This window comes from Hibiscus syriacus, unplaced genomic scaffold, assembly GCF_006381635.1.
Source record: "Hibiscus syriacus cultivar Baekdansim isolate YM2019G1 unplaced genomic scaffold, ASM638163v2 tig00112383_pilon, whole genome shotgun sequence".
Taxonomy (NCBI): Eukaryota; Viridiplantae; Streptophyta; class Magnoliopsida; order Malvales; family Malvaceae; genus Hibiscus; species Hibiscus syriacus.
The window spans coordinates 3,791,165-3,863,253 of record NW_024063319.1 but is presented as its reverse complement, the minus strand read 5'-3'; the positions used below and the strand labels follow the sequence as shown (position 1 = coordinate 3,863,253).

At 35.4% G+C, this 72,089-nt stretch overlaps 2 protein-coding genes and 2 pseudogenes across 2 annotated transcripts; 2 read left to right on the top strand and 2 right to left on the bottom strand.

Moving 5' to 3' along the window:
• The first annotated feature begins 22,357 nt into the window (after positions 1 to 22,357).
• Positions 22,358 to 22,969, top strand: LOC120178867 (annotated as a pseudogene).
• Positions 22,970 to 50,165: 27,196 nt separating this feature from the next.
• LOC120178821 (pectinesterase-like) lies at positions 50,166 to 52,323 on the top strand. The gene is made up of 2 exons (XM_039184605.1): positions 50,166 to 51,171; positions 51,602 to 52,323. The coding sequence occupies exons 1-2, from the start codon at positions 50,271 to 50,273 to the stop codon at positions 52,288 to 52,290; spliced, it is 1,590 nt and encodes a 529-aa protein (XP_039040536.1). The 5' UTR covers positions 50,166 to 50,270; the 3' UTR covers positions 52,291 to 52,323.
• Positions 52,324 to 55,791: 3,468 nt separating this feature from the next.
• On the bottom strand, positions 55,792 to 56,302 carry LOC120178866. The gene is made up of 3 exons (XM_039184646.1): positions 56,215 to 56,302; positions 55,959 to 56,135; positions 55,792 to 55,884 (listed from the first exon to the last, which is right to left on the bottom strand). Exons 1-3 carry the CDS (start codon positions 56,257 to 56,259, stop codon positions 55,792 to 55,794), a joined length of 315 nt encoding a protein of 104 aa, XP_039040577.1. The 5' UTR covers positions 56,260 to 56,302.
• Positions 56,298 to 64,118, bottom strand: LOC120178983 (annotated as a pseudogene).
• Between the last annotated feature and the right edge of the window lie 7,971 nt (positions 64,119 to 72,089).

The following is a 72,089-nucleotide window of genomic DNA, read 5'->3' as shown; positions in this document are numbered from 1 at the left end:
CGGCATCGAAATCCTAAGGAATCTCAAGTAAAGAAGTCAAACATGCATAATTCGTGACATCTGTCATGAACCCCATAACAAGATTAAATTCTAAAATAGACATTGAAAAATAATTTCCGTATAGTCGGAATGTAACGACATCGGGTGAATTAACATTAAGAAGACGATTCGTTGAAAAATTGAAAGTGGCGTAAAATTCAAAAACATGTTCATAAAACGTACCACAATTAATCATCGGATATAAAGTCCAACCAATGGAAGCAAAATATGTATGGATGGACTCACGTAAATACGATGTTTCTAAAGTTTGAGTTGGAATATATTTACTCACGTAAATACGTAGTAAAGAGAAGTAAGGGTCAATTCCACAGGGACTAAGAAAATTTTGAATTTCTATCTGAATTGTTTATACCAGGCAAAAAATAGTAGAATGGAGGAATTTTGGTAAAATGAGATTAAATAGTAAAAAGAGATTAAATGAATAACGACAATTAGAGTAAAAATAAGAGAATAAAGATTGTAAATGAATATAGTAAAAATAGCCTCAAGCTTCGCTTTGACTCAATTTCCTTTAGATCATCGAATTAGATTTTCCCTTCAGGAATCACGTCGGTTACTTTGTCTACAAGGGCAATCCCCATTACTCTATTTTGTATACTGAATACCCAAGGCAATCTTTGATTCCGACTTCAGAAACTAATCTAATCAACATCAATTGTCGTAGATCAATTACCATTTAAGTTCATGGCGACCGACTTGGATTGTTGCTTCTATAGTCGTTAATTTCGATCTCAATTCCCTCTTGGTGAAGCTATCTCACCAAGTGTGTTCCCAAGAAGTCGTATGTGCTTTCAATAAGCCGACCCTTCCTCCCACACATTTAATCGCAGCAACCTCTTGACCAAAGTCAATCTTTGATTTTGAAAATTGCTTTGATTTTGAAAAATAAGCGCAGAGATTGAGAGAGATATTCCGAAGTTATTAAAGGCCTGATTCAATTCTCCCGTTAGAATTGAGTCATCGCTTCAGCTCTTGGCTTATGAGAAAATTAGCTAAGCATGGAAAAAGTCATAGTTAGCATATTTAAAAACAAATCTTTAAAATAGAAAGAAAAACCAAAAACTTGGAAAATAAAATAAAAGAGAGAATTTTTATAAAACTAGAAAGAAGAAGAAGACTGTAATATGAGTTGTGTATTTAGGCTTACCCCAATAAGGTATTTATAGCCTCTAAAAACCTAAAGATAAATAAAGAAATTAAAATAAAATAATCCTAAAGATAATTGTTTTTCCTAAATTCAAACTTTAAACAAGTCTCTTTATGCAACTCTGCTCGTCCATCTTCCAGAAGGCGCGCTGAATAGATCTTCTAGAAATAGCCACTGACTGGACCTTCTAAAAACTTCCACGTCAGACCGTGTCATGCCCAGAGTCATGCCCATGTCTCCAGCCATGACCAAATAATAAAAAAATGCAGAATGCGCCCGTTTTACCACTAATTCTAGAAAGTAACACCCTGCACGAAAACAAGCATAACAAAACCAAATGAGCAGCAATAATTCCATAAGATTAGACAATTAACGAGCAAATACTACTGATTCTGAACACTCATCATAAACCCACTTACCTTCATTTTTCTCTCATTGCCATTGAGCTTATTCTTTCTAAGGATATAACCTTGAGGAACCATAGTTGTTATGTCTAACATTCTGAACACCATAACATATTCTAAATCATATGACGCATCACTTGGTGTGTTACCTCTCGAGTACCTATTGTTTTGCGGCATCTCAAACGATGTGTCACAAATGACAAGATCTAGGTAATCATTCCCAAAGGTTCCATATTGGCTCAAAACATATGGGCATTCAATTATGTTAGACATGTCCCAACTCAAGTCCACTCGGCCCTTCATAAACTCCACACCTAAACTTAGTCCACTTGGCTAACGATTTCTCACTTGTAGCATACCTGAAAAAGGATAAAGGCTCACCCACTTTTATTCTTTTCCAAGCTTTCTTTAATAGTAATGATATACCTGCTCAAACACTAAACACCACACCACCACTAACCAAAATATTTGTTAGCCCAATAATTATAATACGACTCTAAATACACCATCTCAAGAACATTTTCTAACATAAGTATAGCACAAATCCAAATACATCATACAATGATACTAAAGTACCTTAGGTTTATCATTCTCTATTATTCTCCCTTATTGACACCATGCCAAGTGACTTGCCTTGTTCAAACCATTCTTTTCGAATATGCTTCTTGTAGCTCCGTCTTCTCTCCCACTCATTCTCATGATGGCCTTGTCATGAATAGCATTTACTATAGCTACATTTTATATCTCCACATTTTTCTCTGCCTTGTGCTCAAAGCTGAAATCAAACTCTACTAGAAACTCTCGCCATCTTGCTCGCTTTGTTGTCAGCTTTGGTTGTGTCAAAAAGTGGCTAACTGTCGTATCATCTATCTTTACCACGAAAATGGATCCCAACAGATAATGTCTCCAAATCCTCAAATAATGAATTACTTCTAGAAGTTCTTTCTCCGGAGACGTATATCTAACTTTAGTCTCATTTAGCTTCCTACTCTCGAATGCCACAATATGTTCATCTTGTAACAGTACCCCTCCAATTGTGTAATTTTATGTGTCTATCTCTACTTCTAGAGGTTTTTCAAGGTCAGACAAGGAAAGAACCGGCTCACTGATCACAACTTTCTTTAAATCATCAAAGGCTTCCTGACATTCTTTTGACCAAACCCACTCACTACCTTTCTTCAGCAAATCAGTGAATGATTTTACCCTGCAAAAATAGCCCTCCACAAAACGTTTGTAATAATTTACCAAACCAAGGAACGATCTGAGTTCACTAACATGTTGTGGGGTTGACCACTCCTGGATAGCCTTCACCTTCTCTTTATCCATATGAATGCGCCCTTGCTCAATGAAATGGCCTAAAATTGAACTTGGGTCTGGTCGAAAGCACATTTCTCCTTCTTCACAAACAAATGATTCTCTCAAAATTTAGCCAACACCAATCGGAGATGCTCCTGGTGATCTTCCATGGAAGTGATAAATATCATTATATTATCCAAATAAATTACTACAAACTTATTGACAAAGTGCAAAAAGTAATATAAGCATTGGTTAGTCCAAAAGGCATAACACTTTGGTTCATCCTCTTCGGCCACCCTCACTTGAGGGTATCCTGATCTAAGATCCAACTTTGTGAAATACTTGGCATTACTCAGTTGGTCAAACAAATATGTCATCAAAGGAATTGGATATATATTCCTGACAGTCACTTTATTTAATGCCCTATAACCCACACACAATCTCAAACTCCTATCATGTTTCTTCTAGACAACCACAGGTGCCCAAAAGGTGACTTCGAGGGTCGAATGAATCCTGCTTGAAATAACCCATCCAATTTATTCCTTAACTCAACCAGCTCTGGAGGGCTCATCCAATTATAGCACTTGCAAGAGATTTTATTCTCGGGACTAAATCAATCTCATGGTCCACCGACCTTGTACGAGGAAACTTTTTCGATAAATCATCTTGCGTTATCTCCTCAAATTCCTTAAATACTTCCTAAACACCCTCGGGTACCTTGCTAGAATTGGTATTCTCCTTGGAAACTGGAAAGACCAAGAATAAAGTCTCTCCCTTCTTCACTCATTTCTTAAATTGGATAACCGATAGTGTCTTCTTCCCATGATGTGGAAGAATTATAGCTGGTACCATACATGGTTGGTCCTCCATGAACATTAAACAACTTGACGTCAGAACATGAATCACTTGGGTTTTCATCATAAAATCGAGCCATGAGACCACATCAAAATCATCAATGTGGGAAACAGTGAAATCTACATTTCCTTCCTAAGACCCAAGTTTGATATTCATACTTTTCGCACCTCCACATATCGTCAAAGCAGTTGAGTTAACCACTTTCATTTGTCCTACCTCCTTAGTGACAACCAAACCACATCTCTTAGCTTCCTCTGGTGAGATAAATGTATATGTTGTTCCTGTGTCAACTAGAGCTATAGAGGTTTTCTCATATACTGAAATGTCCACATACATTAATCTCTTCTCTAGCTCATTCCTCAAGCTACTTAGTTGGGACTGTAAGGAAATTATGAATCGGATATAACCCATTCTAGTTGGCTCAGGCTCGCTATATTATGTGGGAGTGTTCACTTGAGCTCCGTTCTTCATTGATGCTACCATGGCATTGAAAGCACTTTGTTGTGGACACTCTACAACCAGATGAGTCTTATTACAAATGAAACACTTTAATGAGGGTCTATTCCTTCCATTTCTTGATTCAAAACCAATCGAGACTCTATTTTGGGTTGGGTTCCCTTCTAGAGAAACTCATATTCTCTTCTCAACCATTTTTCTTCTCCCCTTGAGCAAACTTGTTCCCACCCATCTATTCGATATTCGCTCCACTCGTAAAAGGTGCCTTAAGCTTTTCGGGATAATCATTGTAATTATTAAGGCACTCAGCAGCAACTATCGCTACTGTCAGGTCTTGCACCTTCTACCTCTGTAACGCAAGCCTCACCTACGACTTAAGCCCTTAAAGGAAATGAAATAATTTATCCTTTTCAGAAATATCCTTGATATCTAGCATAAAAGTTGATAACTCTCTCATATACTTCTGTATGGTCTTTGTATGGGACAATTCCCTCAACTTCTTACAAGCGTTATAGTCTACATTCTCAATGAGAAAGAAAGTCTTCAACTCATTCTTTAACGCATCCCAAGTCTTAACAGAGCACACTCCATCTTCGAACATGGATCACCACCATAACTTAGTATAGCTTGCAGATACATCAAAACCATCGCCACCTTATTTTTTCCTCAGACTTGGTGCATATTTCCCGAAAGTATTGTTCCATGTCACACAAAAAGTTCTCAAGCTCTTTAGCATCACTTTCACCAGGTTTTGCAATCAAAATAGTTACAGCAGCTTGAAGCACACTAACTTGGGCCCTCAGCTCCTCATACCCAAGTTGTATGACACCTATGGCATCTCTTTTCTTGTTCCTCAATTCAGTCATTATCTCAACCAATTCCTCTTAAGTCTCCTTGACTCTTCTTATTCGATCACCAGAGATCATATGAGCTCTAAGGGGTGCTAATGAGGCTTCAATCTCATCTAACTTTAGTTTATCCATAGAAAATGTTCCTATATGACAGGTGTTGCAACTTCTTGCTCCTCACATTAGTGAGAGCTTATTGATCCACCATTACGCGTACAAATAATTCATGTTTGTTTATCGGTACCTATATGCCTGCAACACAAATAAGCACCACCGTGCCTTAAAAATTTAAAAAAATAGCACCACTGTGCTGAATTTATATCACCTCTATGCTTGAATTAACTATTGAACACCTCTGTGGTTCAATAAAAAAACTGACACCTTTGTGCAGTTAAAAATGATTGAGCACCTCTGTGGTTCAATCAAAAAACTTAAACCTCTGTACAGTTAAAAATGATTGAGCACCTCTGTGTTTCAGTCAGAATCTGGCACCTCTGTGCTTTGTAATGATTAAGCACCAATATGCTACAATCTAAAATCTGGCAACTCTATGCTTTGGGGTGACTGAGCACCTCTGTGCTTTAAAATTGATTGAGCACCTCCGTGCTTTAATCTAGGATTTGGCATCTCTGTGCTATGACAAATTATTTAACACCTCGGTACTGTAATCGACAATTAAGCACATATATACTTAATTCGATAACTATGCACTATTGTGCATCAAACATGCAACAAGAAACAACATGCTTTAATTAACGAAACGAGTACCTTCGTGCTTTTAATCAAAAAGATCACACACCTCTGTGCTCTGATATTAAGTGTCACGGACATAACGTCTTGGCCCTATTAATATGTCGTGCGAAACTTTAATGGGATAACTCCTAGACAAGTCAGTCTTTCCCAACATAGATTCGAGACTCATATTATCTCGTCAAAAATCCAAGACATATTGGCTAAGCATGATCATTCAGTTCATTAGTCGATCACATTGTAACTTCTTAACCAAGAGCACGATATGATGCCCACTAGCCCCAAACCATCCGTAGGTGTCATCTTAGAAAGACATCGTACCATTCACTTAGTCACAACGCCCGCACACCTAGGTTCCAGATGAACCTAGAAGAAGGTCACTTAACCGATGGTAGCTCCACATGCTAGCTCAAGGTGAGGGGGATGTTGGAGACCCAACACCAGATCACTTCCCCTAAAGAGCTAAAGAAACTTATCAGCTATGAAACCAATACACGTTGGAATGTCTGAACTGAGGCTATTACCTTGATAGGACCCTCTATCTTCATTCTTCAAGCTTTTCCTTGGCTCACGAACGTATCTACTCGGCCCACCATGGGGTTACTGTCGGGGTAATCTAATAGAAATAAGATGTCCCTAACATCCTATATATATATATAAGAAAATAAATAAAAACAAGAACAAATGGGTGTGTTTGTTGAAGAAATAAATATTTAAATCATAACCATACTTGACAACGACCACAATAGATGTTACACTTTGTGAATTAATAGGAAACAATTTGAAATCATTTCATTCCACAATAATAGGGGAATGTGACCATCATGTCACGGACATAACGTCTCGGCCCTATTGTTATGCCATGCTGAACTTGAATAGGACAACTCCCAAACAAGTCAGCATTTCCCAACATAGATCTGAGCCTTATATTAACTCGTCATAAATCCAAGCCATATTGGCTAAGAATGATCATTCAGTTCATTAGTCGTTCACACAGTAACCTGTCCAAATAGACAAGCCATATATTAGTCCCCAACATAATCACCAAAGCCATAAGTACTCGGGGAAGAGAGATCCTACGGGCATAGTGGATGCTAGGTTGCAACCCCACTTCTCAACCAAGAGCATGATATGCGGATCACTAGGCCAAACCATCCCTAGGTGTCATCCTAGAGAAACATTGTACCATCTCCTTGGTCTCAATGCCCACACACCTAGGTTCCACATGAACCTAGGAGAAGGTCACTTACACCATGGTAGCTCCACATGCTAGCTCAAGATGAGGGGATGGTAGATACCCAACACCAGATCACTTTCCCCTAAAGAGCTAAATAAACTTACCAGCTATAACACTAGTACACGTTGGAATGTCTTAACTAAGGCCATTACCTTTATAGGCTCTCCATCTTCATTCTTCAAGCCTTTCCTTGGCTCGCGGTCGCATATACTCAACCCACCGTCACTGTCAAGGTAATCTCATGGAAATGAGATGTCCCCGACATCCTTCCCCACTCACTTTGGTCGACATCATCATCGACACAAACCATATCTTAGTTACCTTATTGCATAGAGATAACCCTTCTCGTGAGGCCCATCGCTTGCCCTCAAGAACTAAGATCATGATTCATTCCATGGGACACCAAACTCATAGCTCTGGATAGAGTAAACTCACTTACCTTCTTTTTCTCTCATTTCCATTGAGTTTATTCTATCTAAGGATATAACCTTGAGGAACCACTTTTGTTATGTTTAACATTCTGAACACCATCACATATTCTAAACCATATGACACATAACTTGGTGTGCTACCCCTCACGTACCTATCGCTTTGTGGCATCTCAAATGATGTGTCACATATGACAAGATCTATGTAATCACTCTCAAAGGTACCATATTGGATCAAAATATATGGGCACTCAATTATGTTAAACATGTCCCAACTCAAGTATTTTCATCCCTTCATAAACTCCATGCCTAAACTTAGTCCACCGGGCTCACGATTGCTCACTTGTAGGCTACAACATCCTCGTCAAAGGATAAAGTCCCACCTACTTGTATTCTTTTCTAAGCATACCTTAATATTAATGATATATCTACTCAAGCACTAAACACCACACCACCATAACAAACTTATTTGTTATCCCAATAATTATAATATGACTCTAAATACATCATCTCAAGAACATTTGCTACTATATATGTAACACAAATACAAATACCTCATACCAAGATACCAAAGTACCTTATGTTTATCATCCTCTATGATCCTCCCTTTTTGACACCATGCCAAATGATTTGGCTTGCTCAAATAATTCTTTTCGAATTCACATCATGCGGCTCCGTCTTCTCCCAAAATCGTTCTCATGACGGCCTCGTCATGAGCATACTTGTACCTCATTCTCATGAATTGTACACTTAATCCACACATGTGTGCCTCGATCTTTTCTCTCACCCACCTTTTGGTGACTTCCTCGTCACAAGTCCCATCATGCTTCATGGTATTTTCCCTACAATCAATAAAATGTCAAATAATATTTTATTGACACAATTACCTCTTTGTACCATTTTGCAATTTGACGATTTACTCAACCCACTTTGACTCTCAAATATCCTCAACATTGTTATGGTCCTCTGAACCATTGACTCACGTTCATGATTTCCTCAAAAATCCAATGAACATCAATGTTCTTAAAATAACGAGTGTCCTATAAAAGATAAAGAAATTAAGCATCATATTTCCACAAAGAATAAGAACCCATGTATAAATATTATAAATCAATATCCCTTATTCCTTCAAGAACAAATGCTTCTGCACGAATATCTAACGAGCACCTCTGTGCCCAAACAACATGCGCCTCTGCGCAAAATAATACAACGATGCGTCCTGTAATAGTAACCCTCCAATTACTGCTAGAAGTTCTTTTCTAGGAACATATATCTCACTTTAGTCTTATTTACCTTCATACTCTCACATGCCACGGGATGTCCATCCTGTAATAGTACCCCTCCAATTGCGTAATCTAACACATCCGTCTCTAATTCCAGAGGTTTTTTTTTTCGAGATCTGGCAAGGTAAGAACTGGCTCACTGATCACCACCTTTTTAAATCATCATAGAACTCCTTATATTACTTTGATCAAGCCCACTCACTACCATTCTTCAGTAAATCAGTGAGTGATTTTAGCCTACGAGAATATTCCTCCACAAAATGTCTGTAATAATTGGCTAAACCGAGGAAAGGTCTGAGCTCACTAACATGTTGTGGCGTCGGCTACTCCTGGATAGCCTTAACCTTCTTTTTATCCATACGAAAGCACCTTTGCTCAATGACATGGCCTAAAAATTGGACTTGGGTTTGGACGAAAGCACATTTCTCCTTCTTTATAAACAACTGATTCACTCGCAATCTCACCAACACCACTCGAAGATGCTCCTGATGCTCTTCCATGGAAGTTCTAAATATCATTATATCATCCAAATAAATAACTACAAACTTATCGATGTAGTCATGGAACACCGAGTCACACAAGACATTTTCAGTTCATCCCCTTCGACAACCCTCAATTGATGGTATCCCAACCTGAGATCCAACTTGGTGAAATACTTGGCATTACTCAGCTGGAACTATAACGCATTTATGAATCATATAGAACCCATTCTAGTTGGCTCAGGTTCACTATCTTCTGTGGGAGCATTTACTTGCACTCCAAACTTTGTTGATGCCAAAATGGTATTAAAAGTACTTCATTGTGGACATTTTACAACCCGATGAGGTCTATTACAAAGGAAACACTTCAATGAGGGTTTATTCCCTCTATTGCTCGATCCATGACCAGTATGGACTCTATTTTGGGTTGGGTCCCTTCCAAGAAATCTCCTATTTGCTCCCCAACCCATTGTGTTCACCCCTCAAGCCAACTTGTTCCCTCCCTGCGTGTTGGGTACTACCTCCACTCGTAGAAGGTGTCTTACGCTTTCCAGGATGATCGTTGTAATCACTAAGGCACTTAGTAGTAGCTATCGCTAATGTTATATCTTGCACCTTCTGCCTCTGCAACTCAAGCTTTAGCAGTTGGTGAGTTAGAAATTAGCGGATAATAAGTTAGCAATAAGCCAACAAACAATAACTTGAAACGAAAGGGAAATTTGCAAAATCAATACCCACATTCAAAATAAATAACAAAAATAATAAAAGATAATAATAAAAAAAGAAATAAATTAAAAAAAAGCAGAAAAAAGTGACTAAATCGTAAAACAGAGAAAAAAATCCAAAATCACAATAAATTAAAAACAAGGAGTCAGTGACCAAACTCTGAAAACATGGCTAACTATGGGGGAACTAAACGTGATTTACCCTAAATGTTTGGGTATAAAACCCAATATTGTTTTTTAAAATCATTTTAACATAAAAAAACTCTCATCGCTCAATTTTTCTCTCAACCAGAAGCCCAAACACCATCGCCCCTACCTCAGGCCTCTACCCATGATAATCTGAAGACCTAAACTGAGCCGCAAATGACCCTAAACATTTGGTTTACCTACCCAAACCCAAATCTAGGACTAAAACTCCTAAACAGGCCCTCTAAAGACCCCTAAAACAACCTTGACGCTTCAGCTTCCCGATTTCAATAACTTAATATGGTGATGACTCTTCGGTGAGGAACCCTAAATACTCTATAAGGTAAACCCTAACCCTTTTTTATTTTGGTTTTGATTCAGTTCACAACTCACACACAAATGCAAAAAAAAAACTTAAAATAAAAAAAAGTCAAGGTACCTCAAAATTTGTATTTTCTTTGAATATGGGGTTGCTAAAAACTGCTCTATCTTTCTATTTCTTTTTGAATATGAGATATCCCTACAACTGCTTTTGGTGTGGATTTTATAGAAACCGTTTTTTACAAAATTATTAAATGAAAATTGCATTTCATTTTTTTTTGTCTTTTTTGCATGCATGGTGATTGCTGATGAGGGCTCGATTGGCTCTGTTTTGTTATGCCTTCCATAACCGTTTTGGTAGGGAATAATCAGGGAATGGACCACGGAGTGTTGCTGACAAACATGAGGAGGGCTTTTTGGGACCATCGACGTGTGAGATGATTGGGGCTACTTGGGACCACTGGCCACGCATGTGAGATGTACACCGAAATCGTTCTAGAAGCTTCTGGCGGCGACTGTACATCCCTTAGCTAGGGTTTTCCCACTTTGGCTAATTGGGCTTAGGGTTTAGGTTTACCTAAACCAAATTGGGTTTAATTGTAGGGTACTTGAAATGGGTCTAGAATTTTTTTGTAAATGGACATTATTCTAATGGGTTTATTTATTGTATGTATGGACTTTGGTCATTTGGTGTTACATAGCATAAAAATGGTGATTACACAACTTTTATTATTTCTAATAATAAAGTAAAATAAACATGTTAATATTTTGTGATGAGACGTGCAACATTTCTCCATATTCTTCTTTTTTAGCTTAAAATATTATATTTTACATTGATACACATAAGACAATTAGAGTGACAAATTTATGTGTTTAAATTATATCTTTTAATGATTTTAGGAGTTTAAATTAGATGTTTTATTTTATTTTATAATTACTTTTAGACTGTTTGTTTAAAAATATTTAATATATATGTATTTTTTAAATTAAAGCATTTGATATTTAATTTTTTTTAAATCTCTCAAAAATGAAATCAATTTTTTTGTAAGTTTTCTTTCTTGTTTGTTTTCCTACAAATTGAAATAATAATATGAATAAAGACTACTTTGGCACCATTTGATTTGAGGGTTAAAGTTTATTTTAATTTATTAAAATTAAGATCAAATTGATAGAATATATAAGTAACATGAACCAAACACGTAATAATAGTAAATATAAAAAAGTCACATCAACTTTTTCGTTAAATATTAACGGTAAATAGCTTAATTAAATGTATTTAAATAGTTGAGTAAAATGATTGATAAAATTTAAAAAACGGTCGTCAAAATAAAAATGACAATAGCTAGGTGGTCATTAGTATAGTTTACCTTTTATTTTAAATAATTTACCTTTAAATTTTTAACTAATTTATAATTATACGTGAGCTCATTAGAGTTTTAATTTTTTATAAATTAAATTAATAATGCTCATTATTATTCATCATTAGTGATATTTATCGATACTAGTTGAACGTGATAGAATTTTTATGAAAAGATTAATCAAAGCTAACGTCTGGCTCTCGCTGGTGTGAATACACATCAGTAAATATATAAAAGTGAGAAAAGCAGTTCCCTCCTTCACGGAGTGAAATTCGGCTGCTTCTTTTTCCAGACATGTAGGCCAGTTTTTAACCACAGATCCCACGCCACTTCTTTTTCTAATTACAACAACGAAGGATGAACATTAATTTTTAAGAATATATACACTATTTTCATTAAACCGATTTAATTTTAACTCTATTAATATAATTATTACTGTAATATCTAGAAGACTTAAATTTAAATATACTTAAACCTCGTATAACCATGCTTGTAACTTAAAAAGTAGATTAATGCTGAATTTAAACGATCGATAAAAGTTTTTTTATTAACTTAAGGTGATTATAAAATAATATTTATTTCAAATACTCTTAACTAATTGACAATAAACATTTAATCATCTTATGGAAGTAGTTGATGCTTAAACCTGTGACATGTAAAAACAACAATAATTCTTTTAACCACTAAAGTAAATTGATTCATACAATTGATCAAAATTTAGTCTAAATAAATTCTCTACTTTTTGAAACTAAATTTCAGCCCAAATTAAAACAAATGTTCCATTACAAGCATTTGAATCAATATTATGTTCCCGAATCACTAACCTACCCAAATAAAGAACAAGAGAGTCAATCGCGCTTCGTGAAACTTGGATTTCAATATCCTTCACCTCTACCCTAACATCCAAATGTTTTTCCCCTTTTTGTTTTTATCATTAAAAAATATTAAAATCAACAATAAATTGAATTAGTAAGACTATACATTAAATTATTTAAATAAAATTAAGAGTTCAAATCTTAATATTTAAGAATTAAATGATAATTAATAATTAATTTAATGAGACGAAACATTAAATCTTTTAAATAAGAATTGAGAATTTAAATCTTATATGTGTTAAATAAATAAATTAAATTAGAAAGATCATCCATAATAAATCTTTGTAAGAGTATAATATTAAGTTTAAAATCATCGATAAATAAATTAAATATAAATTATAAAAAAAATGCTAATACATTCAAAAGACGTGTGTACGATTGTATACTGATTCATATATATAGAATAAAATAGTAAATCACCCTCTTCCCAAGGATACTTACATAAGCCATTCCCACACCACTTCCTCTAGAGAAAATCGCCTCAGTGACCAAAAATGCCTTATAATATACGATTTTAACCAACTTTTTTTGGATTTGCCAAAATGACCAACAAAATCGCAACGCGAAATAAAAATCGCAACGCGATCCCCAGAATCGCAAATCAGTTTCCAAAATCGCAACGCGATTCTTGAAAATCGCAATGCGATAGTACAAATTCGCATTGCGATTTTCCAAAATCGCAACGCGAATATGAAAATCGCAACGCGAACACATAAATCGCAACGCGTATCCGTAAATCGCAACGTGTATCCGTAAATCGCAACGCGTATGGGTAAATCGCAATGCGTATCCGTATATCGCAACGCGTATCCGTAAATCGCAACGATAATACATAAAATCGCAACGCGTATCCGTAAATCGCAACGCGTATCCGTAAATCGCAACGCGATATTTAAAGCGCCATTATAATCGCTACGCGTATTTTATTTTCAAATTACAAAAACGAATATTAAGACAAAATCCCGTAATCGCAACTCATAACCTAAAACCTAAAATCACAACTCAGTCCCATCTCCATCTCTCACTCTCTACGGCGAAGAAATCCGTCCCCATCTCCGAAGATTTCCGTCCCCATCTCCGGCGAAATCCCTCACAACCATTCACAGTCAGAAATCCCTCACAATATTCAGAAATGGAAAATCAACCTCCGAGGGTTAGTTTTTTTAATTATTTTTATTTTGAAATGTTTGCATTATTGTAGGTTTTTCATATTGAAACTGATGATAAGTTTACTGGTCATTTCAATAATAGATTAACCATTTCACTTAGATTTCATTTCGCGTTATGATTCTGTCGTTGCGATTTTCATTTCGCGTTGCTATTCTCTCGTTGCGATTTTCAAGTTAGTATTTGTCTTTGTCTTTGTTCTGTCTTTTGGTTGAAGTAATGCAATCCATTCAAGTTTCAATTTGCAGAAGAGTCGCAACGAGATAAATGAAAATCGCAACGAGAGAATGACTGTCGCAACGAGAGAAATGAAAATCGCAACGAGAGAATCGCAACGCGAAATGAAAATCGCAACGAGAGAATCGCAACGCGAAACCAAAATCGCATTGCGATTTTCATTTCGAGTTGCGATTCTCTCGTTGCGATTTTCATTTCGCGTTGCGATTCTCTCGTTGCGATTGTCATTTCGCGTTGCGATTCTCTCGTTGCGATTTTCATTTCAACCAAAAGACAAAACAGTGTTGCAAATTTTAGTTTCAAGAATAAACTACTACTTTTTATGTTTATTGTTTTTGGTATATCTTCAACGTGTAGTTTTTGGTATATCTAACTTGGTATGTTTATTGTTTTTGTAGAATTTTTTTTCGGCTCAATTGACCTTGAGAAATAAAGTCAGCCTGGCCACTACAATTGCTTCGAAGCTTTCACCTGCTCAAAGACAATTGTTTGAGGAAACCTGCTTCGGGCCATGGCTGAGAGTACAGCATCCGGGTGGAGATGCTAATTTGACCCATTTGTGGCTTCAGACCATGACATCAAATCTACCCGACAGTATACAACGTGGTGAGGAAGAGATATGGTTTCATTTTCCACCAGCGTATACTTGTTTTGGGCGGAAGGAGTTCTGCTTAATCACTGGTCTACGATTCGGACACGATGATGTAGGCCGGTACACTCGTCATATCGCCCGCCCATCATGGTTATCCCGGGTTTTTCTGGATGAGTCAATGGAGAAGCCGAACCTACATGTCGATGACCTGAAGAAATTGTTTAATAAGAAAGCTGGTTTCACTCGGATGGATGACGTCGATGTTGTCCGAGTATGCCTTCTACTACTTGTGTATGCCGGCTTTTTAGGCAGAGAGGCCAGACAACCTATTCATCGGGAGCTAATAATATTGGTAGAGGACCTGAATGCATGGAATCTGTTTCCGTGGGGTTCGTATATATGGAAAGCTACCTGGACTAAGTTGTCGTCTGCCTTTGATGACCGCAAAAGTTTGCGAGGCGATGGGTCCAAATACACTTTGTCAGGCTTTGTTTGGGCCTTTAAGGTAAGAATTTCTATATAATGTTTCTAAAATTATAATTAATTATTTAACAATTACTAATTTTGTTATTATATTGTTTGTAGATTTGGATATTCGAGGCTTTCCCCAGCATGCGTACATATGCAATAAAAACGTCAAATAATATTCCCAGGGCTATTTCCTGGAAGAGGAAAACTCTGTTGGATTGGGAAGACTTAATACCATATGCGACAATAAATAATGTAAGTTAACACAAATACTTTCATATAATATATAAACAAGTTATTAATAGTAGACGTTTAACTTTGTTTGAGTTTTTATATTTTAGGAGGCCAACATTCCATTACAAAGACTGACACCCACGGAGGAAGAGCTTGCCACTGATTGGTGGCAAGCTAGTCAGAGTTTTTTTGATGGCACGGATGATGAGCAGCATCCACTTCCTCCAATTCGAGAGCCATCACCTCACCTAGAGCCATCACCCGATCGACCCGACTATACACCTCTAGAACGAGAGCCATCACCTATCCCGTCACATCATCGAGCCTCTTCTCCACCATCACCTCATGATAGGCGACCGGCAAAGATGCCACGACTCCTATCTCCCTGTTCTCCACCTCCACCTCCACGGGATGAGTCAAGGGAGTTACGTGATGAGGTCAATGCCTTGCGTGAGGAGATCGGTACTCTACGCGATAACGATAGTGCATGGCGTGTGGAGGTGTCAACTTTACGTGGTGAGGTTGCCGCTCTACGTGAGATGATAGTATCGTTGCAGAATGAGGTTCATACTCTACGCAACGAGGTAAGTTTAAGATTTTCCATATTTAACTTAATGATAAATTTACTCATAATTTCACTTAGATTAGCCATTTCACTTAGATTGCTTAGTAAATTTATTCGGTTGCTGCCAATTCTGCTAAACTGTGTATTCTTTAACACTGTGAAATAGTATTTGTCTTTGTTTTGTCTTTTGGTTGAAAGTAAATTTGTTCGGTTGCTGCCAATTCTGCTAAACTGTGTATTCTTTAACACTGTGAAATAGTATTTGTCTTTGTTTTGTCTTTTGGTTGAAAGTAAATTTGTTCGGTTGCTGCCAATTCTGCTAAACTGTGTATTCTTTAACACTGTGAAATAGTATTTGTCTTTGTTTTGTCTTTTGGTTGAAAGTAAATTTGTTAGGTTGCTGCCAATTCTGCTAAACTGTGTATTCTTTAACACTGTGAAATAGTATTTGTCTTTGTTTTGTCTTTTGGTTGAAAGTAAATTTGTTCGGTTGCTGCCAATTCTGCTAAACTGTGTATTCTTTAACACTGTGAAATAGTATTTGTCTTTGTTTTGTCTTTTGGTTGAAGTAATGCAATCCATTCAAGTTTCAATTTGCAGAAGAAGAAATAGTTTACTTTCGCAACACGAAACTTAAAATCGCAACGCGAAACCAAAATCGCAACGCGAAATGAAAATCGCAACGACAGAATCGCAACGCGAAACCAAAATCGCAACGACAAGATCGCAACGCGAAACCAAAATCGCATTGCGATTTTCATTTCGCGTTGCGATTCTTTCGTTGCGATTTTCATTTCGCATTGCGATTCTGTCGTTGCGATTTTCATTTCGCGTTGCGATTTTGGTTTCGCGTTGCGATTTTAAGTTTCGTGTTGCGAAAGTAAACTATTTCTTCTTCTGCAAATTGAAACTTGAATGGATTGCATTACTTCAACCAATAGACAAAACAAAGACAAATACTAACTTCAGGGTATTAGTTTGAAACATATTTTTCTTTGTTATCTGATGCATTTTGTGAACTATGATAGAATAATGACTTGGGTGAATACAATGCAAGTTTGAAACATATTTGTCTTTGTTTTCACTGTTTAAATATCATGTCTGTTTATTTACTGATTTTTGTATTTAATTATTTAGCGGCCCGATAGAGTGGATGCTTTACGTCGGGTTATGCTTGCACGACGGAGTTCACGCATCAGACAGCGTGCACGTGCTATTAAGTCTCCGTACACCCCAATAGTGCGAAGACACCGCAAGAAGAAGCCCGACTCGCCTGTCATCCCTCAAGAGTCCACTCCTATCGTTGAAGAGGCCCCCCTATCATTCCTCGAGAGTCCCCTCCCACCGTTCAAGAGGCCACTGTCATCATTGAAGAGGTCCCTCCCACCATTCAAGAGCCTGATTCACATGGCGTCATATGTAGGCTTCTTGAGAAACCCTCTGACGTGCCAGACATGATGGATTCAAGTTGGCTCTCGTATGAGTTACCGGCCAGTACCATACCGGTATCTGAAGAGGAGAGGGAACAACTACCGGACACAATTCTGGATAACACCCTTTGGGCTAAGACCGCTGTTGATTTTTATCTACATGAGCGGAGCCAGGGGTGTTTCACTGACATATGCAAGCTCAATATTACAGTTATTAGAGACGAGACCGCGCTACAACAAACGAGCGGAGCCAGAGGAGATTGTGGTCCTCTCGTATGCTTGGCGTTGGAGCGTTTGACGACGGGAAGCATCAAGTATCTACCTCCCACCGATAGAGATAGAGCTGCAGTAGGCTTGTGGTTTCGGCATTATATGGCTAAATCGATATATACGAGACGCTGCCTACCTGCATCCGCGTTATAAAAATGTCCATAAACAATTGGTAAGTTTATATACTTTTGGTTTGAAAATGTTTGGTTAAGTACCTAGAATTCAATAATTTGCTGTTTGTAGGTTTTAGATGTGTAGAAAGTGTTGTTTGAGCAAATGTTTGGTTTCTCCAGGTTAATCTCAGAAGTGAACTGCGTGAAAATGATGTATGGCTGCAAAAGTTGATTCAATAGTTTAATTGATTGTTTTTTGATTGTTTAATTGATTTGTAAAAGTTGATTCAATAGTAGATGATCGGAAATAAGAATTATTGCTTATTTTTTAATTGTTTAATTGATTTGTAAAAGATGATTTGTAAAAGTTGATTTGTGTAATTGATGCGAACATAATTCTTATTTGTGCTTGTTTAATTGATTGAAATGTAATGGTTGATTTTGTTGAAGGCAAAAATGACTATCGCAATGCGAAATGAAAATCGCAATGCGAAATGAAAATCGCAACGAGAGAATCGCAATGCGAAATGAAAATCGCAATGCGGAAATGAAAATCGCAACGAGAGAATCGCAATGCGTTTATAATTTCGCATTGCGATTCTCTCGTTGCGATTTTCATTTCGCATTGCGATTTTCATTTCGCATTGCGATTTTCATTTCGCATTGCGATTTTCATTTCGCATTGCGATTCTCTCGTTGCGATTTTCATTTCGCATTGCGATTCTCTCGTTGCGATTTTCATTTCACATTGCGATTTTCATTTCGCATTGCGATTCTCTCGTTGCGATTTTCATTTCCGCATTGCGATTTTCATGTTGGGATTTTCATTTCGCATTGCGATTCTCTCGTTGCGATTGTAATTTCTGTGTTGCGATAGTCAAATGCATGCCTAATAGTGATAACAACTGAATAACAAGAGTTGGTTAAGTCAAAATGGTTGGCCTGAGTCATTAATTCAACTGAAAATGTTAAAAGTTCACACATAAAATCCACATAATACAACGTTTGCATTTAAAAATCACCTAAGTTAACAGTCCCAAAAGGTGAAGCCAATTGTGATTGGGATTTTAAAGATGATTGCCTTTTGCTTGACACCATATGAGCTTTGGATTTTGATGAGGATCCATATTTTGGTAGAGGAAAAGATGATTTTGATGGCACTGGTGATCCACATGTCAACCTTGTATGACCACTTTCCTTGCACCGACTACATGTCGATCTCTTCTTCTCTTCACCCTTAGACGGTATACGATCGTGACTTTTTGGTCGGCCAGGTAGCCTTCTATCCATGGCTGGTGGCAAAACTGTTTGTAAGTCATCTGGTATGTCCCACTCAGAAGGATGTGGAATAGGGTAGACAATCTCGGCATAAGTCTGTCGATAAACTTCTGTAGTGTAGCAATCCATAGCGTATGCGCTTGAATCATCTTGGTTTAAATGAAGAGCAACTTTTATAACATGGCCACACGGATAACCAGATGTTTGCCATTTCATACAACTACACGTCTTTGCATTTAGATCGACTAGCCCATTTAAGTTATTATCCAGTACTTGAAACAAAGTGTTTGAACATGGTTCAACTCTCCATGACGTTGACTTCACAACACGTTTCGTTATATTTTTTTCAGTCCATGGTGTAACACGATGTTCCAATGTTCCTGTAAATTTAAATAAACAATACTTAGTAAATATATAAATATGATAAGTTACGAATTCAAAGAAATAATACCTGCATGGTTTCTTTTCTTGTAGTACCACTGTTGAATAGAGGCTCGAAAAAACTCCATTAACATAGTAATGGGTAATTTCCGGGAATGACGACTTAGAGCGTTGATTGATTCTGCACTATTAGACGTCATGAAACCATATCTTGCTCCAAGTTGATGTACTCTTGACCATCTTTCAAACCCGACATCTTCCAGTGTTTGAGCACACTGAGGCAAAACACGTCTTAAACAATTTATATGCTTATTGAAATCCACTTCCCGATAAGCTTTTACAGCCTTCCAGTATGTCCATTTGTGCTTTTTTATACCAGCAGACCTTGATTTTAGATTTCTATACAAATGAACACCACAAAGTCCATGAAAAGCATCTGGGAAACACCTTCTAACAGCGTTGTCAATTGAGTTTGCCCTATCGGATATGATTGTCAGATTGCTAATAGGACATATGCAATCCCTAAGATGCCCCATAAACCATGTCCATGAATCAGAGGTTTCAGATTTGCCAACCCTGTAAGCTATTGGCAATATCCCATTGTTAGCATCCATGGCTACTGCTAATAAGTTTACTCCAAGGTATCGACCTTTCAAATGTGCTCCGTCAACTATAATAACTGGGCGCATGCAAGTAATAAACGAACGAATCTACAAAATAATATACACAAGAAATATAATCATTTAAATGTGAAATGCATGTAACTAACAAAAATGAGTCAACAAAATTATATTGATTTACTAACCGTAGCACCAATGGCGATAAACAGCAACTCAAAGCGTCCATCTCTATCTGTTTTGATATGAGTTACCGACCCAGGATTTTTCAGCTTTAAATTGTGACAATAAGCCGGCAGTTGGGCAAACGATGCTTCTGGCGACCCCCTCAACAATTCCAAGGCATAACATTTGGCTCTCCAAGCTTGAGAATATGATATACTAATCTTGAACCGAGCATTCATGTCAGTCATAATTTCATGTCCCCGATATACCCTGCCATTCAAAAACATTAACTCAGCCAGAAAACCACCCAACACCTTTTTGTTTGCCTGTCTATGGTGAGGAAAAACTTGGGTTCTTGAACATGTATGTTTATCAATAAAAGTCCTAACTTGAAACATTTTGCAATCTTTTATTCTCTTTGCAATCATACGCCACGTACAGTTTTTGTCAATCATACACCTTGTTTCGAAACAATCTTTGCTTGATTTGTTAACTTTTAGTTGATAGCCATCTTCCACACATTTCGTATATAAAGCTATCTTCAAGTCTTCCTTTGTATCAAAACAATCATCTTTCTTGATACGAATAACTTTTGTGTAACAATCAACTGCTTTCTTTATCAACTCTTCTTCCGGTATCTGAAGTAATTCTGGCATATTCCAGTTATACGCCCGTGGCATTTTCTTTTCTTCGGGGACTTTTTCTTCTTCTTTTTCTTCTTCAGGATTATATGAATTACAGAATGGATGTTCAACATGTTCATTCACAGTCGTAACTTCCTCCTCATTATCATCAACAATACATTCTTCGGCAACGGCTGTTTCATCATCAAAATTCGGGTATTGACCAATATCAATATCATTACACGCATGGTCTGTTTCTTCTTCTGAAACATCATCAAAATCCGTGTATTGACCAATATCAAAGTCCGGATATTGACCAAGACCAAATTTCGAATACTGACTAGTACTCACAATTTTTTCTGTTGGCTCATCATCGTCTAACTGGTCAATACGAAAACCGGAATTTGGTGCTGAAAGTTGATTGGGATTTGGATTAGAGAAAGGTTGTGGGTTTTGAGAAAAACTTAGTTGATTACTACCCGCTACTGACCCAACAATACTACTTCTAGGTTCAACAACATACAATGTAACATCATCTTGTGAAACACTAATGTAAGCAATGAATCGTTCAACATCTTCATTGTCGGTTAACAAATAAACTTTACCATTTCTCTGATAAGATAGCCTAAATCCACTTAGGGGCTCTAAATTCAATTTATTTGAAACACGTAGCATTAGAGTTTCATAAGTTAACTTTTGTAAAGACAATTTTAGTTGAAGATTCATGGGTAAAGGCATATATTGTAAAACACCATGAACATTATCCCATGACCCTCCAAAACACAAATCTATCCAAACATGATCAACATTAGATGATTTCATGGTTGTAAATTAATTTACTAAACAGACGAGCTGCGAAACTAAAACCTGTTGCCGGATTGGGAAGGATGTCGTTGGATATAGGAACGGATGTCGCCGGAGAGAGTGATAGATGGAGATGGAATGAGTTGCGATTTAGGGATTTAGTTTATGATTTCAGTGTTATATACCCAAAATTTCAGTGTTGTGATTTACAGATTCTCGTTGCGATTTACGGATTATCGTTGCGATTTACAGATTCTCGTTACGATTTACGGATTATCGTTGCGATTTACGGATACGCGTTGCGATATACGGATACGCATTGCGATTTACCCATACGCGTTTCGATTTACGGATACACGTTGCGATTTACGGATACGCGTTGCGATTTATGTGTTCGCGTTGCGATTTTCATATTCGCGTTGCGATTTTGGAAAATCGCAATGCGAATTTGTACTATTGCATTGCGATTTTCAAGAATCGCGTTGCGATTTTGGAAACTGATTTGCGATTCTGGGGATCGCGTTGCGATTTTTATTTCGCGTTGCGATTTTGTTGGTCATTTTGGCAAATCCAAAAAAAGTTTGTTAAAATCGTATATTATAACTTTTTTTTGGTCACTGAGGCGATTTTCTCCTTCCTCTATCACCCATACCACCTTCTCTACAACAATTCTAAAAATTCTCTCTTCTTCATTCAAAGGGCTAAAACCTCCGCCATGAAACCTCTCCTCTTTTTCTCTTCCTCTTCTCTTACTTCTACCTAGCCCCGATCCTCAGTTACGCTGTATACGACGCTAGCGCCACCACCACCATCAGCACCACGGATTTCATCCGTACAAGCTGCTACGCCACCTTGTATCCCGACGTTTTCTATTCTTCTCTTTCTCGCTACGCCAACGCCGTCCAACATGACCCGGCTCATCTTGATCTTGCCGCCGTCGGTGTCGCCCTCTCTAAAGCTCGTAACCAAGCCGTTTACGTCTCTAACATCTCCCGTGAAGCCGATTACGGCGCCGACACATGAGCGGGCGCTTCGTTGCACGACTGTTTCTCCAACATGGATTAAATCCGGGGGTCGCTGAAGCAAATGCGGCGGACGGTGGCTCCGGGTTTGGAGTCCTTCAGGTTCCAGATGGAGAACGTGCAGACGTTGATGAGCGCGGCTTTGACGGACGAGGAGACATGAACGGATGGGTTGGAGGATGTGGCGGAGGGACCGATGAAGACGGAGGTGTTGAAGAGGGCGGCCAATGTGAAGAAGTCTACGAGCAATGCCTTGGTGTTGGTTAATAGTTACGCTGATAAGGGCACTATGTAACCAATCAGCTAATAAACTGAAAAAAACTGTAAACTTTTCTCATTGTTCATTGCATAATTAACCCAACATCTATGTTAATTTAGACTAAAACTAGAACTAATATAAATCAACTAAAAAATGCACACAACTTTTACTAGATAGAATTCGAACCCGAATGTTGCAGTAATGATTTGTTTCATAACGAGCTAGTAATGCTATTTTTAACATTTATGTGTGTGTGTGCTTGTGAATGATAGTAGGATTCTCCTAGTTAAATCAAAGTTAAGGCCTATAAAGACAACTTTTGTAAGCTTGTGGAAGACTTCAATGAGCTAAAACTTTAAGTTCCAAACTAAAATTACAACAAAGAGGGGTATAGAGTTTTTCCAAAGCCATAACTATTATTAAGTCACTAATAAAGTTTGGAGGGGTGCATAACATATCAAAGAGGTCTCAGTCTTCTAAGATACTAGGCAAGGGCAATGATAAGGAAGACAAGAGGACTTGGGATAAATTACTTATTTAGTACCTAAACTACCAATTTTGGTCTGTTTAGTATTTAAACTTTCAGTTTTTTCAAAACCATATCTAAAGTTTAGTTTTTATATCGTTTTAGTACCCCATTCAAAATTTAACGTGAATTTTTTTTTAAAGTTTAGGTATTAAAACGGACCAAAATTGATAGTTTATTTACTAAATATGTTAATTTTTAACGACGAGGTATTAAAAATGAAATAAAAACTAAATGTTGGGTATGATTTAAAAAAATATAAGTATTAAAATAGACCAAAAACCAATAATTTAGATACTAAATACATAGTTTACCCCAACAATTAATAGTCTGGATGCTAAGAAAAGCCATTGAATGGAAATGGCGAGGCCAAGTCCAACTGCCATCCCATAAATACCAACCCAAATTATAAGTAAATTGGTCTGCATTTTGGTCTACATTGAACATAAAAATTCAACCTTTTGTGTTTTATTTTTTGGTCAGAAAATTCAACCTTTTGTCTATTTAGCCCAAAAGAATTTGGGCTACTTTGTCTTCAACTTCTGGATTTGTTCGTTTACCCAATAATTATCTTATAGCTCATGAAAAACATGTTTGTTGGTCGAAAAGTATATCATAATTGAATATATATATAACTACACCCAGATCTCCTTCTATCTCAAGTGGGAATCAATAGATTACATGACAATCTTTGCAATTTTTAGAATGAAAAATACAAATATAATTTCTGAATTTGTTTTTGAAGTGGCAGGCCCACATGGAATTACATATATATATATATAAAAGAAAAATTAAGATATTAAATTATTTTGTGCGGTTGGTGTTTGTTAAATCCACTGAAATTAAAGATTTCTATCTATTCACAAATTTATTTATTTTTAATTTTTGAATTTAAAATTTTAAAATTATCAACAAAGATTTTCTTATTCAAAATTTGAGTAAATGATTTAATATACATATATTGAAGTGGAAGCTTTGTAACTCAATTTCAAGAGAAACATTTTTATGGATCTATATTAGATGTTATATATGTATTTCTTGTTAAGAGCTTTAAGTTTTTATATTTGTTTATCAAGGTGTTGTGTAAAGTTATATAGGGTAAAATACGTAAATAATCCCCAACTATATGACACATTTTTGTTAAATCTCTCAATTATAAAAAAAATTATAAAATAATAACCAGACTTTAAAAAAAATAATAGGATGGTCATTTTCCATTAAAAAAAACCAACGGGATGATATGATGATTAATAAAATTTGTATAACAATAAATTTAAACCCTAACTATTACACATTAGTGTAATTTTGACTTAATTCTAAAAAATACCCCTTAACATTTAGATATTATTGCAATTTAATCCCTTAATCAATTCTTTATGTATATCTTTTCCCTAATTACATATGAGAATGAGTAGTGGGTGAGTCAAGTCATGAAACATCGAGGCCGATGACGAGCTATTGAGGGCTTTGTGGCTGTTATAATTTAGTCACTTCATGCTTGGATGTAGATTTTGGTACGTCACCAAATTACATTTACTGAACATTAAACAAATGTGAAAAGAGAAATAAAAGGGAAAAAGTTCATTTTTCTTAAAGGAACGAGATGCAATGGGTATATTTAGTTTAAAATTCCAAGAGTCATTGTCTTAAAGAAATAATTTGGGGGATCATTACAAGTGCACTTTTTCAATAGGTGCCATAAATTGCCAAATCTTACACTCCTACTCCTACATATGTTGTTGGAGAATGACTCATGACTTTGGTCTATTTGGTGTTCATTTGAAGCAACGGCAACCAGGAAAAAAGTACATAAAAGATAAAAAGTGTACTCCACATAGGACCTATGTGTAAGTAAGCAAACTAATTATTTGAGCTTATATGGCATTCAATTCCACCCTCTCATTTTTCCAATTTCTTTCTATATTTTCCAAGCCATTTTTAAAAGGAAAAAATAGTACCCATAACTTAAAGGAGAGAGAAAATGACTAACAAATTTTTAACCACATGCTTTAGAGATTGTTGACCATTATATATACATATTTCTTAATCTGGTTCATATATTGTAGAAAAATAAAATAAAACCGTTAGTTATACCTTTTATAGTTAACAATAAGTTTCTTTGGCAGTTAGTTTGTTAGGCAGTTACATTATTTCTTTTAGTTTGTAGCAACTTGTATATAAACATTGTATTGTGTGACTGAATAAACAGATGAAGAATTATTCATATGCTCTCTTTAACATGGTATCAATTTGCTAGGTACTTCTTGGGGTTTGTTTTTTGTGTTTTTGGGTTTCTTTCTCAGCCTAATTTGTTTTTCAGGGTTTTCGCTTCACTCATTCTAGCTAGGGCATTTCCCCCTTTTGATACATGCATCACAAGGCTCACATCAAATGAAGAAGTAATAACTCTTCCAAATGATCCACTCGTTCAAGCCTTGGAAAAGAAGACCATAGCAGCAGAACCCTTCCGATGACTTTTTGAATGAAATCTTGATCTTATTTTGTCAATATGTCTTCTGGAGATACAACTATCTATCTCTTATCATTCCAACGGTTCTTGAATCACATCAATCCGATATCAGAAACTCAAGATACGTTCATTTTAGTGAAGACAGCGCATGCATAAATTTTTATACTAGACTAATACGTGATTTTGTAAATATTACAAATTTTCAATATTTATATTGATTATTTGTAATATAATTTAATATAGGATGATACAATTGTTTCAGGTTCTTTTTTATTTAATTTTAATTTATATTCAACCCCTTCTTGTTAGTTTGTTATTTTTTTTTAAAATGTCGAAAATAAAAAAAAGCCAAAAGATCACAAAAATTCAAAAAAAAATGCAAACGAAGGAATTTAGGACTGATTTTATCCAAATCTCATATTCATCCTAAAGTTAATCTTCAGTCCAAAATTCACCCCAATCAGAGTTCATTAGAACCTTCAAATACATCATTCAAGTTTCATCGGTAGATTCGGTCTAGAATCTTGTTGAATTTCTTGAAAATTATACAGGAGGAATTTCGTGGTGAAAATTTCCAGATTGAAACTAAATATATTTCAAATCATTCAAAAAAATCAAAATTTTGGAGATCAATAACACCTTCGAACAAAGCGATCACGAAAAATAAACTGTTTGAGGACTCACCGTTCAACAGAGTCTACTGGATACTACTGAAGGTATTTGGTTCTGAAATTTTACAGGTGGTTTCTACACATATCGAATGATATTCAAGAAGTTTTCCAAAATTTTTGGACATCGGTAACCCCCTAAAAAACGTTGCTCAAGTTGACCCATCGTTTTCTAAGTTTCTAGTTTGGTTCTTTTTTTCTTTGACTCTTAGTGCTTTAGGTTCTTTTGTTTTCCTTTTTATTGTTATTTTACATTATCTAACACATTATCTTCCTTGTGTTAGTAGGACTAAAGATTTTGCATACTTCTTCCTTCGTTGCATTCACGTTCTCTTGGAGTCTAACCCTTGTTTGGCCTTTTAGAGCTTTTAGGTTTTCTTATCGCCTTTGCTAGTAATCAAACTCCGATACGAACTATGGAAGACTACTTGGTAAAGTGAGTTTTAAAGAGTACAAGATCAGCTTACTTGCCTCTCGCTATGTTACTTTCTTGGAGTGACTTGTGAGGTTTCTTGCTTTGTTGAATTTTCTTTCTTTTAGTTTTATTTTACTTTAAAATTTTCTTTTGAGTGTTATGATTTTAGGATGGGCAACAATAACAACGAGACACTTACGGCTACCTTAGCCACACTTTCACGACTCACGACTCAATTTGAAACAAGATTTTATGAATTTAACAATACCGTGAGAGAATGACAAGAACCACAACTGGATCTACCAAACCAGAATCCAAGATCAAACAATGCTGAACTTTTGGTACCCAAGCGAGCATAACCACGTTTCCAAGAAACCAAACTCTTTGCAAAACCAAAGTTCATGATCCTGTTTTTCAAAGGAGACAACGATCCGGATAGGTACATCGATTGGGAAGGAAAATTTGATCTCATGTCCGCATACCATGACTGCCCCCAAGCTAAACAAGTTCCCCTCATCACCATGCAATTCGAAGGATATGCTCACACTTGGTGGAAGCAAACAAGGAAAAAGATTGAGAACTTTCAAATTCAAGCAATCACTTCTTGGACCGACCTCAAACAAATCATGAGGAATTGATTCCTACCGACACATTAAACACGAGAAGTTAAACTACGACTGTACCGACTTCGACAAGGTAGAAGTTCAGTTAAAGACTACTACAAGGATATGTATTCCTAACTCAATAGGACTAACATAACCGAAGAAGAAGAGGACACCATGTCAAGATTCATCGTCGGCTTGAACTCAAATAACACTGATCTTCTTGAACTCCATGGGTACGAAAACCTTGAAGATACACTAAAGAAGGTAATAAAAATCGAAGAAAAAATCCAAAGAAGATTGCGATACAGATAACATTACCAAGGTACTTCGTCTTTTTACCAAGGTAATCCTTCAAATCCTTCTTCATCTTCTACTATATCTTCTCAAAAAAAAAGCCGAGAGATGACAAATTGGACAAGGAGAAATAAAGACCAGCAAAGAATGACACACTTCCATCCCCTAAAAGATCAAATGAGAATTTGTGAGGATGTAGGGAAAGTAAAAAAAAGAAAAAGTTGAGAAAGAGGCAAAAGCAAAAGAGGTCACTAGTTACAAAAGCCAAAAGAATAATGACCCATGAGAGGTGAGTGAACCTAAATGTGAGAAGAAAAGAGTAACTCAAAATCTATGTGTGAGCACAAAAGAATTGAGAGAGAACCTTCTTTACAAACAACCTTGCATCCTTGTCACTTTAAGAAATCAATTGTTTCGATTTCTAACATTAACAAGAATTTTCCTAGTGTGTTTTCATCTATTTTACAGGATTTTCGAGAAGTGTTAGGTGATCCACCTAACGAATTACCACCGAAAAGAGAAAAACAACACTAAACCAATCTAATTCAAGGTTCCATCATACCTCGGCAAACATACAATCTAGAAGAAACCAAAGAGTTATATTTGTTACAAAAAGGCTACATCCAGGAAAACCTTTGTTGTAACACCATCTTAATGACAAAATATGATTTGAACAACTCCACAGGCTTTATAGTTCGTGCAAAGGGAATCCATGTAAATGATGAAAAAGTGAAAGCAACACGGGACTAGCCCATACCATCTTCCATCACCAAGAGTTTTCGAATGGTGCTTGGCGACCCTCGTAACGGGTTACCACCTGAAAGCCCTAATCACTATGCCATATCAATAAAGAGTCACGATTTATGAGAGTCCAAAGGAAAGTATTTTATTACTCATTTTAATGATATTGTAACGTATTTCTTCTCCTTTTTACAAGGTAAGACTCTTGAAGTTGTCATCCATACTAAACACAACTCCTTTAAGTGCATAAAAGACCGAGGTAAGCAAAACACAGTAGACGATGCACTACCACGAAGGTTCTGCAGTCCAAAAATCTCATCCCAAGAATTCTTAATTCATAAATCACACTTAAGATACTTAAGGGATTACTTTCACAAACCAGTTGACATGATTTTTCAACACTCATTCTCTCCACACACGAGTCAAACCATGGAGAGAATATCTGAAGCAATCATAATGAAAGCCAACAGTAGCCGACGTAATGTTCAATTTTAACCTAAACATCAGATTACAAGACTTGTATGCAAAATAAGATTTCAGGGCTACAAGAAATCAGTTCCTACAAAAAAAAAACCTCGACTAAAATGCATAAAGACACATCACATTGATCCTAGTAAATGTTTCACAAGATTTCCTTTCAAATCATCTAATTCTCTTTCTCTTGTATTTTCATATTTGAGGATGAATCCTTTTGAGGAGTAGGGGAATGATACATGCACCAGAGTCCATAATATATGATTCTTTGGAATAATGTTTCTACTCGAACCTATTAGAAGAACAAAGTCTCAAAGATTCAAAACATATCTATTCGGTGAGAATAATGTGAACGAATCATTAAACGATTATAATGTTGCTCCCTTTAATGTTTCAGATTTGAGGTCAAATCTTTTTGAAGAAAGGGAGGATGATACATGCATCACAAGTCTCATATAAAAGGAAGAATTAATAACTCTTCCAAATGATCCACTAGTCCAAGCCTTCGAAAAAAAGACCATAACAACAACAAACTTGTGACGACTTTTTGAATGGGTCCTGATCTTATTTGGTCAACATGTCTCCTAGAGATACAACCAACTATCTCTTATCGTTCCAAAGGTTCTTTAATCGCATCAATCCAATAACGGGAACTCAAGATACGTTCATTTTAGTGAAAATAGCGCATGAAGAAATTCCTATACGAAACTAATACGTGATTTTGTAAATATTACGATTTTTCAATATTTATATTGATTATTTGTAATATAATTTAATATAAGATGATGCATTATATTTTAGGATTAGATTTATTATTCTATTAGGAATTAAGGTTTAGTTAAATTATTATTTTTATTTTATTATTATTTTATTAGGAATTACAGTTAAGAACTATTTAGTTTGTTATTATTTTATTCATTATTTATTTAGGACCTTTAGAACTCATCCCCTATATAAATGAGGCTTCATTCAACTTTTTAAAACATATTTCTTTGATTAATAATACAACGAGAGTTCATTTTTGCAAGTGTTGATTGCCTTATTCATTCGAAGCTTCTTCTCCTAGAGTTCTTTTAAGTTCTTGTGAGGAAGATTAATCTTCACACTCAAATTCAACTTTTCATCATGACTAGGAGGGTTGGTTAGAGCCATATTATCGTGTTTGCCTTTTGATTGCGTCTAGGAGGGCTCGATGGGACATTATCCAACTATTTTCCACAAATCCATCCTCATCATCATCACCTTTGTCATCTATATTCAAAAGGGAGATCTTTTGATTTCTTTATTATCTTATTTCATTTTCAATTTATTTATCTTTTGTTTATATTGTTCATTAACTTGTTTTCAGCATATAAAAGAAACCCTAAAGAACCCTAGTTACTATCTCCACCTTCCCCTATTCATTCCCTATTGTTCTTTATCGAGTCTAGAGCTTTTTAGGTTTGATTATTCAACAAGAGCAATGTTCATTAATCCACCACCGCTTCCCTATCACCTTTCTTCTATGTTTGGCCTTTTTCTCTTCATTTTTGAGTTCTTTTCTCTTTGATAATCTTTCATGGCTCCGATGGAGGCTTCAGCTATTGATTTTATGCATTTCCTTTTTATTTACCTGTCGGATACGTCGGGAACTGTTCTCGTATCACACTTGCTCATTGGTATTGAAAATTACAACGTTTGGAGTCGATCATTAATCATTGCGCTTCACATTAAAAATAAACTTGACTTTATTGATGGTTCCTACCAGAAGGATGATTTTGATCCAAGTTTACATCCTCAATGGGATCGTTGTAATGCGATTGTCTTCCCTCAATAGGATCGCTGTAATGCAATCGCATTCTCTTGGATCCTCAATTTGGTCAATAAGGAGTTGTCGGACGGAATTATTTTAGCCTCCAATGCTGCCCTTGTCTGGCATGACATAAAAGAAAGGTATGATAAGGTTAATGGATTGAGGATTTTTTCCTTCATTGGGAGATTATGGCTTTTGTACAAGGTGATCTTTTCATTTTTTTTCTTATTTTACAAAGTTAAGGCTATTGTATGGATCACAGATAAATCTCACTCATGTTCTTCAATAATAACTCTTTCGGTTTCTTATGGGACTCAACGAGACTTATTCAGTGATTCGAAGCCAAATCATGGTTTTACATCGTTTTCCTGGAGTCAATCAAACTTTTTCTATAATTTTACAAGAGGAATCTAATTATTTTCATATTGGTGGAGTTTCCCCTTTGTCTAATTCAACTGTCCTTTATTCGAACGCTGCTCCTGCTTTTTTCCGTTGTAAATTCAATGGTACTTGTGACCATTACAATATTAAAGGCCACAAGAAGGAGCAAATTTATCGACTAATTAGATTTCCATCTAATTTCAAAGTTAAGAAACACAAGGATTTTTCCACTACTTTGGTTATTGATGGTAGTCATTCTATTAAGAATTAACAACCATCTGTTTCTAGGGTTACCTCTAATTCAGTACTATAACACCCTAAACCTAAACCCTTGATTTTCAAAACAACTGTAAATTTCTTTTCAAACATGCTGAATGTTATAATAAATAAATCATAAATATAGTTATAAAATCATTTTACAAAATCAAAGCTCCATGACACATAATTTAAAATCAAAATAATACAAACTCTGAGTTTAGTGAACTCAATACATAAGTAAGATTCTATGAATACATATGCCTACTAAGCTATAATATAGTACTCTGAAAGATATGCTGGAAATCCTACTGCGACGGTGCTCCACGAACTGCTCATGCTACAATCCTGCCAATGAAAAACATCTGAAGGCTGAGCTTACAAAGCCCTACAATATAATCACTAATCTAGAGTCGCATAAGGATTCATAAATACAATCATGTTGAAGACGTGGTATTAAGCTATAGATATATGTGTTATCTAGATCAAGTGTTACCTACTTAAGGCTTAGTTGTTCTATCTCTGAAGTAGGGTTTCTAACCCTAACGTCTAAATCTGCTACGCATTATCTATATGTGATATTGGCTCTACTGTGTATTATCTGAATGTAATTCTAACTATGTTGTGACTCATACACTAGCTATGGAAGGAATATTGGTGTGGTTGAGGGGATGCATCTCAGAGCTCATGCACCTCTCTAACCTACCAGTATATCCTAGAGTACACAAGGGTAAGATCTGGAATTACATCGGAAACGTACACCCGCCAACTTACTCTGTCGAGTCTTGGGGCATCTGCGCCTAGTTGGCAAAAGAAGTGCCTTGCACTGACTAGTACTTAGACATACTGACAACAAGATAATCACCCTACTGCTAAAGTAACTCGGGTGTCTTGGAAGTTTCCCGAGTGTCACACGAAGACTAGTTTTATGACATCCTAGTTGTAGTTGCTTCTAGCAATTATTACTATTATTTATAACTATTTCTAGTTATTCTAAGTTATTACTGATCTTGTTTACTATTCAACCTAATTGTTAACTCGCTCGTTCTCTAATCTAGAATTTTATACGAAGAGTTACTAGTCTGTTATTTCTGATAATCTATATTGTTCTGGTTATACACTACTCAATGATATTTTAGTTATTCTCTGACTTTGGGGAAGTCTCTACGCATTTCAAGACTTCACGGTGATTACTATTTTTACTGCTTACCGACTAGGGTTTTATTGGCCCGGTATCTGACTCGTTTTCATTCTTGCGTAGCGATGCTCGATTCGTAAATCCTATGTTTTCCCTCAATTCGCCATCGAATTAAAGGATTAATTATACGTCCAACACTTTCGGTCGTTCTTACGGTATATGACACTACTATCTCAAAATATGATTATTTGATGGAACCTCTCGTTGTTACACCCTGTACACTGATCCTCAATTCATAAATATATGTTCAATGCTTATTGGAGATATTCAGACGCATTATGCCTGCTATGGTTACACTGGTTGTAGCATATTCCTACGAGTGTCTCTGGACCCCTATTTCCATTTACGTCCCTCTCGAGTCAAGCTTTATCTTTACGGACTATCCTGAGCTCTTACATACAATAATCGAGTTAAAACTAATCATAGAAAGAGGGTAATATCGATACTCTAGTTGTAGTATCGATACCTTAGGGTCAAGTATCGATACCCCTATAAGTACCAGTACCAAAAATACATTCTACTGTGAAAATGAGGCCTCAATATTGATAATTTTATCCTGAGTATCTATACTACAGGGATAACTCACCCTGACAGTATCGATACTCCCCTCTAAAAACCATAATTTTAGCTCCAATTTAACCAGTATCTATATTGTTCATCACAATATTGATACTCGAACCCTAGAACTGATATTTTAGGCTCAAAAAACCACCCAAAATCATCCTAAATGACTTGTATTGGTTTCTAATCTTGTTTTGAAGTTTTAGTAAGTTGTTTTGGTTCTTAAGGTGTCTTAAAAATACATTTTAACACATACAACATGGCTGAATCATGAAATCAAAGATAAACTCTAAACATGCTCAATTGTTCAACTCCTAGAATTTCTTTCAATTTATGGAAACTTAATACTCCAAAAGATTAGAAATACACTACTTTGCTGCTTGAATCCCGAAATTAAGTTCCTTTAGCTAGAAATCACTCTTCTTTATTACTTTGATAAAACCCCTAAATTTTCTCTTTATAATATAGACTTTGGGGAGGATAAAGAAAGAGATAGAATGAGAAATGAGGAAGAAAATGAAAGGAATAAGAATATAAAGAGAATAAAATTCTTCATCTTTTAAAAATGGGATAATTACTCTGCTGGTCTCTCCTCATCTTTTTTACTCTACAAAAATCCCCTATTTATGGCTATAGGCCCAACACCAACCCAATTAAGCCCAACAACTTGAATTATAAATCTATAGGGTCCACTTACCTCTCGGGTATACCTGAAGCTGCTAGCTTGGAATTTGGGGTGTTACAACTCTCCTCTCCTTAAAAGCTATTTCGTCCTTGAAATTTACTTGGATTGAAAGTATCTTATTTTTTTGTCAAATGCTGAAGCTCTTATTTAATCTGATCCTCGAAGAAGAAGACCTCACAATCTGACATGTTGTTTGGATCTCGCAAAATCGATCTATGATTTTCTGAGGGCACGACTAACGCTGAATTTTAAGCGAAAACCTTCGAGAAGAGCTAAGGAAATCACATTCTGGCTATCTGATATTATACGCCCGGATCATTCTACAAAGATGAAGTTACTTCAAAAATTACTACTATAGCTGAATTTTCCTCTGAATAATCTTAATCAATTGAGTTAATTCTCTACGTAACATGACAACCTCTTTCACCTGCTGAACATAGGTAACTCATCGTGCTAAGCCTTAAGATCTTATGGCACTTGCCAACACTGCCTTGATACTGACTACTGAAGACATGGTACTAATTCTCGAACAATGTTGACTACTGATATGTGTTGTATATAGCTTGCACACATATATCAACACGAAGACGCCACTGTCGAGGCTTGGCTCACTTAGCTGATTCACTTACTATTTATGTAACGAGACATCCTGGTGACGCTTGAGGGTTTAAGGCACCTCAAGACTCACAACTCACTATAACACGTATATAATCTGGGGTGAAATTCCAGAATTATTGTATCATAATATACACCTGCTAACATACTCCTCACGAGTACTTGGGGAATTTGCGCCCAGTTAGAAACCTAAGTGCCTTGGAACTTGCTGAAACATATTATGAGATTTTCTGACGATAGGGTGATCGATTTACTATCAAGAGTAACCTGAGTACTCTCAACGCTCTCATAGAGGTCTCTACCTCCAAGACTGAACCTGCGATTACTGACTCTTTGTGGGTCGATAGCATGAATCCTCTACTGATGATACAAAGACACTCCTTATATTCTAGTATCTGAAGAGACCATATGCAAGGATACTCCCCTAGGGAACATGCAAGGGTGAAATATTATGTGGCTAAACATTTTCTTAGAGTTGATTTGTAACTCAACAAATGGCAGCCACATATTCTCCTGATCCCGGATCCTAAAATTCTGGGGTCAAGTAACACTTATGCTGACAACTGATCTTGGGTTGACGATGGATCAGACCTAAGCCCTCAATAAATTTGTAGGGTAACCTTGCTTAATTCACTAAGGTTTACCTACTCGCCACTTGGATCCAAACTTTTGGATTCTTTACCTGACATCTCATCTACAACATCAATGCCTTGACCATGTCTCTCCTTGATCTGCCAAGCTTAATCGAGAACTAGTCGATCCACTTCTCTATTTTCTTGTCTGAGCATAGAATTGACACCTACCTGAGAAAGTTCTCAATCATGTTGAACTACTGAGATCATTTTCCTTTCATCAAGCTGAAACAACACCCCTCAAACTAGGGCAATCTCTCTCCATAAATGCTAAGGATCTACATCCATAACACTTCCTTAAAAATTTAAAGAACCTTCATCGCTGATTATTACCTCAGTACTTGCACTCGAGGTAATCTAAGACTCTACCAGAGCTTCTAAAGCTCGGCACTGATGATGGAGGTAATGGTCTCCTACAAGACCTTATAACTGACCCCTGACTCAACTGGAGTAATTGAGCTGACATCACTCTTCTCTGCTCACGTAGAACTCTAGTCCTCCCTGTTACTGACTGAGATAGATCTACTGATACACAAGTTCTTACACTCAGGGGTGCCTAACTCACCCAACAAACTCATCCTCATGCTCTAGTCTGAAGCACTCTAAGTGGGTTTACCGTTAACTGAACACTGATATCAAATTTGAAATCTCCCAAAGCACCTTGTGTACCTCAAAACTTAGTCACAAACATCTCTGAGTATAGTGACTTACCCAAAAAGGTATCTTCCTCCTATTCTAACATTGGGCAACCTCCCTGAACTAACTGAGAGAACTGGAATCTAAAATCATCTATATGCGCCTCACTAATATACTTGCTCTAAACTCGCTCAGGAACTGATTCCACGTGGCATCCTTGTTTGTAAGGCCATTCTACATTATCCCACTGATCGATAGCACTACCCTTGAGTACAACGATGATGCACTCTAACTGATCGATTGAAATCAGATCCTTATCATCTCAACCAAATAAGTTGACTTTCTGATATTTCTTTAGCCTTTCTACTGGGATTATGTTGGCACTAACACACCCTAGGTGGTTAAATGAACTATCTCTGCTCTAGGTATAACGTCCACTACCTCTTTGAGAGTGGGAGTTAAACCTCTAGAAAAGGTCACCTTTGCGACACCCATTCTTGACGAGACACCAAAAATGCTACCACAGTTAGTTTTAAGCCTCTTGTTTATACTAAATCTTCTAGTTCTTTGTCACATTGTTTTTCTGTTAACAATTTTGATATTGATATTTGGCATGCTCGTTTAATACATGCTTCCATTAATAAAATGCATAGAATCATTTTTTTACATAATGCTTAGTTTACTAAACATAGTGTTCATACCTGTTTTATTTGTTCCATGGCCAAAAAAACCAGATTGCCTTTTCCTATTAGTTCTTCTAAGACTACTTCACTTCTTACCTTATTACATATGGACTTTTGGGGACCTTATATAATTTCAACTCACTTTAAGCAGATATATTTCCCTACCATAGTTGATGATTTCAGTAGAATGACTTAGGTCTTCTTGTTGAAGTTGAAATCTAATGTTAAATTTTTTAAGGTTGTTCAAACTCAATTTTATTCTTCTGTTAAGATTGTTAGGAGTGAAAATGGTTCCAATTTTTTTGCTTCTTACTTTTCTTCTTTTTTTCTTCTCTTGGTATAATTTACCAAAGCAGTTGTGTATCTACTCCACAACAAAATGGGGTAGCTGAACGGAAATATAGACATTTATTGGATGTAGCTAAAGCCCTTAAGTTCAATTCTAATGTGTTTGTAAAATTTTGGGTGAGTGTATTCAAATTGCAGGTTATCTATTCATTCTGTGTTCATAGGGTATTCAATTACTCAAAAGGGGTACTTGTTGTTCAATATTCAAGATAAGAGCTTTTTTGTTAGTAGGGATGTTGTCTTTCATGAATCTATTTCTCCTTTTAAAATTTGTAGTATAGTTTATTCGATTTTTTTCTCTTCTTCACTACTATTTTAGAGGATGATTTTTTGGTTCTGTTACTTTCAGATTCTTTTACTCTTTCTGCTGCAGTTCTTTCATCTGATAATCCTATTCTTCTTACTGCACCTATTTTAGGTTTTTCTCTTACTACTCCTTTTTTTCTTCTTCTCCTGCAACTTCTTTAACTGTAAGTTCTTCTCTTCCTTCAAATTATTTTCCTGTAGATTCAATTTCATCTGCAGAACCTCATTCAACTCAAGTGTCAACTTCAACATAAGACCCCTCTCATTATTTGGATATCAGAAATTCTTCTGGAATTTCGAGACCTCCTTCTTGGTTACAAGACTTTGTTCATTCCTACCAATCTTTAACTCCTTCAGGTACTTATCCTATTTCTTATTTTATTTCCTATGCTCACTTACTTGTTCATACCCAGGCTTATGTTGTTTACACTTCCTTGATCCCTCAGCCTAAAAATTATAAAAAAGCTGCTCAAATCCACTTTGGGTTCAAGCCATGAAATAGGAAATTAGTGTTTTGGAAAATAATCAAACATGGTTTGTGGTACCTTTTCCTGAAGGAAAGAGATCTATTGGTTGAAAATGGGTGTTTCAGGTGAAGTACAATACTTCTGAGGAGGTCGAATGATTCAAAGCATGTTTGGAAGCCAAATGAAATAATCAGAAGAAAGGTGTAGATTTTGTAGATACCTTCTCCCAAGTTGTGAAACTGGTTACTATGCTCACTATGCTTGCTGGATTGTCTTCCTGGATTCTACAACCAAGGGGATGATAAAGTTTGTAGGCTATAGAAGTCATTGTATGGTCTTAAGCAAGCCTCAAGATAGTGGAATCTTAAGTTGAAGAATGCAATGCAGAGATGTGGTTATCAACAAAGTCATTTTGATTTATCTATGTGTACAAAAATTCAAGGAGAAAAGTTGGTAGTTTTGCTTATTTATGTTGATGACTTACTTATAGCTGGGAATGATGAAGAATTAATTGATGAGCTTAAAAGCATATTGCATCATAATTTTCGAACAAAAGACTTAGGTGTGTTGAAGTACTTCCTAAGGTTTGAAGTGATGTGTACTAAAGAAGGTATCGTTATGAACTAAAGAAAGTATGCCATGGAGCTTATAGAAGACACATGATTAGAGGGAGCGAAACCAACCCTCACATCCTTAGAGCAGAATGTTAAATTGAAATCAGTATAGGCAGATAAAGAAGAAAGCCTTGATGATCCCGTAATTAAAGATCCTACAAGTTATCAAAGGGTAATAGGAATATTGATATATTTTACGCATTCATGGCCAGACATTGCATTTGTAGTTCAAAATTTGAGCCAATTTATACATCAACCGAAGAGATGAGGCAACCCTAAGGGTGGTAAAATACATTAAAAAGGAACCTAGCAAAGGTTTATTCTACAAGGAAGCAGATAGACTTGAATTGGTAGCTTACTGTGATTCTAATTTGGCAACTTGTGCAATGACAAGAAGAACAGTCATAGGGTTTTGTGTGAAATAAAGAGATTCACCAATTTCTTAGAAATTGAAGAATCAACAAACGGTGGCAAGGTCTCCAGTAGAAGCTGAATATCGAAGCATGACTATGGTGACATCTGAAATAATATGGATGGTTGGTATTTTTGGAGAGTTAGGCATGAATAATTTGTTACCAGTCAAGTTGTATTGTGATAACAAGGCAACTCTTCAAATAGCAGCAAATCTTGTGTTTCATGAAAGAACAAAACACATTGAAATCGATTATCATTTTGTGAGAGACAAGATACAAGAATGAATAATTTCAACTGAATATGTGGCAACTTCAAAACAATTGGCAGATATTTTCGCCAAAAGTCTATGCATACGACAACACACTTATATGTATTCCAAGTTAGGGTTTAAAGATGTTTTTCAATCCCAACTTGAGGGGGAATGTAGAAAAATAAAATATAACAGTTAGTTAGACCTTTTGTAGTTAACAATTAATTTCTTTGGTAGTTAGTTTGTTAGGCGGATGCATTATTTCTTTTAGTTTGTAGCATCTTGTATATAAACATTGTATTATGTGATTGAATAAACACATGAGGAACTATGCATATGCTCTCTTTAACATTCACTTATATATAAAGTAATTAGATTTTTAAATATAAAGTTTAAATAAATTAATTTATATAATTATTATTAAACACAAAATTTGATTATACTTTATAGAATTTTAATGGTTAAAGAAATCATGTCGATCTCATTAACACCCATATAAAAAGTTATGATTAGGGATGAACATGGATTTGGTTGAGCCATATTTTTAGTCGAACCAAACTCAGTTAGAGTATCTTATTCCTTCACTTGTCACTCGATCCAACTTGAATTCAGAGAATCCTCATTAATTTGAAGCTCAAATATATATATATATATTATATAATTCTATTTTTATTAAGTAAAATAAAGATCTAATTGAAGAAAAAATATAGAGAGAAGTATTATTACAATTTCTTTGAATATATGTGGGATAACTATACTATTCTCTTATATCAGGTTGGATCAAAGGTATGTTACTCTAAACTCGAATTCAACCAGAATTAGTCTGATTCGAACCCGAATTTTCATAAAAAAATCATCAGAAAAAAAAATAAAGGAAGAAAGAATCAATAGCTACAAACCAAATTCTTGAAACAAGGGAAGTAATTATTAAAACCATTGAAGAAGTTTCCAAAAGACAGGGGGAAGGATGAACCCAAACAAAGGGTTATCTGTTAAAACGTCCCGAGCATGCTTTCAACACCAAACTTGATCCCGATCTTCGCCGAAGCATAACCAAGAAAATTTTGTAAAAGATCCACTTTAATTGATTTCTTCAATGGACCGGTGCAGTCTTCTTGAAAATTTTAAATTATCATATATTTTAGATTATTTTATAATTTTATTAATACTAATATATTTTCGTCCTTTAGAATTTTATAAGTTGACTTTCTTTTAAAAATTTTAGAAATTCTTCTTTTTTAACATAAAATCTTATATTCGTTCTTGATCTTCCTCCTTTGATTCTGACTAATGATGCTAATTTGAGTTAACCCAAATTAAGTCATTAAATCCAAAGCTATGGAAAGATTAAAATTCACACTCATACAAGGTTGATAAAATGCAAAAGCTATAAGTAAAAGCAAAATGGTGGGGACTTGGTGGTATGCTTGCAAGCAACGGGGAATATTAGCGTTCGTTACTACATTGAATTATATTTCAACATTTTTTTTACTTGTATTATTCTTGCATCTTTCTAGATAAAGACAAAAAGGGAATGAAAAACTTCAAACTGAGTGCAATTGTTTTTAAAAATAATTTATATTAAAAAACATCACACTCATGTAAGAGAATTGAAGTATTTTATATAAATAAATAGGTTTATAAAAGTTAATTCGTGAAAACTATTTGAATACAAATGGAAAAACTATATATAAGTTACTATAAATTTTATAAAAATATAAATTAAAACTTGATGAAATTGCATTTTGATCCACACATTATTTTTAATTTAGTTAAATTTTAGGTAATTCTTAAAAAAATATTTGGATTTTTCTTGAATCTTTATATTAGTTATAATAGTCTCGAACTTTTTTTTTGCTTCCAATTTTAACCTAAACTATAAATATTTTCAAGAATTAAATAAATTGTTCAAATTGGTGTAATGGTTAGGTGTGGGGTGTTTTGTCAAATAGACCGGTGTTCCAACCATAATTAAGATGCCATTCTTTAAGCTTGGGTGACCAAAATGAATACAAATTATAATTTTAGTGGACATTTTGCAAGTTGTTAAATTAAAATGACTAAAATGAAAATAATGTATAGTTGAGTAGCCAACTTTTTGGTTTACCCAAAGATAACTTTATTTTTTTATAATTAATTATATTATAACCTACACATTATATCACTCAACATTATTATGTTTTTGTTTTGGTAACCAAACTTTAGAAACTTTCGATTTTGCCACCGAAATTTTGAATATTATTTTTTTTGGTCACCCAACCATTAGTTGTCTAACGAAAGTAGAAAACCACTACATTTGTATAGTTTTATTCATGATTTTGACCAAATGGAGATTATTTTATGGTCACAATTAGTAGTCTTCATACTTTTTTGAATAGTTTGGGTAGTAAATAGTATATGTTTAGAATTGTCAAGTTTAATAATGTGTAAAACCATACTTCCTTCATTAGTGTTAATGATAATAATACAACCAAGGTTTATATAATTGAGCCACCTAAGCAACTCTAAACTGCTATTAACATATTATTAACAACTAACTAACACCATTAATACTCAACACTCCCCCTCAAGTTGGAGGGTTAAAAACATCCTTAACCCCAAACTTGGATAGTAGATGTTCATGTTGTTGCACACCAAGAGCCTTTGTAAGGACATCAACAAGCTGCTCAGATGAAAAGACATGTCTAGTCTGATTTAAGCCCTTCTGTATTTGCTCTCTTCAAAATGAAAATCAATGTCAATGTGTTTGATTCACTCATGAAACACATGATTTGTTGTAATTTGGATAACAACCTTACTAGCATAGTAAAGAGACACTGAAGCATCATTAGGCAACCCAAGTTCACATAGAAAAGAACCACATGATTTCAGCAGTAACAATAGACATACTCTTGTATTTTGCCTCATCAAAAGAACAAGCTATAGTATTTTGTTTTTTAGACTTCTAGGATATCAGAGCAACACCCAATTTGACATAATACCTTGTGACAGACTTCCTTGAATTTGGACAAGAAACCCAGTTAGAATCACAATATGCATAAATAAATCCTTTATTTGTAGCTAAAAATAACAAATCATGGTTAGGATATTTCTTCATATACCTCACAATTCTCAAGCAGCATCCAAGTGATATTTTTTAGGTTGATGCATAAACTGACTAAGGTACTGCACAGTAAATGTAATGTATGGCCTAGTGTGGGTCAAATAAAGCAGCCTACCCAGCAACCTTTGATAAATTATTTTATCTTCTAGAAAAGAATCCTTAGTGACATCAAATGTTGTACTCTAAAACACCTTATCAAATTCCACTGAAATGAATTTGGCATTTTGCTCCAAAGGTGTAGAAACTGGCTTAGCACCTCCTAAACTAGAGTCTTCAATTAACTCTAAAGCATGCCTTCTTTGATTTAACAAAATCCCTTCTTGGGATCTCATAACCTCAAAACCCAAAAAAAAATTAAATTCCCCAAATCATTCATTCAAAAAATTTGGTTTAACAACAGCTTCAATTCATAAATCAATCTGGTATTATTACCAGTAATGAGTAAATCATCCACCTAAATCAATATTATAACAATATTATCCTCTTGTTTCTTTGTAAACATTGAATAATCTGACTTACTCTAACTATAACCAGCCTTCAATAATTCTTTAGTAAGCTTCATGTTTTATTGCCTTGAAGCTTGCTTCAAGCTATAAATGGATTTGTGAAACCTGCGAACAATGTTCTCCCTCTTACTGTAAAATCCAGGTGGGAACTCCATATAAAATTCTTCAAAAAAATCTCCCTAAAGAAAAGCATTATAGACATCCATCTGGACTGGTAAAGGGGTCGATCAATCACTTCAGCAATAGCCAAAACAGTTCTCACAATCACCAGTTTTGCCACAAGAGAAAAAGTTTCATTGTATTCAATTCCTTCTTTTTCCTGTAGCCCTTGGATATTAAGCCTGCTTTGTATCTGTCAATAGCACAAGAAACTTGATATTTGACTCAAAAAACCCACTTACAACCAATGGGAGTCTTACTATAAGGAAATGATACTACAAGGGGAGTGAAAAAGATAAAAGACTGAGTGGAAGCAGGCAAATGAGAATAAGAAATATTTTCAGAGATATGAAACTTACCTACAAACTGAGAAGTTTGGTAAATAGAGACAAAATCATTTAACCAGCCTGGAGGTCGATCAGTTCTGGTAGATTTTTGAATAGGATTTGGAAGTAAAGGTTGTGAAGCAATAAAATCATTAACCACATGTAAAATAGTAGGGGAATCACTACGATGAGTAGGATTGACTATAGGTAAATTTGTTGAGAATGAGTGAATAGAAAAGAAGTTATCAGAAACCAAGACATCAACACTAGATGATGAAGGAGAAGTAGACACAATAGACTTACTAGAAACTTGTAGAATTAAGAAATCAACATCACATGAAGAAGTGTTAAAAGGAAAAAATGTAAAACCAAGCTCTAAAAACTTGAAAGGAAACACAATTTCATGGAAAACTACATCCCTATTGAAAAAAATAGTTTTGGTGTCAATATTGAAAAGAATATACCCTTTTTGAACCTTAGAGCAACCTAAGAAAATAGAAAGAATGGCTCTTTGGGAAAATTTATCTTTGATTGAAGGATTGGTGGCATAATGATAACTCCGTAAAAGGCCACATTTTGGGACCTTTTTACTGAAGTTATTGAATGTCGAAAAGCTCATTTAGGACCATGTAGATGCATTTAGAAGTATTTAGTTGCATGAGGTGAATTTTGGTTTGCCGTGGCATTTTACTTTTACAGCGGTGCTGCTTTATGGGAAATGTAATTGTCTGATGATGTGCAGGTATTGAGAGCAAGGAAAAGAGGAATGAAAATGTCGTGACATAAGGAGATTGCTGAGCAAAATGAATTTGCCAAGTTCAACCCAAGTTCAACCGGCATTTCGAAAGTACTTACATTGCGAAAAGATATTTTTGAAGCCAGCTCTATCCGACTTTCCGAGAGCTCTGCCCGAGAAATCTGTCTTGAAGATATGCCTGGAGGGGTTGGCGTTGCTACAACCGATCCTACTGACCACGCCGCCTGCTCTGCAGATCCTGTGTGTCCTTGGTCGTCTGTAGCGGGATTATGTCGGGTACTTAGTCGGCAACCCAGACTGGATCACTGCTATGCTCTGCCTGATATCCACGTGATTTATGTATGGTTTGGGGTTTTCTAGGAATTTCAACACCAAGTCTTAGGGTTAATTTTCCCTATAAATAGAGGATGATGCCACAATGAAGAAGACTTTGGTTCTACCCAGATTTGAGCTTAAAAGGTTAGAGAGAGAAGGTCTTATCTTTCTCTGTCAATCCTACTTGCTGTGGCATTTCTCCGTGACAAGCCTGCGGGAGTGGCGTTCTAGGCATCCGAGAGGAGCTAGTTCGCTGGGGGGAATTTGTGGTGGTCGAGGGAAGCTCCAGAAATGAACTAATCCTATTTGGTGGGAGTTCATTTTGGATGTTTAGGTTTTTATTTCAATGAATGATTGATTTTTCTATGCTATAATATGTTTTGTTTATGGAGTTTAATGCCTTAAGGTTGTAGGAGCTACGAGAGTAGCCATTCTTTAGGAGATTCTTAGGGTTCAAGAGAATACCTAGGTAACATATCCTTAGTGTTCGAGAGAAACTAGGGAGGAACTACATAAACAAGGGGTTCTAGGTAGTAACTAGGCCTAATCCACCTTATAGATAAGGCTAGGATTTCATTCGACTAAAAGGATTTGTGCATGAACAATAGGTTAGATATTAATGTTGCCGCAAAAAGGTATTGCCAAGACATATCATGTTATCTGGACCAATAGGATCACTGCAGGGGTTTATGCCAATCGATTTTGCCAGGGCATATTTAATCTGTCGAGTCCCTTACTAGAGATAGCATAGGGCACCTTAGTAGACTATGTTGGGCAGACCATGTATAGAAGAAAGACCATTCGGAGAAGTAGACTTAGATTTTCCTTAGTGACTCCTATCACTCACTTCCATAGTTGTTTGTCGTGTGAGAAAGCCAAAGTCCTATTAATCAAATCATATATTTACATTTTATTTTGCCTTGACATTTTCATTTGTTTGTATTAAACACAATCTATTGTGCCACGACATATCCATTTGCTACCACCATACCACAATTCCATTTCCACAACATCCATCTCATTTTGCCACAGCATTATCATTTGTACATACCATCACTAACTTTACTTAGGTGACAAAGTAAAGTGCCTTGACAAACCTATTTGACTTCTCCAATTCCTTGTGGAGACGATACTCTGCTTATCACTTTATTACTTGTTCGATTGTGTATACTTGCATATATAGTCGCACTCATTTATAGTACTCACAAAAAGAGGACAAGTTTTTGGCGCCGTTGCCGGGGAATTGGCAACTGGAAGTTAATTAGTTTTGTCATAGCATTTTTATTTTAATTGTTCAATATTTTTAGTATAGTTTTACTTGTTATTTTCCTTGTCTTTTTCAGGCTGTTATTTTACATACTCAACGTGCTCAAGCAAAGATGTACCAAATTGAAAATCAAAGAATAGGTCAAGTGGAAGATCAGAATGCCGAGGCAATTCCAAATGATGGGAATACAGCTAGGCCTCGTACTATTCGAGATCATTTAAACCCTATCATAGACGACCTACATCCTGGAATTGTGGCACCCATGATTCAGGCAGCCCACGTCTAGCTCAAACTGGTTATGTTCGACATGTTGGACTTTATTGGACAGTTTGGTAGTGCTCCTCATGAGGATGCAAGGCAACATGTTCGGGCATTTTTAGAGGTTTGTGACTGCTTTCGATAACAAGGTGTGCATGAAGATGTACTGAAATTGAAGTTATTTCCATATTCTTTGAAAGATCACGCCAGGGCATGGCTCAATGGATTACCTTCCGGCTCGATAAGGTCTTGGGCCGACTTGTGCAAAAAAATTTTGCTATGGCATAATCAACCCGATATAAACAACCATCTTAGAAATGCCATAGAATATTTTCATCAATGCGATGAAGAGTCTATGTATGAGTGTTAGGATCGATACACAAAAGTTTGCTTCGTAAGTGCCCCAATCATGGATTCCACGAGTGGACTCAAGTTGTGATGTTCTATAATGGAGTTAATGCGTCCACGAGGATGATGCTAGATGCCTTGGCAAATGGGACATTACTTGACAAATCACCAGCAGAGGCATTTAACATTCTGGATAGGATTACCAACAATGATTATCAATTTTCATCTACAAGGCTTGAACTTGGGCAAAAATCACATGGAGCTTTCGAGCTAGATTCTAAGGATACGATGTCCGCCCAACTTGCTACTATCACCCATATATTGAAGAACTTACAAAGGCCAAGCGAGGTGAGAGAAGTGAAGGCGGCCAATTCAGCATGTTTATTATGCCACGGCAATCACAATAAGAGTGAGTGTCAGATCAATCAAGAATCCATCAACTATGTGGGTAACTACAATTGAGGCAAAAACAACCCCTATTCTAACACATATAATCCTGGATGGCGTTAACATCCAAACTTTTTTATGGGGAAATCAAGGAACCAGCAACTCTAGTCAGCCCGCTAGGCAACAAAACTTCAGTGACTCCCAGGGTTTCCAAATGAATATGCCATGGCATAATTTTAATAAGGGAGTATCATCTTCATCTAAAGCAAGCTCTTTGGAGGCCACGATGCAAGATTTTATCGCAATAACGAAGACCGTGTTGCATGACCATACAACCTCTATAAAAAACCAAGAAGCTTTGCTTCAAAGTCACAACTCGTCTTTGAGGGCCTTGGAGGGTCAAGTTGGTCAAATTGCCATGGCATTACCGTCTTACCCAAATGACAGTCTTCCTAGTGATACTGAAGTCACTAAGGCTCAAGACATAGAGCATTGTGGTATATTCACCTTAAGGAGTGGCATCAACATCTACAAAGATGCTAAGTTTGGGGGGGAGACACTCGGAGAGCCCGATCATGAGTTTGTGCACGAAGATCTAAAGGTGCAAGAAGATTTATATTTGCTGTACAACAACGATAAGGGTTCGAAGAGTGCAGCCAATGAAGATAAGAAATATTTTGCCACGGCAAAAGAAAAGCTCCCATCAGTAGGAGTTGATGACCAAAGGAAAACTGCAGAATTTTTCCGCAATAGATTTTTATACAGTGATAATCACTTCAATCTTGATGAAGAAGACGAAGAGGAGCTCGAGGATATTCCAAAGGAGATGAGTAAGTCTAGTTCACCCATAGCTAGACCGGGTATGAAATTTGAACCTTTGAATCCTATTGAATTTACTAATCCTAAACCCCAACTAGCTGCTCATTTTTCTAGGCTAGAAATTGTGAAAGAACTAAGGAATGAAATGGAGATTAAGAAAAAATTCCCTAATGAGAAATTATTATTTGCCGTGATAATTTTGTGGCATGCTAACATTGTCAATTTTCTCGTTAGTGTTGTTTTGCTTCCTTATTTGACTAGCCTAGGAAAGAATAAGGTCATACACATTGTCAATAAACTCACAACTCCGTTGGTGTATTAGATGACTTTGTTAGGATTGGGTCATACTGAGTACATGAAGCATTGCCGCGTGGTTCAAGCCGCGAAAGAAATGGAAAGAAGAGGCATGGGAGGCAGACCGGATTCTAGATTAAGGGGATGGTTAGCCTTTTAATGGAATCATTCAGCGTTGAATGTTGAACCGTTCAGCATTCAACGCGTTTGTTTCGTACCTCTGAATGATTCAGTGTTGACTGATTCAGCAAAACAGTTCTAAATGATTTAGTATAGAAGTACATTCTGAATGATTCAGAGCCATTATCAAACAGCATGTCACATTCAGAGCTAATTCATACAGAGCCTTTGAATCATTCAGTATTTGAATCATTCAGCGTTTAATTATTTTGAAGTAAACAAACAGCCCCTAAGACTCTGGAAATTTGTTCATAAATTACCTTGTTCTGTTCTGAATATTCAAATATATTATATATTGCACCAATTAAGTGATTTTGACGATAAATAAATTTTTTTTGAGGTTTAGTTTCAAACATAAAAATTAATAGGAGTATGAGCATTTAATGTCAAATGATTGAGAATTACCTTTATATATGAAAGAATTACAATGGGTGAAGCAGAAGATATTTTGTAAAGGGATTTTCACGTATAACACCATAGAACCATCCATTTGTAAGCGTTTGAACAAAATGAGAAATAAAAGAGAGAATGGCTAATGAAAGTTAGAATCATCCACATGTGCTTTTACTTTATTAATATCTCCATCTGTATGCATATTTTGAAACAATTTATACATATCCTTCCCAATTCAGCCAAGTGGCGCAAGCAGAAGCTCAAGCAATGAAAAAAAAACGGCAACAATTGCATACAAAATCACCTCTCTTTCTATTAACAATGGTTGATTTAAGTAATAAATAACTTGATATTATTAAATTAAATATTTAAATTTGAATTTTTGTGTATACAGAAAATTCATACTGAGAGACTCACCCACCAAAATTAAATATGCGACATGAGTCGATCCGAATTCATCAAGATAAAACGTTAAAACCGGGAGGGCAACTAAAAAATCACATATATTTCTGTGTTTTCACCATCAAAATCTCATATATCCCAATCAACGACCAAGTTTTCACATGTTATTTCGTGCGAATCTGGAAATCTAGTGTATGGTCATTTTGTACCCATCTCTCTAAATATCGAAACTTCTACGCCTAATCACAGTTAATGAAGGCACTCATCTTTCATTTCCATCCTAAATGTTAAATTTGTTTCAAATTTTATTGAAAATATTTTTTCCTTTTACTATCATTAGTGGTTAAAATATCATATCCATACAAGATTTTATAATAAACGATTTAAATTCATTAATCAGTAAATTGAATATCAAAAGTTATATATCAATATTAGGAAATGAAGTTAAAAGAAGAAATATTAAAAATAAGATACTTTTTTAAGTCCTTCACGGGGCCAAGGAAGTCGATAATTAGTAGATATCATATCCTCTTGAAAATCTTCTGAATATTAAATTAAGTATTGATTTTGACGGTTATAATAAACATTTTTAGTGCCAAAAATCAGTTATTAGTCTAGTGTGATGAGATACTAGGTCCTTTAAGCAAAGTCAGGAGTTCGAATTCTGGCGTTTGCAAATGGAGTAAACTGGGTTGGAAGGGTTGCCCTCACCTCTGCAGTATCCGATCTGTATTAGTCGGTCAAGAGATCGGATACCAGTGATTAATTTAAAAAAAAAATAGTCTCTAGATAGTTTCAATTTCTAGAATTTTCTGAGGAAGATTTCACCCTATCAATAAAAAAAAGGCGCATCTGTTTACTACAATTAAGGATTTTCCCCCCTTGAATTTTACAAGTAAGGATTTAGATAGTTATTTAGGGTTCAAAGACTAGTGAATCAGTGTTTTCACGATTTATATTTCTTTTATTCTATGCAAAAATGTAGATCCGATGACATAAAATATTATAAAATATTATAAATATTAAAATTACTTTTTAAAATCCGTAATTATCAGTTTTAATACAGAATTCAAATTCTAATTCTGCGCCAACACTTGATAATAAAATAAATCAAGATAATAAACTATGGGTAAAATAAATAGGGACGAAAATGGCAAAACCCAATGGTTTAGTTTAGCCGCAACCCGTTGTTGGCATTCAAAAACAGCCATAAAGAAATAATTGTAAATTACACCAAACATCACTAAACTTTACTCATTCTCCTGTTTTACTCATTATACTTTAAATCTATTCAATTTTATCACTGAATTTAACATAATTAGTATTTTTGGTCACTCAACCGTTTTCACACTAAACGAAGTTATAAATGAGTTGTTATATAAATACAAAACAACGTCGTTTTGGTGAAAATTTTGTTTTTCTAAAACATCACCATTTTAACGCCGTTAAATATTTAACAATGAGTAACCAAAAATGTTAATTGTATTAAATTCAGATAAAAAAATTGAACAAAATTATAGTATAGTGAGTGAAATATGAGAGAGAGTACACTTCAATGATGATTGGTGTAATTTACTCAATAAATAAAGCTCGAAAGATTCGGTTTTGACATGCACGCCATTTGCATGGCCCAATTAGTATTTTGATTTTGACTAAAACCCCGAAAACCCCATTCAATACTTCATGCTTTTGTCCCACCAAATTAACCCATTTCTACCTCTATATAAACCCCCTTCTTCCCTCCCTCTTTCTTCATCGATTTCAAACTCCAAAAACTTTTAGAAAATTTCTTCATGGATAAGCTTGTCGTCCTAGCATTTTTCCTCACCCATTTCTTCTCCTTTCCTCCGGGGTACTTTGTGAATGGTGCCAATAGTGTTTCAATAACATCATGTGCCCAAACTCCGTACCCCGATGTGTGCAACCATTACATTGGAAACAATGTTAACGTTGCGGCACAACTCGGTCAAACCCGATTCTCATTCCGTGATCTTGCCATTCAGGTGACTCTGAACCAAGCATTTCATGCTCATCGGCTCATCTCGTTGATTGATTCGAGTTCATTCGACGAGCGAGCCAAGTTAGCTTGGAACGATTGCTTAGAACTCTATGAGGATACCGTTCACCATCTAAACCAATCTAAGAGCACCAACAATCCCATAGATTCTCAAACTTGGCTAAGTGCTGCAATTGCCAACCAACAAACCTGTCAAAACGGCTTTCTTGACTTCAACTTAGCCTCTCATTTACAAACCTTACCAGCCATGTTAGGCAACTTCACTAAGTTGATTAGCAATTCTCTAGCCATAAATAAGGCCACCTTGGCTGCATCCTCTTCTTCCCATAGTAACTTCGCTAAACAAGTGGGCAATCGACGCCTACTTTCCGATGGTTTTCCGGCTTGGCTTTCTACCGTGGATCGAAAGCTCCTGCGAACAGCCGGTGCACCGAAAGCCGATATAGTGGTGGCTCAAGACGGATCCGGTAACTTTAAGACCATAACGAAGGCGGTGGCAGCAGCTGGTGGGGGCAAAAGAACTGTTATACACGTGAAAGCTGGAGTTTATAGGGAAAACGTGGATATTAAGAGATCGGCTAAGAATATAATGTTGATTGGGGATGGAGTTGACGCCACCATTGTTACTGGCAGCAAGAATGCTCAAACCACAACAACTTTTCGTTCGGCAACCGTTGGTAAGCTCTTTCATGAAGCATGCATACGTATCATGATCATTATATAAAAATAGGATTTATAAAATTTTAAAAGATAAAATTAAATTATTTATAAAAAAAATTACGTAAAAAAATAAATATTTTATAAATACGAATTGTCCCATCAACTCTCTTGATTTATCGTAGTCCTAAACGAAATAAAATGACATTGGCTTAAGGTAATAGTAAATTTTGAGTATTTTTCTCTGTCCCCTATTTCACCAACAATAATCAAACATGATGATTAAACAAAAGATAATCAGCAAACGTGCAACATAACGAACATATAATATATAATAAATAAAAGTTAAATAAACGTATTTTTAATACCTTTTCGGCAAAAGAACTTTTCCTTCAATTATTTTCCGTACATCATTTTCATTCACGCTCTGAATTTTATTTCTTCTCTCAGGTGTTTCAGGTGATGGTTTCGTAGCTCGCGATATAACCTTCGAGAACACCGCCGGACCGCAAAAACACCAGGCGGTGGCCTTACGGTCCAGTTCCGATTTCTCCGTCTTCTACCGTTGTAGTTTCAAAGGTTACCAAGACACCTTATACGTTTACTCTCAACGCCAATTCTATCGCGACTGCGACATTTACGGAACCGTGGACTTCATATTCGGAGACGCCGTCGCCGTCTTACAGAACTGCAATATATACATCCGGCGACCGATGAGCGGCCAAAAGAACACCGTTACGGCACAAGGGAGAACCGACCCGAACGAGAATACGGGCATCGTCATCCACAACTCGCGCGTGACTGCGGCGGCGGATATGAGGGCGGTTCAAGGTTCGTTCAAGAGCTATCTGGGGAGGCCATGGAAGAAATATTCAAGAACCGTGTTCATGAAGAGTACATTGGACGGACTGATCGATAGAGAAGGGTGGTTGCCGTGGAGTGGAGGCTTCGCTTTAAGAACTCTTTACTATGCTGAGTATATGAACACCGGCGCCGGAGCAAGTACCGTTGGAAGGGTGAAATGGCGTGGATATCATATTATAAGTGCAGTTCAAGCCAGAAAATTTACCGTGGGGAACTTTTTGGCCGGAAGTGCTTGGATTCCGGGCACCGGAGTGCCATTTGATGCTGGACTGTGATAGTTTTCTTTTGATGGGGTTGATTTTCCCATTTGGAAAATGTAATTAGGAAAGCGACCCTATGCTGGAATTACTTAGCTTTATACTTATATAGATGAAATACATAGGAGGGTGTTATTAAAAAGATAAAATTGTCAAATTAAAAAAAAAAGTGTTGTATAATTGGCATTAATGCTTAATTTCATGACATTGTAATCGTACATCTACTATTAATCAATATAATTAATTCCATGGGTTTGTCTTGCTTTTTATTTTTTATTTTGAATCTGTGTACAATTTAGAAATACATTTAAAATGAATTCATCAGAGATTTCGATCGCAAAAAAGAGTGTTTTTTTTTTAGAGTTCTCAGATTCAAGTAGTTGTATCTATAAGGTATAAATACATATTAATGACTAGAAATATTTTTTTAAAAAATAATATATTATAATCATCCAAATAATTTAAAAAAATAATTAAATTATAATATTAATGTATAATTCTCAATTATATATATAAAATATTGATTCAATAAGTTGACCACAAATTAAGTCATGGGTTATCAATGGTTATCTCTTACTTTTTAAGATATTTTTTTCTAAAAAAATATTTTTTAAACATAAAGCTTTTGTGTGTGTATATATATATATTAGGTATCTTATTTGTGTGGTATATCTTGAGTCCTCCTTTCCACACTTGTATTATTAGTAGTCGGCTTTCCTAATGAATTTGTACTACTAATGAGGTATACACTACAACACAAGTCACAAGTGAGAGATCCCATGGTATGTATAACTATGTCTATATTTACAAATTATGGCGTGAACAAAAATATAGATGTTGAAAACCTTTTAACATTTTATTAGAGTAATTTGATAAATTTTTGTATTTATTAAAAAATATTTCATTAAAAGATTTGTTTGATAGAATTTTTCAAGATCTATAATAAATAAACACAACTAAATTAAAGGTTTATCTTCGAATTAAACGTTTTTAAAACATGACAAACTTATGAAATCACTTTACAAAGTGAAAATTTGTCCTTCACACACAACTGAAATATTTTATAAAAAAAAATAGATATATTGAATATCAAATAAATCAGTTATATTTTTAAATATTTTTGAATTATAAATCTTTTGACATGTATCAATACTTATAGTGATTTTGGGGTATGAGATACTTTAAGGATGAAATATGTTTTGGGATGGCCTCTTTTTAACGAGACATGACATTTTAGATTCTTAAAAATATATTGAGCGATTTCGGTCATAAAAATGAATGTTGTTTTTCATAAACGACTTAAGTTCAAACAGTTGTATATGTAGTTTATATATATTTTACAATAGGTTAAGAAAAATTTTAAACATTATCTTATAATCATTCAGACTATTAAAATAATAATGTTTCATATTTTTAGATGTTCATTAATTTTGTTAAACTATTTGTCGTGATCTTGACATGATAAAATTTAATCCCATTTAAAAGGAAAAGACAAGAAAAAAATTGAGTAAAAACTCATGTTATGAGATGCACGTACATAAAAAAGACGAGTCTATCAAGCTCGACGAGCACCGTTGAGCACTACTAACGATGAACACCGCTGAGCATCATTATTTAATTTATAAAAATTTAAAATTCTAAAAGACTTGACGTATAATTATAAATTAATTAAAAATTTAAATATAAATTATTTAAAATAAAATATTAATTACATTATTTTCCATAATTTTTTTAACAACGAATAATTTTATAATTTACCTTTAATAATTATTAAAAAATTATGGAAAATAATATAATTAATATTTTATATTAAATGATTTACATTTAAATTTTTAACTAATTGATAATTATACTTTGAGTCTTTAGAATTTTTAAATTTTTATTAATTAAATTAATGGTGATCAGCGGTGCTCGTCGAGCATTGTAGAATTTTCTTTATTACAAACCATTACAAAAAATATCTAGATAATTGTAAATTTTTATATCTTTATTAAATGAAATAACTTAATTTTTTTTAACAATGGAAACTGGATTTTATTAATAACGGAAGGAATCAAAATATAGAGAGAAATTTGGAGATAATAGTCACCAAAATACTCATACAAAAGTAAAAATTAAAACTAAAGATATGAAGAGAATTAAAACATTTCAATGAGAATGACGACCAACGTCAAAACCCAATAACCTTCATAAAACTAATTGTCTATGTCGAATGAGACGATTGACAAAATGATAGAGGAGTGAAGAGCAAACCAAATAATATGACATGCTATTTCGCTACAGAATCTAATTACATCGGCTAATATTCTTTTACCAAAAGAGTGTATATGATTATACGTGACCACCGGCTAACCAATCAGAAAATAAATGTCGTGATGATTTTTGTGTGATAACCAAAACGACCACAAAGGTATGCGAAAAACGTACCAACAACCATAAGGATCGTGCCACAAGAGCAGAGAAAAATCATGTCACAAGGACAGATTTCAAAATTAAAAAGACTCAAGCAAAAAAGATAAAAGACATAATATAAAATAACAAGAGAACTAATAGTCACTAGCGGTAGGGAACCAACAATAAAATTAGTGTCGCCGCTGATTAAAAAAAAATAGGACGGTAAAATATTAAAAGAAAACTAGGTTGAAAGAAAGAAATAATTAACTTAAGAAATTGAAATAACAGATAATTGAGAACAATAAATAAAAGTGAAGATTACTAATCCAGAGTTTATTTCAGTCATACCATGCCTCCAAAGTGCAAATTAAGTCGTGAATGTATAGGGTCCATATGAGAATTGGCCTCCAAAATTTGCCAAACTTAACCTTATAGCTTTCATGAATATTCTTAATTTAAGTCAACTCGGACCGTCATTCCTCACTACTCAATAATTCCCCCCACCTTTCTTTTTTCCTTTTTGCCTTTTTGCACTTTTTTTTGGGGGTGAATAGTGCATAATTCTTGTTGAGAGGTTGCCATAAAGGCGGATGGCTCGTCTCATCATCAACAGTTGAACAAGGTCGGATAACTGGGTTCATTCTCGTTTGGATAACACTGCTGCCCATTCCACAAATACTTGCCTTCTTTAACCTTTTTCCGCTTCAACGTCTAATATTTTTATAATTTTTGAATAATTCTTCATTATTTCATGACAACTAACATCAATCAGAAACTTCATGCCTTATCCATTAGGATTCTTCATGTCGTATTAGATTATATCTATCCACAGCCTGGATTATATACAACTGGTTGTTGGATTTTTTAAAATAATTTTTATATATATGTTCATAATTGGACTAGAAGTATGTTATTTAACCATTGGGACAGTGAGGTTGTGAGAAAAAGATTCAAATTAAACCCCAAAGTAAAGCAGAGAAGATTCAAATTACATTTCATGAACCCTTTAAAAAAATTTGATGAGTGAGCAGTGTCCGTCATTTATTATACTCTCCATGTACTCATGGTACCCCTGCTGAATAACAGGCCTTGGCTCTTGAGAAGTGTTATTATATGTTTGCCGAATCAGGCAACCTGTAACTTGTAGTCGGATCTATGTGATAACAGTAGGTGCCAATCGGCCCGTGAACTCCTGCATATTTTACCAGCATCCACATTCTTCATGAAAGAAACTGAATTAGTTAGATACCTATATGGACAAAACTAGAAACAAAAAGAGAAATGTTATATACCTCATGGTCATATCGAGTATAATAATGTCGACCATAGGTAGCCCAATGCTGGCGGACTATATCCTCAACAGTTACCGAGTTTATTTCCATTGAGATTATCCTTATTTTTATATGCAAGTATTGAAAGCCAAGCCAAAACGGCCCAAATTCCATCCTTCTCGGGTATATGGTCAGAACCTGTCACAAATACAAGGATTTGTAAGTTTTTAGAGTTCCAAATGAAATCGATATACAGATTGGAATAACAAACAGTTACCAGTTCCAAAACTTTCTTCTCCACAAATGGAACACATTCCAGCATCCATTAAATTGCCAAAATATTTCCAGCCAGTGGGGTGCCTAGCATATAATAGATAAGTAGCTGTCTTTTAACGATAAAAGATACAGTAAACCTTTTCCATGGAGTACCTCAAAAAATTTCAGATTCAAGTGCTTGGCCACAACATCAAGGGCAGCTGAAGTGGGTATGCTCCTACAAGCCGCAAGTACAGAACATAATTCTTAAATTTCAATTTCAATGGAGATCAGCGAAAATTAAAAATCAAAGCGATGAACCGGAAAAAAAACATATTGGAGTTTGAATGTGGAATAGATGTTTTTGCATTGGTGATGTTTTATTCTTAATTAGATTAGAATAGCATTTGAGCTAAAGTGGGTTCTAGTGCTAGATGAAGCACATCATGCGGGCATGAAGACAAATAACATGGAGGCATACTTGAACGCAAACCACCCTTTTTCTCACATTTTAAATCTATATGTTATGTTTTGTTATTCCTCAAATATATATATATATATATATATATATATGTTTTGTTAACAAAACTATGTTATTTTTGTCCACATAAGCATAAAGATCCACTTGAGCATGTCAAAGAGATAGGATACAAACACTATTCACCTTGTAAAAGATTTCAAATATAGAATGACCTTTTTAATAAGCTTTAGAGATGATGAGTTCTACATTTATTGTATGTATACTTGTGAGTCCGGTGTAATCGATAGTTGAAAGGATTAGCTGGACAGTGCACCAGCTAAATTACAAATAGGTAGAAGGTAAAAACATCTTATGCACATAAAAGAAGATGAACAGAGCAGTATAAAACCTGGCAACTCCCTTCAAACCAGAAGAAAAGTAAGGAATTGCATCAACGGCATTGGCAGCAATGATAGCAACTGAATCTGATGTTGTGACAAAGAACCTAAGAAATCAAGTTATAAGAGAAAAACCAAGTAGATGTAATCAATGTTAGGAATGTTAACTAGATTTCTACACCGCAGCACTACCTTTTTCCCAGGATCTGTTACGATCAGCATCACCATCAGCAGCAGCACCAAACTCTGATGGTTTAACTTCAGAGTTCGATTTGCTCAATCCCATCCTTGCAACCAACTCCTTTGCATACGTCAGATTGGGGTCAGGATGCCCCCCTCCAAAGTCCTCCTGATGTGCATTACATCGATGAATAATAATAATAAAAAAAGGTGTAATCCATTCAAATATCAGTCTTTAAAATTCTTCAAAAAACTTGAAAGACCTTGGGAACGCAGTTCAAAAGTGAACTTTCTTGTGCTCCAAGCTCCTCCACAAAGATGCGATTTGCATAAGCTCCAGCAATTCCATGCAGTGCATCATAGCTTCAATATGAGGGAAAAGAGTTACACGTCTCAAGCAAAATCTGATTCCGTATAGGAAAACAAAGACCTCTGCATAAAGGCAAAATCCGCATACCAGAATGTAAACTTGGGAGATGAAAGCAGCCTGCGGATGAGGTCGAAATCAAAAGTTGACCTGGGCAGAATAGGCAAAAGGATTTGGTAATTAGATTACATGCATATGCTTCAAGTATAGAACCCTGATCAGAATTAATAAATCGAGATGCCAAAGATAGGAAGATAAATAATAGGCAAAAGCGTATTCATGTGGAGAAATAACTTATCTCATCAATTTCACATAGTCACTTGTTGAATCAAAAACCTCAACATCAAATTGTCCTTCAGGCCCCTCAAAGCTTGTAATACGAGTTGCACTGATGTCTACCTGGATTTTGCAATAGATTGACAACATTAACATATATGTAATAGAAATGGAGATATTATTGTTTTAAGGATGCAAGACAAACATTTGGTAGATCATCGGCCGTCAAGTATTCACTTATTGTTTTTGTGTTCTCAAAAATCTTATCAGTGATGGCCTCTGGAGCAGGTCCACCATTTTCCATATTGTATTTAATTCCAAAATCCTGCAATAAAGAAACAAAAGCAAAAGCAATCATACATCATTAACATATTGCATACAGAACAATTTTAGAAAATAGACAAAATCCTGGAGACATACCTCATGAGGGCTACCTGGATTGTGACTAGCTGTCAAAATAAAGGATCCAGTTGCTTTGGATCCATGGAACAGAATTTTATGGTTGAACCTTAAAATTGTCAAAATTTAATCATATACACTGGCTTCTCACAATAAAACAATACTAAAAAGTGTAAAGAAAACATGATAACAGCTAGATTTACTGACATTGGAACAATATTACTTGCATCTGCACCAACCCTTTCGCGTATCACAGCTGATACAGAAGGAGTTGAAAGCAATTCATTCTGATCAACCCAAACACGCCTTACTCCATTTGCAGCTGACTAGGGATTTAAATAGCGTTTGCGGTCGTGAATTTTTTTAAATGTCGCACAACTTACCTTAAAATGACTAAATTAAATATAATGAAAATAAAAATATAAAATTTAAATTGCAAAAATTTATATTACTGAAATTAGGACTAAATTAAATAAAAATCAAAGTTTACATTTTAAACTAGGGATTAAATTATAAATTCTAAAAGGTAGGAGGGGTGTCAAATTAATATATCCTTTAAAATTATATTTAACAAATAAAAAAATAAAACAAATGTGCCAACTCCCCCTTCCTTTCCCCAACCTTTCATTGTCTGAAAAAAAAATTATGCTATCACTCTCAACTCCCCCCCCCCCCCGATCTTTCATTTTCTGAAACAAAGAAAAAAAAGTTTCAAGTTTCATCTTCTACAAAGAGGAAGCCCGTCGTTACTGCTCAACTTCTTCACCGGCGGAGAAGCTCGATGGCGCACGTAAGGTTTTAGTTTTGCCTTTTTATTTCACAGTAGCGGTAAATAACGGTAATAACATCCCGTTGTCGGCGCTATACACCGTTACCCGTTAAATTACGGGCGCAAATGGCCGTTATTGACGTGATTCCATTACCCACCATGATTTTTTCGAATATCAGTTTCGGACGGCGGCGTTACCGCGAAATGGCGACCGCTATTACAGTTGCATTCTTCTATTTGAATCCCTGCAGCTGAAGTCTTGATTATTATACGTCAATTTACAAAAGGCATTACCATGCTGAACAATTTGATATGATGGTTAAGGATTGATTACCAAAAACAATAATACCATTTTCAAAAACGAAAGGCATCTGATCGCGTGTAAAAAGATAGTGTTGTCTCACGCAATTATGTGCAAATAAACATAATCAACCAAATAATATAGTAGTGAGTGAGTATCGTCTCCACAGGGATTGGAGAGTTTTAAAAAAATATGTTATAGCAAAGGGATGTCACTAGGTAAAAATATAAAAAGGGTATGCACAATGAGGAAATTTATATCGTGACAAGATATTGTATGAACAAATGGAAAATTATACCGTGGCAAGAAATTCTGTAAACACTGAAGCAAGTAAAATAAAAATATGCTATGACAAGAATTTATTTGAGCTCTGGAAATAGACTGATAACCTCACACAAACAAGCTTCTATGGAGTAAATGGTTGGACTTGCTATGGCGAGAAATTATTTTATGCCTGGATGACCGAGTACCCTATGCCTATGTTGCCCAACAGGATTTACTAAAGTGTTCTTAGGCTATCTCTAGTAAGGAACGTGATAAACTTTTGTCACAACAATACCTCTCGGCATAAACTATGAACCTAGCCTATTGGTTGAGTGCTATCCCTTTTAATCGATTGAAACTCTCTCCTTATTTCTAAGGCAGATTAGAACTTCACCATCCCAGATTAGTTCCTTTGTTCAAGTAGATCTAACCTAACTCTCTCGATATTAGGTATCTACACTTAGAAAATGACTATCACTCGAAAGCACTTATAATGACTAAGCATGTTAGGCTATGGAAAATGGCAATCTCTCAAGAGCTCTTACATTGCCACGACATAAATTTAAAACAGTGAACAAAACAACATTAAACATAAACATACTAAAAATCATCTATTAACATGAAAAATATTAATCATAAATCTAACACCAAATCGATTAGTTCATGGTGTGGCTAAGTTCAAACAAGATAATCCTTAAAAACAAGGCCAACAAAGATAAGAAAATGGAAAGCAAAGTATAAGGAAACTCCTAAAACGGAACTGCTGCGGTGATGCCTAGACCACCACCATGAATGCTCCAAGGGCTAGTCTCTCTCGAGGGCCTAGCTACTACCCCGATGAAGCTCGGCTATGGAGGTTACCACCAAAAAAGAAGAAAAAAAATAAAGAAAATTGTGTTGCTTCCACCAAAAGCTCAAAATATGGAAATTATAGGGATCCCTAAAAATGTGGGCATCATTTTCTATTTATAGTGGGAAATTTCAAGGTTTTTGTTCCCTTGAAATTCCCTCATTTACCCTTTTAATCAAGCCCAAAATGTGATTTTAAGGCAGCTGGCGGTGGTCCCAAGATATTAGCAGGGGCAGGAAATTCATGTGAGGCTCCTTAGACAGCTGGTCGTGCGACGTCAGCTACTTTGTCTTGTACTGCCGCATCCAGATTTGCAAGAAAAACTTGCCACGGAAAAAATTCCTCACAGTCATCATCATCAGTTCCTTTGGCCCTCGCTCTAAAATTGTAATAGAAAATAACTCACTCATCGGTCATTTTCCATCTCCTACATTATCATAGCCAACACACAACCCTTCTCATCAGCAGTATCAGTTTTATAAAGAAAAACTAGTCGAGGCAAAACTTTTCCACCACCTGTAATAAATGTCCTAAATGCAACTATATGCAACTAAAATATTATGACAGTGACTTTAAATAATCAATAACTTAAGTAAAAAGACCCAAACTATAGTCTTTTTATGGAGTTATCACACCCCCAAACTTAAGTTATTGTTTATCCTCAAGTAATTGATAATGATCAACAGAAAAATAAAATGCTATGGCAAACTCTAAATTAGGACGTCAAGTGGCCTAAAATTTCAGCCATCAACAAAAAGTTTGGCTTCAACACGCTAGACTAATTGATAAGTCAAGTATTTTTCCCTAGGCCAAGATCCTTTGCAAGTGTTTGTGTGTGTGCGTGTGATTGTATCTAGTTTATGCTTAACGAAATTAGAAAATCCCTAAGTAAGTTTTTTTTTTGTTTTTCCAATGCATAAAATTATTCATTAAGCACAAAATTACTCATATTTATTCAACACTTAAACTTTTTAATTTTTCAATTTTTCATTTTTTTAGCACTGCTTTCATTCACTCATGTGCTAAGGATGCCATTTATTCAAGGGGTTTCTAGGAAATGTCATCACACAGAGAAGTGTCCCTCTACAGTTATGTCGAGACATTTATTTGTAATTTAACACAATTCAAAATATTGAGGAGTTTAACTTAGCCTTTCAAACACTGATATAGCAGTTTAGTTCATTACCAAAATTTTATGTCAAGGCATGCAAAAGTTCTTTCATAAAAAATTTCTAAGGTCTTTAAGCATAGAAAACATACAATCGTGTACAAAGAGTCACAAATAATCAAGTCATAGGGTTGGTTCTATCCTCCTCAACAATCATGTGCATTAATTTCCAGCCATGGAAAAAACAATTATCATCATCGAGTATCATTAACTTATTCCGAATAACTAGTCTAATCCTAACTAATGCCATAACAAAAAAATACTAAACATTATCAATGCAAATGACTAAGCATGAACAATACCTCCCCAAACTTGAGGGATGCGTTGTCTTCAATGCATGGAAACTAAACTAAAGATGAAGCACAGTGCATGATACCTTGACTAACATCTACTTTGATGGTGGTGGAGTTATTTTGCTAAGATTTATTGTGTGGAGAAGTTCAAATGTAATTGGTTGTCCTCTTCAGGCGATTCTTGGTCAGAGATGTTGCAATTTTTGTCGTGGCATTTGTGCAGATGGTTGGACATCATCAACAATGTAATCGTTTGTGCCAACAATAATTGAGTCTTCTTTTTAAGTTGGTGCAGCTTCCATAGGGGCTTTACCCTTTTCCACATGCTTGGGAGTATGTTCTTCTAAAAAAACTAATATTAAAAGTAAATAAATAAATAAAGCAAAGGAAAAAAACACACACACGCAAAATAATAATTGTTTTGCCATTATAAAAAAAATTAAAGAGGGTTTAAGGGATACAAACCCCAAAACATCTTGAATTGATATGACAGTTTTGTTGCGTTCGATCGAAGCACTAGTATAGACCAAAATGCCCCACACATATAATAGTTCCACCTTCAAAATATTTTTCCCTGGTATTTTGTGTCTTGCACATCTGAATTGTAGGACCCTTGCAGTAGTGGAACGAGATCTCTTTTGGCTCCTCTTTGTTGTGGTAACTTTTAATCATTTGGGCAACAAATTATTTGAACAGGTAAGGGTCATCCCAATTACAGTAGCCCACATCATGTGTGACTATGTTCTTTCCCTGGCTATTCAGGCAAGGAAGCAAAATGCCACTAACGAGAAAATTGGCATTGTTAGCATACCACGAAAATGTTGCGACAAATAATAATTTCTCATCAGGGAATTTTTCCCTAATCTCCATTTCATTCCTTAATTATTTCATAACTTCTAGCCTAGATAGATGGGCAACTACTTGCGATTTAGGATGAGTAAATTTAATGAAATCCAAAGGTTCAAATTTTAAACCTAGTTTAGCTATGAGCAAGCTAGATTGACTCATCTCCTTTGGAATATCCTCGAGTTCCACTTCGTCTTCTTCATCGAGCTTCAAGTGATCATCAGTGCGTACAAATTTACTACGGAAAAATTTGACAGCTTTCTCTTCCATCATAGATTCTACATCTTAACCCGATTGACACTCACTAGAATCTTCAACATATTTGAGAGTGTTGAAGACATTGAAAGTTACCCTCTTCTCATTCACTCTTGATGGTAGGGGTTTATCTTTTGTCGTGGCAACATTTTTCTTATCTTTATTGGTTGTACTCTTTTAACCCTCATCCTTGCTCTCCATAGAATGTGAGTCTTCTTAAATCTCCGGATCTTCGTGAACAATCTCATGGCTAGGTTTTTCTAGCATCTCCCCCCAAACTTAGATTCTTTGTAGATTTAGGTACTACTCAATAAGGTGAATACACTACAATTCTACATGCTCTGATCCTTAGTGACTTTAGTATCACAAGGTACACAACCCTGTGGTTGTACAAGTACTGCCACAATAATTTTTTCCACTTGGATTTCCAAGGCTCACAAAGATGAACTATGACTTTGCAAGCACGCCCCTTAGCTCTATAATAATGCTCATTGGCTTTCAATAGATGTGGTGTGGTCTTGCAATAGAGCCTTGGTAGTTTCCATAAAGTCTTGGAGAGTAGCTTCCAAAGAGTTGGTGTCCGCTGAAGAAGCTACCCCGTTAGGAAAATTTTGCCACGGTAAGTTTTTAAAAACTTGAGGGTTCAGTCATGATATGTTGCCAATTCGAGTTTTTGGCATTATTGGCTCCTTGATTCCTTGAATAAAAATTTGGATGCTAAGGTCATCCTAGATTGTAAGTTTTCAAATAGGGTTTATTGTTACCTTGATTAAAGTTCCCCATATAGTTGGTTGAATCGTGGTTGTTAGGACATTCACTCTCATGATTGCCACGTTACACAAAAATGCAGAACTAGCCACCTTCACTTCATGCACTTCACTAGGGCACTGCTGATTTTTCAACATATTTTTTATGGTAGATAATTGTGCTAACACGAAATCCTTGGCATTCAACTCAAAAGTCCCTTGGGTTCTCCTCCAAGTCTCTAGTCTTGTGGATGAAAATTGATAATCATTGATTGTTAATCTATCAAGGATATCAAATGTTTCTTTAGGTGACTTGTTCAGCAGATTACCATTTGTCATAGCATCTAGAATCATTCTTGTTGGAGCATTCACACCATAGTAGAACATAACAACTTATGTCCAATCGTGGAATCCATGGTTGGTGCACTTACGTAGGAGTCCCTTGTATCTATCCCAACACTCAAACATAGATACGTCATCAACTTGATGAAAGGAAGCAATGTCATTCCTAAGATAATTGTTCAAATTGAGTATATTATGCCACAACAAAAAATTTCTTGCATATGTCTGCCCAGGATTTTATCGAGCTAGAAGGTACTCCATTAAGTCATGCCCTGGCGTGAACTTTCAAATAATATGGAAATAACTTCAATTTTAACACATCTTCATGAACACCTTGTCGCCGAAAGAAGCTACACACCTCCAAAAATACTCTAATATGCTACCTTGCATCCTCATGAGGCGCACCACCAAATTGCCCAATAGAGTTCAACATGTAAAACATCACCGATTTGAGTTCGAAGTGAGCTGTTTGAATCTAGGGAGCTATAATAGCAGGTTTTAGGTCGTCCAAGGTGGGAGCTAAGTGATCTCTTATAGTTTGTGGTCTTACGACATTCCTTGCATTTTTATTTGCCATGTCATTTAATTCTTCAGGTCCCTATACTTCATTTTGAACATCATATATAATTCTTTGAGCTCTTCGAACACCTCTTTCTTAATAGAAGAGTTGCTCGATTTTAGGTTCAAAATGAGATAATGGTTCCTTGGGTCTTCTACAGGTCAAGCAAAAACACAACACCTGAAAAGGGTAAACAAAAACAGTAAATAAATCCATACAAAAAAAATAAATATATAAAATAATGATATAACAAAACTTTTAAAAACACCAATTGTCAATCTCCGACAACAGCGCTAAAAACTTGATCACATTTAAATAGATAGTGTTGTGGCACACAATTATTTGCAAGTATACACAGATAAACAAGTAATATAGTAGAGAGTGAGTATCGTCTCCATAGGGATTAGAAGGTTTTTAAAAATATGTTATAGCAAAGGGATGTCACTAGGTAAAAATATATAAAAAGGGTATGCACAATGAGGAAATTTATATCATAACAAGAAATTATATGAACAAATGGAAAATTATACCGTGGCAAGAAATTCTGTAAACACTGAAGCAAGTAAAATAAAAATATGCTACAACAAGAATTTATCTGAGCTCTGGAAATAGACTGATAACCTCACACAAACAAGCTTCTATGTAGTAAATGGTTGGACTTGCTATTGCGAGAAATTATTCTATGCTTGGATGATCGAGTACCCTATGCCTATGCTGCCCGACAGGATTTACTAAAGTGTTCCTAGGCTATCTCCAGTAAGGAACCTGATAAACTTTTGTCACAACAATACCTCTCAGCAAAAATTATGAACCTAGCCCATCGGTTGAGTGTTATCCCTTTTAGTCGATTGAAACCCTCTCCATATCTGTAAGGCATATTAGAACTTCACCATCCCAGATTAATTACTTTGTTTATGTAGATCTAACCTAACTCTCTCGATAATAGGTATTAACACTTAGAAAATGGCTATCTCTCAAAAGCTCTTACAATGACTAAGCATGTTAGGCTATGGCAAATGACAATCTCTCAAAAGCTCTTACATTGCCACAGTTTAAAGTTAAAACAGTGAACAAAACAACATTAAACATAAACATACTAAAAACCATCCATTAACATGAAATAAAATATCAATCATAATAAATCCAACACCAAATAGATTAGTTCATGGTGTTGCTAAGTTCAAACAAGATAATCCTTAAAAACAAGCCCAACAAATATAAGAAAATGGAAAGCAAAGAAGAAGGAAACTCCCAAAACGGGGTTGTTGTCGTGACGCCTAGATCACCACCATGACTGCTCCAGCGGCTAGCCTCTCTCGAGGACCTAACCGCTACCTCGACGAAGCTCGGCTATGGAGGTTACCAATAAAAAGAAAGAAGGAAGAAGATAAAGAAAATTGTGTTGCTACCTCCAAAAGCTCAAGATATGGAAATTGTAGGGATCCCTAAAAATGTGGGCATCATTTTTTATTTACAATGGGGAATTTATAGGGTTTTGTTCCCTTGAAATTCCCTCATTTACCCTTGTAATCAAGCCCAAAATGTGATTTTAAGGTAGCTGGTGGTGGTTCCAAAATATCGGCAAGGGTAGGGAATTCACGTGAGGTTTGTTGGACAACTGGTCGAACGACGCCAGCTACTTTGTCTTGTACTGCGTCCAGACTTGGAAGAAAAACTTGTTGCCGAAAAAAACCCTCATCGTCATCATCATCAGTTCCTTTGGCCCTCGCATTAAATTTTTCATGGAAAATAATTCCCTCATCTGTCATTTTCCATCTCTTGCACAATCACAGCCAACACACTACCCTTCTAATCAATAGTATCAGTTTTATAAAGAAAAACTAGTCAAGTCAAAACTTTTCCACCATATGCAATAAATGTCCTAAATGCAACTATATGCAACTAAAATGTTATGACAATGACTTTTAGAAATCAATAAGTTAAGTAAAAAGACCCAAAATATAGTCTTTTTACGAAATTATCAGCATCATAATACAAGAAAACACACTAGAAGCTCTCAATTGCATCCATGTAGAACATATTATTTACGATTTGGATACGAAAATTACATCTTAATATTGGATAACCAGAACCACCAACTATATACATGCACTGACCACATTACAATAGCACATGTAGCAACTTTATATCACTGCCTAATATAAAAAAATCAGTAAAATTTTGACTAGAACCTCATACTAGGTTTACACAAGTAAAATAGCCAAGTCCAAGGCCACTTAAACAAAGGCATTACAAATACATACATAAGCTTTAAGGCAAAATCTCTCAACACTGACCAAAGTTCAGAAGGAATCTCCAGAAAAAGAAACATTATTTGCCATTACAGAAGGAAAAAGAGCACTCCTTTAAAGAAATTACAAGAAATTTCTTGCTCTCAGTGCCAAAGGATGCGTGCATATGTGTGGTCATTGTAGATTCTGTTAAGCATATAATTGGATAACTTATTCATGATATATATTGACTCAACAAAAAGAATACAATGTTTCAGAAGAAAAAGAAACAGAACTAGAGAATTATCACAGGATATTCAACAAAAATTCTAAGGGGCTTCAAAGATGAATAATGTGAATTAACTAGACAAAACTATCACATGTGTTTTTATGCTGAGTAGATGGTTCTCTAGAAATACAAGTATCTGGTTTGAACATTAACCTTCTACTTCACCGAGAAACCCATATCAATTAATATACATACATCATGCAGGTACAAAATGCTACAATGTAATATAGAAATATTATGTGACAGCTTAAGAAAATTATTTAAAACAACTGCTAATTTAGATTTAAATTTGCATCACCTGAATAGCATCCTTTGAGTAATAACGGCCGTCACCAGAAACAACAAGTGTGGCACCTACAACCATGAACAGAAGTTAGAGAATTTTATTTCTCAAAAAAAAAAAAAAAGAAGAAGAAATTAGAGAATTTTAGTCCACTTAATAAATGTGATCAAGCAAAAGAAGAAACCTCTATGATCTTCCTTTCAGATAATTCAATATCGCTCTTTCAAGCTAAGGAATGAAATCCTTCCAAACTACCGTACAAAACATGCTGGTGAAAAATTAAAATTAGCAGGAAAATGCTCTACAATCATCATCCAACAAATTATAACTGTATGTTGTCAGAACATTGGATGACGCCTGTGATGCTAGAAACTGAACTAGTAGGCAATGGATCATAAACATGTGTGTATTCATTTTTCGGAAAAATACCAATGAACTCTATGTTCTAAGTTAGGGTACACATCTCGCATCAGGAGAATAGTGCAGTCATCTTGTACATACTTGAAAATGAAACATGAAGCATGGAGTCAAATGTGGAACAGGGGCAGGCCTATGCACTGAGGTGCAGGGAAAATCTAACAAACAGGACTTGCAACGAACCAAGTGATACAGCTTCTCTAGGTGATACAAGGGTCAATAGATCGGATACCGGTAATTAATTAAAAAAAACAATAAGTTACGTTACCACTTGATATTTTCAATATGGTATATTGATATATGTTTATAGAAACTAGTGCTGAGCTCTTTAGGTGATGTAAGGGCATTGAATGTTGACTGAACGAAATTTTGCAAATAATGAGGTTGAATAAAAACTTTCACCTGAAAAGACCAAATCACCACATCATTCAGTCAAACGAACATAATTGTATCCACCTCAGAATCGATCTAATATCAATTGAGAACACTGTCTTTTTCATTATTATTTAATTAGCTGTTTCCTTTATCGCCTAAATAGTTAAAATTGTTAATTAACTTGAAATTCAACAGCATGATATACATGCATAGATATTGAAATAAAATGGTTGGATTATATGAATATAAATTGTAAAAAATGATGGTGTAAGTGGATTCTTCTCATAAAATAAATTAACAAAAGTTACATTTCATATAATTATAAGATCACAATCGGATATTATGATCTGAACTGAAACAAGCATTAAAAATCAATACATTTGACTAGAAAATGTGACTATAAATTCAAGCCGACCATGACAAAGGAAGAAAACTTTATCGATCAGAGAAAATAAATTTAAAAAAAAAATTAAGGTGTGTTTGTTTCATGTAAAATGTTTAACAAAGTGGCAGAAGATAATGGAGAATAGTGGGGGTCATGCCCCATCCCAACTAATTTTTTTAAAATAATTATAGTTTAGATCTTTAAATTTTTTAAAACATTTAATTTGGCCATCACAAAATTTGTAGACTTTCATATTAATTTTTATTTTTTTTGAATATTTTTAATTAAATCCCTCCCATAATTTTTGAACAATTCTCATTAAGTCTCTCAAAATATAAAAAAATGTTAGTTATACCCCAATATTTTTTTTAAAAAAAAATCTAAATTGAACCTTTCAAAAAATTTGAAAATTTTAATTTTAAACCTCTAAATTTTTTAAAATTTTAAGTTAGCTCTCCAAAACTCAATCACCAAGTTCTTTCACCGGTTTTCCAAAAACATTTTCCTTATTTTTCGATGGTTGGTTAAGTAAAAAAGATTAGTCAATGTAAAACCAATTTCAAGCATAAAGAAAAAAATCATGTATATTTGACACGTTAAACAAGAAAGTTTGAAGGAAAAAGAAGTATCATAGACATGTATAAATAAGTTAATAATATTTTATCATAAATAGTATAATTTAAATTATTATAATATTTTAAAATAATAATATTGATTTTTTTATAATGAATAATATTATTTAAATTATTATAATATTTTCTCATTCCTACACCTCAAAATAGTCCACGCGATTCCGAAGAACGCAATACGCCACATTTGTTTTGTTTTTCTCTCAATTGGACTATTATCCCAAGAATATAAGAACAACTTAAAATTTTAAGGACAAACGGAATTTACCTTCCATCGACCCGCCACCTTTGCCAAATTCTCCATGTTACATCGCAATGGCATAGAAGATTGTTGATTGTTTCCTTTTCCTTTAGACACAAAACACAGAGACATGATCCTAGGTTTGCCACACCCCTTTTTTCGAGTTCCACAAGGACAGGCAATCTGTTTTGAACAACCCTCTATATGAAGATCTCTATATTCGGTAGAACAATCTTAGACCACACTAGCCTCCAGATATGGTTATTCTCCTCTTCATCGATAGCGTGAGTCACTCTATGACAGTAATCTCTTGGTCTATACTCATTATTTGCCTCCAGATATGGTTATTCTCCTCTGGTAAGATAGCACTTGAGCTATCTAATAAAGCAAGAAAGAAACTGAAAATATTATGTAATCTTTATTAACAAGAAGCTAATCTTTCTTGAGTTAGAGAGTAGTTATTTATACAAGCGAAGAGAAAGGTAACTGATGTTAACAAGAAGCTTAACAACTTAACTGCTCGTAACAAGGAGCTAACAAACTATTCTAGAACTGACTTCTAGAACTCACACAACACATGTATAAGCTTGTATACATAACACTAACATTTACCCTGCTTTATTAACTTCTTCAGCACTTGCTTCAGCTTCTGCAGTGAACTTCTTGACTTCAATATTCCCCCTGCCATTCCAACTTTGTAAACCTGCAGGAAGACCTCTTAGTTGTGTTACCAAGAGTTTATGTCTGTGTTTGAGAAACGAAGGGGAAGAGAGTGGCTTTGTCAAAACATCTGCCACCTGCTCATAAGCAGGAATCTCATTAACTTGTAAACGACCATCAGCAACCATTTCTCGAACAAAAAATAAGTCAAGATCAACATGCTTGAAATTATAATGCTGAACAGGATTGGCACAGACCGCAACAGTGCTGGAATTATCACACCATAAGGTAGCTTTACCATGTGGAACCACGCACAACTCCTGAAGCAACAACTCAATCCAAACAATTTCAGCAGCTGCAGAAGCAACACTCTTATACTCGGCTTCAGTTGTAGAACGAGAAATTACTTGCTGCTTATGTGAGCTCCATGAAATGAGATTTCCACCAAAGAAAATACAGTAACCAGTCGTGGAACGCCTATCATCAAGATCAGACCTCCAGTCTGCATTAGCAAAACCAGTCAGAGACATGCTAGAGGATGCTGTAAAACGAAGACCATAGTCAGTCGTTCCTTGAAGATAACATAAAATCCTCTTAACAGCCTAAAAATGACTATTGCGAGGTGACTGCATTAACTGGCAAACTTTGTTCACTACAAAGGAAATATCTAGCCGAGTGACTACTATGTACTGAAGAGCTCCTACAATGCTTCTATATTGGGCTGCATCTTCAATGGGGTCACCAGCATCAATCGATAACTTGTAATTGGAGACCATGGGAGTAGGTAGGCTCTTGACATCACCAAAACCATGCTTATGCAAAAGCTCACGAATGTATTTTTGTTGAGTCAAAACAAGACCATTGTCATCATGGCACACCTCTATACCAAGAAAGAAATTAAGGGAACCAAGATCCTTTAACGAAAAATGAGAATTCAGTTTTTCAATCACACAGTGAACCTCACTCGCATCACTCCCTGTCAAGATGATATCATCTACATATACAAGCATGTAAACAACACTACTAGCAGATTTTCGAACAAACAAGGTTGAATCAGATTTAGACAAAACGAACCTTTCTGAGACCAGGTATTCTCGAAGGCTCTCAAACCAGGCCCGAGGAGCTTGCTTCAAGCCATAAATTGCTTTATGCAGCTGGCAAACTAAACCATCACCAGCTTGCACACAACCAGGAGGCTGAGTCATGTAAACCTCTTCCATCAATGCCCCATTTAAAAAGGCATTATTAATATCCACTTGACGCAACAACCAACCTCTTGTCAATGCAAGAGTAAGAATCACTCGTACCGTTACAGGTTTCACAACTGGACTAAACACCTCATGGTAATCAATCACTGGTCGTTGAAGAAACCCTTTTGCAACAAGACGAGCCTTATACCAAGACAATGAGCCATCGGCATTACATTTCACCTTAAAAATCCATTTGTAGTGGACAAGTGCACGATCTTTAGGAAGAGGGACCAGAGACCACGTGTTATTTGCAATCAAAGCATCAAATTCTTCCTGTGCAGCTTTCTTCCAATGAGGAATCTTCATAGCTTCTTTAATGGACCGAGGCTCTTCATCAAAAAATTCAACATGCAGAACACGAGGTTTCCGAATGCCATCTTTTGTCGTGGTAACCATAGGATGCGCATTCTGAACCGAAACAGCCCCATGCACATTGTTACCCATTGAAATGGCCCCATGCACATTGGCACGGTCGACCATTGCTCCAAAAGGCGTGGCTCCAAGAACATTGTCGTGGTCGGCCATAGCTCCAATAGGCGTGGTCCCAAGCACATCATCACGGTCGGGCATAGCTCCAACAGGCGGGTCCCAAGAGCATTATCAAACAATATAGCCTTATGGACCGGTGTGCTACTCGAATTACTAGGAGTGTCATGCGCCTCAT

Bases quoted from the DNA above. Each gene is read 5' to 3' on its own strand.
- LOC120178821 (XM_039184605.1), top strand. From the start codon at position 50,271: ATGGATAAGCTTGTCGTCCTAGCATTTTTCCTCACCCATTTCTTCTCC. The intron at 51,172-51,601 runs GTAAGCTCTTTC...TTCTTCTCTCAG, and splicing joins TTTTCGTTCGGCAACCGTTG to GTGTTTCAGGTGATGGTTTC.
- LOC120178866 (XM_039184646.1), bottom strand. From the start codon at position 56,259: ATGCTGGAATGTGTTCCATTTGTGGAGAAGAAAGTTTTGGAACTG. The intron at 56,136-56,214 runs GTAACTGTTTGT...TATTTGTGACAG, and splicing joins AGAAGAAAGTTTTGGAACTG to GTTCTGACCATATACCCGAG. The intron at 55,885-55,958 runs GTATATAACATT...TCTTTCATGAAG, and splicing joins ATACTCGATATGACCATGAG to AATGTGGATGCTGGTAAAAT.